Source organism: Amphibalanus amphitrite, unplaced genomic scaffold, assembly GCF_019059575.1.
Source record: "Amphibalanus amphitrite isolate SeventyFive unplaced genomic scaffold, NRLGWU_Aamphi_draft 000270F_arrow, whole genome shotgun sequence".
In the NCBI taxonomy this organism is placed as follows: domain Eukaryota; kingdom Metazoa; phylum Arthropoda; class Thecostraca; order Balanomorpha; family Balanidae; genus Amphibalanus; species Amphibalanus amphitrite.
In genome coordinates this window covers 1-51,852 of record NW_024881765.1, presented here as the reverse complement: position 1 = coordinate 51,852, position 51,852 = coordinate 1, and the positions used below count along the sequence as shown (strand labels likewise).

General features: G+C 50.1%; 2 protein-coding genes across 3 annotated transcripts; both read right to left on the bottom strand.

Moving 5' to 3' along the window:
• Positions 1-8,599: 8,599 nt before the first annotated feature.
• On the bottom strand, positions 8,600-32,718 carry LOC122386996 (RNA-binding protein Musashi homolog 2-like). 2 transcript variants are annotated; one of them, XM_043376775.1, is made up of 3 exons: positions 32,506-32,718; positions 12,633-12,922; positions 8,600-11,087 (listed from the first exon to the last, which is right to left on the bottom strand). In XM_043376775.1, the coding sequence occupies exons 2-3, from the start codon at positions 12,915-12,917 to the stop codon at positions 10,197-10,199; spliced, it is 1,176 nt and encodes a 391-aa protein (XP_043232710.1). In that variant the 5' UTR covers positions 12,918-12,922; positions 32,506-32,718; the 3' UTR covers positions 8,600-10,196. The 2 variants fall into 2 exon arrangements, with proteins under 2 accessions (XP_043232710.1, XP_043232709.1); XM_043376774.1 differs by lacking the exon at positions 32,506-32,718 and adding an exon at positions 21,553-21,811.
• Positions 32,719-46,599: 13,881 nt separating this feature from the next.
• LOC122387021 (stomatin-like protein 1) lies at positions 46,600-49,391 on the bottom strand (the record flags this gene model as incomplete). The annotated part of the gene is made up of 2 exons (XM_043376829.1): positions 46,600-48,330; positions 49,027-49,391. Coding segments are annotated over 2 exons (571 nt in total), but the record flags the coding sequence as incomplete, so codon positions are not given.
• Positions 49,392-51,852: the final 2,461 nt, after the last annotated feature.

Below are 51,852 nucleotides of genomic sequence, written 5' to 3'. Positions count from 1 at the left end.
GGTCAGGTGAGTGATCCACGTTCCAGATGGGGATACCTGTGTGGGCTCAGTTCTTAGATTTATTATATCGAAGTCAGATCTCTTAAAGATGTGTTTTTGCACCTGTCAAGCGTGCCACCAAGAAAATAGTGATTTGGTGTGACGATACATGGATATATCCACCTTCATTGAAAACTATGCTTAGCGATGATGCGATTATTGCGTAGTGTTATTTTGTGTTTTAGTTTGATTAACCTGCGCACCGACGGGGGTCCGCGCCAATTTAGAACCGACCTGGGGGATGACCCCCCCCCCCCCGAGATATCGAGAACGAAGTAAGATAGCGACAAGCGGTAAACGGCATGGGGAGGTACGCACGGACAAGCTCTACAATTTTTAGACAGGTCATTTTCAGGACAGGTCAAAGATGACGTCACAGGGGTAAAAAAGTCAAAATGGCGGCGCTAGAAATGAAGAGAGTTTTTCTCGAATAACTTTCGAAGTAACCAAGCTAGGAACAAACTAATGGCACCATCGTGATCCTCTCGTCAATCCGCATCGAATTACGTGTGTGTTGACCTCAAAAGGTCAAGATCAAATGTTGGCCCAGGTCACGTGACCTTAAGGTCATCATTTATATCATTCGATGCGCCTTGACGAGCTGAAGACAATGAGACCATCCGCGCGGCTGTATCTCGTTTCTGTAAGGAGCTATTAGCAAAACAACCTTTGGTGACCCTTGGTGACGTCACATGACCTTACAGTTGCCCAAAAGCAAAAAAGGTCTCAAGGTAGTCAGGGTTGATCGTATATGTGGGCGGCAGCCCCGCTGGGCGGCCCGTCTGCTGGGCGGCTGCCGCCGGTGCCGCCCGAGCAGGTTCCCGGCCGCCCGGGCCGCCCTGGTGACGCTGCGTGGTCGGCCAATGGCTGTGTGTGTGGTGGTGGCGTGACCCGGTCGAGGTCGAGCCGACGGCCAATCGGTGGTCGCCACGTGCCGGTGGCGTGACCCGTCGGGATCGTGTGCGGTGCGATCGGGGAGGCGCGCCAGTCGTGGAGGTGCGGGCTTGCCGGCCGGCCCGGATCCACGTGTGAACTGTGAATGGTGACTGGCCGAATACAGGATAAATGGACTCTGTTGGTGTTCTCCAGCAGAGACTACAGTATATGAAGTCATTCACGGTATATTGGGCCATTCCGACGCGTTTTAGTGGAAACAACAGGGTGTTGATTTCCCCCCATTGACTCATACCTAATGGGGAGGTCAAGAAATCAAAATAAAGGGAAGTTGCTGCATGGCTCTACGTCATCCCCTGCACCTGGTTGCTTGGCGATCCTTCACTCGTTGACCTTCCGAATCGGATTTTGTCAAAACAAATTCGAAATTCGATTGACGCCGCAGCCCTGAGCCCAGACTTTTCTAAGCTAACATATTGTCCAATGTCCAATCATTGGGAGAGTAACGCTGATGTTGTTTTACGAGCGAGCGGAGCGAGCGAAGTAAAAATATTACCAGTGAACTAGCAAGGAATGCGCCCAATTAATATAACTTATGACGGATACAATCGATAAGCTAGATTATGGATGCTCATCCCATTAATATAACACATAACTGGTAGGTATATAGGTATTTGAGCTGCAGGCTGTCACACCAATGACACTTGCCCATCGATGTAGCTATGTTATCCGTGCACAGGTTAACCGTGCATGTTTGCTCACTGCTCAGGCCCTGAGATAGCCTATCGTTTCCGGATGGGTTGGTGAGCGCTATCTGAACAAACTGAAGTCCTGAGCCATGAGGTCATCACCTAGTTGACCCACGGCTTATGAATCAGGTCTGTATCTAAGTCCCGACTATGGTCTTTGTTCAAAGTGGATAGATAGCTCGGTATCCAATCGACTGACCTGTAGGTGACCTCTTCAGGGGCGGCTCCTTTGGGCGGTCTATCAGTGCCTTCCCAAATATAACTGTGTCCCACGATGAACCACGAGAACGCGATAACGTCACACGAAATTGTCTTTCCAATGCTGGCACAGAATGTTACAATCTTCATTCGAGTCCTGCATTTTGGAGCTGGATGTCAGGAGCCGCAAAATATATTTATTGTGAAACCGCATGATCCAGAGCACGCCAAGAACAGACTCACAGGTGTGGAATAAGACATATCTTATGGAATATCATGGAGCAGTTCCACCTACAGATATCCGGCTAGACACTGGTACCGAGGATAACTTTACTTATACCGGTAGGTAAGTACCAGCCGGTTGACGTTCGGTCTTAAAGCCTTTAATGGATTTTCGTCAGCCAACGACACATAGACATTGGAAAGATATCCGATATAGCTTGTTCTTCTTATATTGTAATCTTCTTTCTTTTAAACCAACAGATTTCCAGCATCCCTGTCCATTACCGCAAATTGTCAAAGGAACAGCAGTTAATCTGGGTTTCATATATGCCGCTGTAAGCTACAGGCAAATATAATGATTTATAAAGCGGTAAGTAGGTGAATCGTTGACCTGGCTTGTAGGAAAAGAAGAAATTTATAGAAATAAATGCACCTTTACATGGTGAATTGATGCAGACGGAACTGGCCTGCAGCGGTGCACGGTGTGCTCCTCCTCTCTGCAACGCTGCAACGGAAAACAACATAACTTTCCACACTGCAACTATACCAAAAACTGAGAAGCGATGTTTGTAGATGTTCTGTATTTATTATTTCTGAGACAGTGCTCAGCACCCCGTATCCGTGCACTGACAGGCTTATTCTCTATGGCTTTAACATATCATCCCATTGTCCTCTATCCTGGAGTGGAGCCAGTAGGTATTGTCCATGCACATGGCTCATGTAACCTATGTATATGACGTCAATAATTAGTGCTTACGAGCTACGACGGTAACTCCTCACTGTAGATATGTCACTTTTTAATCAAATTCGCTTTTTAATGCATCACGAATCAAATTACCGATTGAACAGAACGAACAAGATGCTATCGGGAGTGGGACTGAGATCCTTTGCGATTCTCACCTCCATTTTTATGCTATACGCACTGGTAGGTACCCCTAGACCCCCTTATTTTATGCATTATGCATAATAAAATTCGAGCATGCCAAAAGCTGTGTGACATACAGTTGCACAGAACTTCAACAAGGAGAAGAGGCATCGAAAAAGTTATGCAATCATGACGCTTTGTACGCCGGCCTTATTTTTGCTACCGTGGACCCCTACATGTAAACCACATGAAAACATGACAATGTAGCCGATGCATTATCCTGCACACCACACAGTATATCCATTAGCACGTGCCCGGCGATCAGCGGTAACAGAGCCTGGCTGGTAGCTGGGGGTCTTCGTATACCGATTGGTGGCGCAGCTCGGTCTCGATACCTTTCGTGCCCTCTGTCGATCGGTGCCCCGTAAGGTCAGAGCAATGCTCTCATACTGAAAGACGCGAACGACAATACCAAATGTATTTCTATGCGATGAGGCATTATGCATAGTATCGTAAAAAATGTGCCTTTCAAACGCATGTTTTATTGAGTATGGAGTCGTTCAATTAAATCCACAGATCCTCAGGAGTGCGCGCTTACTTTGCTTGAACGTACATGAAGTAAAGGAATATGGTCCCAACATTCACACTCTACTGATACTCTGTAATGATCGAAAAAAAATACTACCTACTCTTAAATATGGGTGATCAACTATGTCATCAAAAACACTGAAATCTAGTACTAAATAAAAGTACGATAAGTTTGACATTAGCATAGCCGTGGAGCTACGCTTAGCTTAGCAAGGATGGCTCAACAGTGTATCACTCGTGTTAATTAACAAACACACGTAGAGGGTGGCCCTTATTTTCGAAAGTTTGAAAATCCAGTCTCCAAACCCGGATTCTTGTTCCACTCCATGAGAAAACCACGCGAGTATTTTTTTTTTTAATCGAATAATATTTACCCGGTGCTCAACGACCTTAAAATTTTACTAATTTTACTATATAAGGCCCCTTGGTAGTCCACTGAGACGGGAAGCTGATGCCGGATCTCACCAGCAACGTCCACGTCGACCGCCTGCTCATCCTCGTGTCTGGGGGAGGGGAGGTTCAGCTGCTTCAGGTGGCGAAGCTTCCCAGTGGAAACGGGGCGAATGAAGCGAAGGCCGTAGTGGAGGCGTTGGATAATTAAGTGGAGCGTCGCTGACCGGGTCGTGGGGATGTCCTTTGACACCACCGCCGCCAACACGGGTCGCCACAACGGGGCGTGTACCCTGATTGAGCAGCAGCTGAAGAACGACCTCCTCTACCTCGCCTGCCGGCACCACATTCTCGAGCTCGTGATCGAGGCGGTCTTCACGTCGGTGATGGGGCCAACTACAGGGCCTGCTGTCCTGCTGTTCAAGCGTTTCCAGGAGAGGTGGCCCTTTATCAACCAAGGCGAGTTCCAGCCGATCGAGGATGGAGCAGGAGAGGTCGACATCGAGTGGTTCCTTCAGGCCCTGAAAGAGCGGACAGACCTTCGGGACAACTACCGGGAACTTCTGGAACTAACCGTCATCTTTCTCGGCGGCGTACCTCCCCGCGGAATACGCTTCCGTGCCCCTGGCCCCATGCACCACGCTAGGTGGATGAGCAAGGTGCTGTACTCGCTCAAGGTGTGGCTGTTCAGGGGACAGGTCAAACTGACGCCGAAGGAGGAGCGCGGACTGTTGAGGGTGGCCATGTTCTCCGCCTGCCTCTACAGCAAATCCTGGACGCAAGCCCCACTTGCTGTCGCGGCTCCGCTCAACGATCTTCAGCTGCTTCAGGCACTGAACGGGTACGAGGACGCGGAGGTCTCCAAGGCCGCGACAAACAAGCTCCTCGGCCACCTCTGGTACCTCTCGGAAGAGCTGGTAGCCCTGGCGTTCTCCGACGACCGGGTTTCATCAGAAACAAAGAAGAAGATGGTAGCGGCGATTGAGAAGAAGGACGGCAACGACACAGCCCAGAAGCGAGTGACCATTCCCGCTTCAGCGATCAGCGGCTGCAGCCTTGAGGACTTCGTGACCTCCAATACGTCCTCGTTCTTCTCCAAGATGTCCATCGACAAGGGATTCCTGGCATTGGAACCGGCAGACTGGAAGAAGGATGAGGCGTACGGCAAGGCGTGCAAAGCGCTGGAGAAGCTGTCGGTCACCAATGACCACGCGGAACGAGGCGTCGCCCTGATTCAGGAGTATAACCGGCTATAAAAAAACCGGCTCCTGACGAAGGACGAAGAACAACTCCAGTTCCTCGTCCAGGTCGTCGCGGACCATCGGCGCCAGTTCCCGGACACCAGGAAGGGAACGCTTGCACGGACCGGGCGACAATGAGTGCCTAGCAAGTAGCAACCACATAACCCCCGCCAGGAGAGGAAAGCGGCTAATTACTCCCACGAGAGCAACGTGGGAGTGGGACCCGGAGTGCTTGTGACTAGCGTTCGCTGAGTAAAATTTCAGAGTCGTTGAGCACCGGTTAAATATTTTCCGATTTCAATGAAACTTTGCACAGCACGTTTCTGGGTCAAAAGGAACAAGAATCCGGGTTTGGAGCATAGACATTATTCGTTTGAAATTTAACCCCCATACAGAGGGCCACCCTAAGTCTGTCACGTACGGCATACGTAATATTTAAAACAGGACAACGTTCTATTATTATGTTATTGGCTCTTCTTTTCAAGCGTACTATTACCAGTAAAACGCCTTTTGGGCGCAGAACGAGCGAGCGAGATAGTGAGCCCTGCACGTTCGGAAGGACGAGAGGGTACTTCCAACGGGGCTTGTGCAAAGCACCCTTCTAACCGGTCGCTAGCGGTGTGCCAGATTTGAACGCAATCGGCCCAGCCGTTCCTGAGATCTGGAAGCGGCATTCTGCACGTGCGCACGTGCAAACGGGGTCCAAACTGACTTTTGCACGGCACCCTACTAACCGGTCCTCAAACGTGTACCAAATTTGAGCGCAATCGGCCAAGCCGTTCTCGAGATCTGGAAGCGCCCCCTGGCCCCTGCACGTGCGCACGTGCAGTAGCACCTAACCGCAACACGTGGGAATGCATTGCCTGGTGGTTGGCTACCTGTATGCCAAGTTTCAGCGAAATCGCCACAGTAATTACCGAGTTGTTGAAATGGGAACAAATTTGGCACCTCTTCATTTAGCATTTTGCACGTGCAATGGCGGTCACTCACATAGATCAAGAGTATCCGACCTTTGGTAAAAGGGATGCAGCTACCCTACAAAAATTACCGCAAGACAATCGCCCAAGCGGCTGCTGAGATATGAGCCTCTCAAAATCACTACTTTTGCAAAACAGCTTGAACACCCCTGACTTTTCACGTGGCACGTGCCACGACGGTCACCGAGATGTATCAAAAGTAGTCAAGGCCGCAGGCCAATCGGTCCAGCGGTTGCTGAGATATAAGCCTCTCAAAAGCGTTCAACAGGCCAGGCCGGGCCGGGCCACTCATGCTGAGATTTTTCCGTTATATTGAAAAGACTTCGCTTCGCTCGCTGCGCTCGCTCGCTCGTAATAAGGTTTCTAAATGCAAAAATGAAATATTTCTATGACGTAAGCCAGGTAGTCTACGGTACCACGTCATAAACCGTATACATAAGTAATAATCAATGTAGGATCAAATGACAGAGGATATTTGATTATTGGCCGTTCATTAACGATGAGAAGATCTACCTAATTCACTAGTACTTTTAGACAGCAGCCTAGAGAAGAAAGAGGATGCGAAGAGATACAGGTTGCATTCCCACTAAACTTCTTTGTCAATATGAGACTGAATCTTTCAGTAACAATAATAAATTAAAAATATCACGATTTACTTTTTTATCTACCAACTGATCCGACTGTTCCTTATGTCTACAAATAGATTCTAGAAAAGAAAGGGGACGTTCTGTCAACCAGCGCCTACAGTTGGCAGTTATCCACTGCACAGCTATAAATGCTCCCCTGCAGCCTCCTGCTGGCTAACAGCGTACATGCGCGTTAACTGCTCTTCAACTTTCAAGTCGAACGTTAACTTTCCTTCAAGTCGAGTCCCGCGCGTGCTCAGTCCGCGGGCAGTGCAACTCAGTTTCGCTGGCAGTCCACATGGCTTGCTGACGTCACTGGAGGCTGCTCACTGCTCAGTCTGTCAGCGAATTAGCGAGAACGGATTACTGAACCGGAGCCAACAGACGCAGATAAATTAATCGTTCCCTAAATGTGATAAGACGCTTTGTTGATTTACGCTGAATGCAGCATACATATACCCTGTCAAGGGAAGGCATTTGAAGATAAAAGCAAAGGTGCTGATATAGGTACCAAGAACATATAAAATATCATGCCAATTGGATCCTAATGTTTATGTTATTCCCTGGCGTCAGCCTTTTAACTTTAAATACGATTTTTCCATCATTATTACCTACTCCTCACATCCATCGGCGCTCAGTTAATCCATTAGGCAGACTTAAATAAAGACATGGGAATAAGGAATAAACGATCAACAAAATGGATAAAATTTCATGATCAATGTCGTGAAAATTGAAAATGTCATCGGTACACAAAGATCTTCAGTTACTCGATGGGTATATCTTTCGTATCGCTGATTCTGGGAGCGACATTGTTTGGCTTCGGGTATTTAACGGACAGCTCATTGTGATCTATACCGTGATTTGCTCCTCCTTTCGATAATATATGTCATGTATTGAATGGCACCCCAAAATTAATTGCCGCACAATGCTTATTGTCAGCCACTGCAAGAAAAATGTTAGTTGTTACGGCTAGCTGATGCTTACTAATAGGTACCTATTTCAAACGACATACAACATCTTCGTGCAATTGTGGGTAAAAATAGAATACTTGTTTACTATCGTTTACTTCTCTACTTCGAAACAGTACACAGTACATAATCTAGTTAGCACACATCTATTTTCAAAACACTTGCTGTCTTAGCCTAAACTTTATAAGCGAAATAATTTCTGCGAGCGACGCTAGCTCAAATCTGTTATGCTAATATACAGATGCACGATAAATGCACTGCCGCTGAATTAATCTACAAAAGTTTTATTGAAATGTGACTCCAGAGACTTTGTCATGCGTTCTGATTGACTGGTTGATACTACCTCTTCTTTACGACCTCTCTAAGACAGTACCGCATTCGTAGATAACTACATAGTAGAGGTACCTAAGTGACATTTGTCACAAGTAACAAATTTCAAGGCACTGCATGTTTACAAGACACTGCGGAAAAACACGCCTTGTTACTCCGATATTCTACATCACATGGAAATCGTTCCCGGGACGGCCCTGCGGCCTGGGAAAGGAGACCAAGGCTCTACTGCGTGGCCCGTCTATATTCCATGCGGACAGCAGCGCCATCCACCACTCCTCGGAGAGGTGGAGGTACGGCCGCTCGCAGCGTCCCCTGTCCTACACCGTCTTCGCCAGAACAGGCGCTACGATCGCCCTTTGTCGGACTCAGACGACTATGTGACTAATATGTCGCATACTGCGACTCGATTGTCTAGGACAAGGCGCCGGACACAACCATCTCAATGTACCGCTACGCCGCCTTCGGCGCTTCACTACAGTGGACCCCAGTTGCCATGGAAACGAGCTGGCGGCAGAAAAACTGTTTATTGCTGAACTACACTGCAGGTTTCACGCACTGAGATAAATTACCGCTGTGCGCGGCACACGCGCTCGACCGAATACTGCAAGGGTGCGACCTAAGGCTCTTCCTGCACTAGATATTTACAATACAAAAGGGTCGCTCTGCACTGGTGGTCTGGTGGTCAGACCAAATTCTAGGCTACCTACTCGTGAACACAGTCTCGACGGGAGATAGACACAGAGTCACGAGTACTGGGAGAGGTCAGGACTCCAGGAGAATTGCCCACAGGCTACAGTCGAGATACAGACACCATGTGATGACCAGGAGGTCAGGTCACAGTGTCAAGGTCAAGGTCAGAAATATTTTCTAGAGAGGCACTGCTACCAGCCTGATTTCACGCATACCTACTGCGAGCCTTTGGTACACGACACTAATCTGGTATAAAACCAAATAAGTCGCATGGCCACGGTATACGCTAAAATACAACACTAGAGCATACCTGCTGAGGAGAAACGAAATAAGAGACAGTGAGAGGAAAATGTAGGATGTAAGGAGTAAAGTGACTGTGAAAACGCTACGTGACGATACACGAATTACTTTCGTCGAAAAATGCTAGAGAATGCTTCATGTGACTATTCGCGGATGGGATATACAAATGCAGCTGCCTGCAAGGAGCTGCAATCTACGAGGACTGAGGTCACATTTGGCACAGAGGGAGCTCTCCACATCCCCAGGTGCCTGAGGTTGTTTTTCACTCCTCAATCTCTTTTTAAACAAACCACCCCTTACTTGGCACATTCCGATAGCTCAGCTAAGCCTCCCGAGCTCACGAGTGGAGGGCGCACCACCCACAGTGCTCAGGCGCCGCTAGGGGTCAATGGGGACATTATTGCCATCAAGAATCAGCACTTCAGCAACAAAGCTCGTCTTACCTGATATGCCGAGCATATCTACCCTGTAGGTGAGGCCGCCGACCGGTCCGCTGTCTCACGGGGACGATTCCTGACCCGGCAGCGGGCGGGCGCCGCGAGACAGAGCGCCAGGTCGGCGCCCTGGACTCTTGGAAGACCTGATTGGGCAAGGAACGCCGAGACATGAGCTCTGCCGCTCATGAGTGGCACGCTACCTTTTTGGGATCCGCGTTCTTGCAGTGGTGAACGCGAATGATATCAAATAAATAACAATAAATAATCCCAAAGAACCTTAAACTAAACTTTTGATTGCACAAGCTCCCTTGCAAGTGATTCCGACGTTTCAGAGTCAGCCAGGTTACTGTTTTGGCCATCTGGCGCCGTTATTTCGCCAGCGCTAGGAACCAGGTAGGCTGGACAAGGCGCGGTGGGGGCGATGTGTTGTACTACGGGTCGGCTGCTACTGAGATCTCCCCGGACACCTGTGATGGGCGCGGCTGGTAGTCCGGCGCTCCGAGAGCCACGCGCAACAAATAACTTAGAGCCCTGAGGAGCGCCGCCGGCTGCGGAGGTGGCGCCGGCCCGACCGGCGGAGGTGATGATGAGCAATGGTTCCGCCTCCCGCCGCCAGGAGCGCTGCCGTCGCCGCCTGCAGGGCGGCCAGCGGCGGCGGCGGCGGCGGGGGAGCCATCTCCTAGCCGGTGTACATGCCGTACAGAGGCGCGGCAGTGCTCCAGTCCAGGCCCTGCAGGCTGGACACATCGATGTTGGTGAATTGGTAGGGCGTGCTGACGGCCGGCTGGAGCGTCGGCAGGTTCTGCAGCGTCGGCAGCGCCCCCTGGCTCTGGAACGCCGCCGAGCTGACCGGCGTCATCGGCGCGGGCATCGCGGTCAGCACCTGTCCCTGCTGCTGGCCCAGCTGCTGGCTGATCAGCTGGCCGGGCTGCTGCTGGTTGATCAGCTGCCCCTGCTGACCGAGCTGCTGCTGAGCTGCCACAGGGACGGAGTACGGCGAGTAGCGGAAACTGGAGAGGGTGGAGAAGGCCGGTCCGCCGGTGGCCGACATCACCCGGCCGTAGTGCTGCTGCAGCGGCGCCAGCGGGCCGCCGCCGCCGGCCGCCGCCGCTGCCGCCGCCGACTGCATCACCGATATCAGCTGCGCCCGCTTGGCCCGCTCCGTCGCCTGAATCGTCTCCTTCGGCTGGGCGTACTTACACTCCACCGTCTTGCTCTTCACCACGTGATGGTGCTTCTTCACGACTCTCGCGCTGTGCTCCTCGTTCTCATAGGTGACAAACGCGAAGCCGCGGTGCCGCTTGGTGTTGTTGTCCATCTGTAGCGAGCACTCCAGCACCTTTCCGAACTGGGAGAAGTACTCCAGCAGCTCCTGTGAGGTCGTCTCTTGGCTGACTCCGCCGACAAACACCTTTCGCGGGATGAGCAGGTCACCGGACGACTTCTGGCCCTTGGGCGTGGCCAACTTGGGGTCGATCTTCTTGCCGTCCAGCATGTGCTCCTCCTGGCTGAGCACCTTGTTCACAGACTCCATGTCGGCGAATGTGACGAAGCCAAAGCCGCGGTTCCGCTGAAATGGGGCGCGCACTGTTGTGAGTTGGAGCAGGACGAGAAAAAGATTTCCATTGGCAAAGGCGGGTCTGACGACTAGCCGACAAAAATGGCACGGAGAGTCCAGCAAGATATGGCTCACGACTAACTACTTACTATATTCCTTCTGCTTTGCTATTTTAAACATTAGACCTAAGAAATAGTCACCTGGGAATAGCTATTATACTTTTAATGAAAAGAGGTGCGCCAAAGCTGTTATCCCACAGAGAAACTCTTCTACGCTACTATGTAGAAATACTTTCAAAACAGGAAATATCACCTCGGTCGGACAGGATGATACATGGTACATAACGGTACTATTTCAAATGAATATTGCCCTGGAATTCTGCAACATCGCAACACAGCCTGTACTAAGCTAACGGGCGATTATTTCACATAGATTTATATTAAACGGAAGCGAAATGCTAAAACTAACGAAAAAATGAACTATGTCAGATGCATACGAGTACGTTATCCGCTGTACTTAAAGGGACCCTCCCACCTTAACATTAGATTTGAGTTGAGGTAGCCAAAATGGGGTCCCTGGCTCACAATTACCGGTTTCGGCACTCACAACATCAAGAAATGCCTTAAATCGGAAATATTGAATTTCAAAATTGCAGCATTTGGATTCAGAGGGGCTAATGCTTTTGAATACCCCTCTGAATGTGTGACGTCAGCGCAGATCTAACGATTTTTAAATGTTTGACTAAAACGTTCCGTAGCACGCGGTGGTATATGCTGCTTTGCGCGCAACAAGTGCCGCACTTTCAGCTGCCAAATTTTCGCTTCCAAATAAAGTCGCTAGTAACAGCGGGGATTCCAAAAAGTAAACAAAAGTAAAAGTCTAATATCTTGAAAACCGGTGAGTATTTTTTGTTGAAACTTGGTAGATATTCGTTTTCGCTCTTTCTGAACCGAGGGACATCACTTTCATGCCAATTCATTAGCTTTTTTGAAGGTGGGAGGGTCCCTTTAAAGGGACCCTCCCACCTTCAAAAAAGTTAATGAATTGGCATGAAAGTGATGTCGCTCGGTTCAGAAAGAGCAAAAACGAATATCTACCAAATTTCATCGAAAAATATTCACCGGTTTTCAAGATATTAGACTTTTACTTTTGTTTACTTTTTGGATCTCCGCTGTTCCTATAGCGACTTTATTTGAAAGTGCGGCATTTGTTGCGCGCAAAGCAGCATATACCACCGCGTGCTACAAAACGTTTTAGTCAAACATTTAACGGACGTTCGAAAGCCTGATGACGTCATCAGATTCCCGTAATGGTTAAGAGATAGGGACCACGCTGGTCCCACCCTGCAAGTAAAGGGAAGAAATTTCTTGAACACCATAAAGCTGCGGGGGTTGCGACCAGGATAAATGGTGGTTTCTGAGTCTGGCCGCAAACTTGGCTATCTCAACTCAAAACTAATGTTAAGGTGGGAGGGTCCCTTTAACAGATGCATATTAAAAATTTCATAACATTTCCAAATGAATGTCATGAACAGCAAGCACCTACTGCACCACTCACGTTGGTCGCCTGGTCTTTGAGCACCATGACATCCAGTATGGTGCCGTACGGCGCGAAGTAGGCCCGCAGTTTCTCCGGCGTGGTCTGGAAGCTGATGCCGCCCACGAAGATCTTGTTGGGCGAGTGGTCCTCGCCGCTGCCGGGACTGGAGCGTGACTCCGACTCGGTGCTATCCCGCCGTTTGCGCGACTCCATCCGACTCGCGGTGGAGGTCACGTGGGAGGGAATGGCCGCCCCGGACGGCGGAGAGACGCCCACCAGGCCACCGGTGACCACCATGGACATACCGTCTGCCGGCAGAGAGAATCGGTCAGTGACGACACGTGAATCGGGTCATTGTGGGAAGGGGTGGTGCAGGAGGAAAAAGACGGTGACTAAAGACGGTTGACAGCTGTATGACGAAGGATGATAAATTAGTTTGCTGAATTCAAGTTCAGTGAGTTAATGGGTAAGCGAATAAGCCTGGCTGTTTGTGGTGATTCAGCAAACACAACGGTGTTTCGAACGTAAAATAAGCCTTCGGTAAGAGTGTATTGGCATTCAGTTGTACCTACCTACGCATGCAGCTTAAATCAACATTTGAAATAAGTCATGAAAGAAACGCAACCTCCCATGCATTATCCACAGACGAACTCCCACGCACAAAGCAGCGTTACGATTCGGACGCTATGCGGCACAGCATCATTCAGGCGCTACTAGTGCTGCCATCTAGGAGCAGCATCAGTCCCCCTGTGCTGCGGCACAGCATACCTGCAGGCGCTCACTGCTGACTATGCCCGGGCAAACGAAAAGGCCGCGCCGAAAGGCATCCTAGCAAAGGCGAGTGCCACTAATTACTATACATCGCAATTTCGCGTTTGTACTAACGCTGTGGCGTTTTGCGTATGATTTTGAGGTTTTTTATTCGACGTTGTATATCATCCAAGCATAATCTGATACAATCTGCTCTAAAACTAGCTGCAATGGTCAGGAGATCCCTTTTCGATGACCAGACGCCAGCATGTCCGGTTATAAGTGCCCATGCAATATGGAGGAGTCTTGATATTGTATCGGCTCAGCACGGGACTGATGACAAAGCCTCACATCCGTGTATAATCAAAATCAGCTATTCATCCCTTATGAGTCAGCCCCAGGCCTACTTTCGCGGCTCGATATGCCGCTCTGCCACCTCACCGATGGCTTCTGGGGCACACTCGAGGTTCGATCAAGTGGTCGATGGGGTCTGACGGGGAAATCCTATCGGCATTATGCCGCTATCACTGCCGATACGGCCGGTTGAGTAGCAATCGGAGCCGGCAGTCACCTCACAGTTGAAGCCTGCACTGACACTCCGGTAGACGGTCGGCTCTCCCAGTTAATTGGGCCGTCACACTTCGCAGTCGTTGACACATCGAGCAGGTATGTGGTGTGATTCTTTTCTGGCTTTTTTGTATTTTGCCGTGGCTATTGTTGATAGTGCAAATGAAATTCTAACATCAAACTTCGCAATCAGAAGAAAGTGTTTGCATTTAAAGTACTGTTTTTAGTAGATAAGCTTATTTATAAAAAAGGCGAAATGTGATTAAATAATTCATCAAAAGAGGATACTTGGTGGCTCCTTGGTTCTGATTACGGAGCGAGCGAAGCGAGCGTAGTCTTTCCTTAGATTAACGGAAATTTCTGAGTATGAGCGGCCGGCCGGCCGGCCGGCCGTGGTCACGCTTTTGCGAGGCCTATATCTCAGCAACCACTTGACCGATTTACATGCGGTAAATTTTGTAGGGTAGCTTCATTCCTTCTACCAAGTATTGGACTATTCCCGATGCATGTGGGTGACCCCTTATGCACGTGCCACGTGCAAAACGAAGAGGTGTCAGTTTTGTAATTGTTGCAATATCTCGGTAACTACTTGGCCGATTGCGCTGAAAGTTGGCATGTAGGTAGGCACCCACTAGGCACTGCATATCCATGTGCCAGAGTTGGGGTGCTGCTGCACGTGCGCACGTGCAGGGGTCGTTTCCAGATCTCGAGAACGGCTCGACCGATTGCGCTCAAATTTGGTACACAGTTAGGGACCGGTTAGTAGGGTGCCGTGCACAAGTCAGTTGGGACCCATTTTGCACGTGCGCACGTGCAGGGTGCCGCTTCCAGATCTCGAGAACGGCTGGGCCGATTGTGCCCAAATTTGGCACATCGCTAGAGACCGGTTAGTAGGGTGCCGTGCACAAGTCAGTTGGAGGTACCCCCTCGCAATTTCGCACGTGCAAGGCCCACCCTCTCGTTCGCTCCGTTAGTCGCCCCAAAAGGCGTTATACTGGTTTATAGGTATGAAGGTCGGACATGCATGAAACGAGCTCTTTTCGTTAAAAGTTGCAAGAAAGCATCAATTCCGTTTCTTCTTGTGATTTAATTAGGCGCTTCATGTGGGTGGTCGCACTCCAAATTCATTCTCCTAAAGCAATTCTTTGACAAGTTTAATGAAAAGTAACCATAAAACAACTTTGCGTGCGTCAATAGTACAAGTATCGATGCTAATTCATATAACAAAGAATGACTCCTTTGTAACTCCAAGAGCAATGTCACCAGTTACCACCTCTGTACCAGTTTCCTATACAGCTGTTTTCCGTCATCGAATTGACCCGGCGGCCAAATTAGGCACCACATTGGCCAGTGCGTCTGATCGCTGGGCCCCATTGGTCCCCACCGGATTCCATTGGGTCCCACAGGGTCCTCCAGGGACCGGCATTTGCCACCAGCCGGCGGAGAGGCCATCCGCTGATGAGAGTGGGTCGTAGAATGGCATCAGCTGGGGAGGGCGGCGGTCACTGGCGCCCTTTGAGCCGCAGAGAGGATAGCGGGGCCGATCTACCGCACCCACAGAGGGTAAACAGGCATCCTTGTCTGAGCCTCAGCTGCAGCAGAGTGGCTAAACAAAAAAGGAACCACCAGCGTCCTTTGAACGTACGAAACAATTGTTTAGTCGTGATCCCAAACTTATCATAAGTCACTTCTAACAGGACAACGTAGCAATAGAATAAAGCATAACCAGTCATATATTTTTTAATTAGATTGGTATTGCTGTATTTGCTGACCCACTCGAGCATATCATTCGGTAAGCCGTCAACAACTGCATCGTCTATCTGACATGCCGACGATAAACTATCATGTCGCTGTTTCGGTGACACCCTAGCGAGGGTGGTGATGGGCTGTCAAACTGTTGGCTTATCAGTGTGTAAGACTGTCAGACTGCCCACCTGTCAAAGGAGGCTCTGCCAGGACGTTTTCTGGTGTTGCACAGGAAAATAAGAAAACAACCTACACAGAAATTGATAAAAAGTAGTTTGGAAACTATACTAAGCAAAAACTATCAGCTGGGTATAAATGAAGCGTTAATAAGTTGTAGTATATGGGTAGTTGTCTACTGTCTATCAAATAAAAGAGCAATTTGGCTAAAACTAAAGCCACGCCAACTGGCCAATTGTAATATGAAGCTATACGACTTTTTTTGGCACAAGCGGTTGTTGACAGTTTTGAAGCGACCATACCTAAAGACCACTGCTGCAGATATGTCAAGCACGTAGGCACCGGTTTGCCTTTGTCCCGCCGGTCACCCGAGTTCCGGTCGACCTCTCGACTCGGTGGTGACAAGGACACCTCGCTGGCACCCTCACCACCTCTCCGTCACCAACACGCAGCGTCCCCGCCAGCGGGCCATCGATAGGCGCCGCCATCAGTCAGGGCCAAAAACCCGCCCCCACCAGTCAGTTATGTCAACCGCAGCCCGCGGGCCTGGCGCGGCGGCGGACCGGGGGTGGCGGGGGCGGGGAGGGCAGAGGGGAGGGTGGCGAGTGACGAGACCGAGTGCGGTCCTCCCTCTCGCCGGCTTATCGTGAGTGGCGGGACACGACTTCACTCAGAGTTGCCCGTCGCAAATGAAGTCTAAGATGGCATACGCCGTATACTGGCGTTACGTATGGGAACGGAGCTTAAAGGAAGGAAGCCCTTCGATCTTTGCTTTCGGTTGGTAATAAAATTGCGGACCAAAAATCAATAGTGACTGATTCATTAAACCGCAACAATGCCATGATATCCCAACAATGTTTTACTATCGCTATCCTTCTGAACTCCTTTCTACCTCTCCTCTCCCTTGCTTGAAAAAGAGACGATCAGTGTCCCTCCTGGGAACACCAGTTCAGCGAGCAAATCGATATGCTACCCCAGAGAGCTCACGGGCCACCCCATCACCATCAGTGGAGCTATTCTGAGTGAAACTGCCGGGCGCAGGTTCCAGAATTGATACCAGTCCAATGAGCAGCCCGGACGGTTATGAAAACCTCTGACTCTCCGTTTCTTTGCATTCACAGTGGGGAGAATTGGGCCAGCATGCGTTGCATTGATGATGCATGCGTGATGTCGTATTAATTCCCGTTATTAAATCAATGGCGTGTCAATACTAACTTGGACCGCAGTCCGAGCAGCACCAATTACTTGCATGCGACGTCAATATCGTGATCACGCTGCGCGCCTAGCCTGTTGAGGATGTCGCTACAATCCAATGAAATGGCCCTTCTAGTCCGACTGAAGTAGCTGCTTTTAATAGCCTTTCAGTAGCTCTCAGGGGATCCATCACATTCTTTAAGTGTCACGCTGTGCTCGAAGACAGTGCGTTATGCGGCGGTATATAGGGCCTTGATGCGGCGACACGGCCAATGCTCAGTCTAAATACGCTATGACATCGGACTCGCGGCCGTTGACCAGTGCTATAATCCTGTCCCAGCGGTCGTCGTACTGTGTCGACAGTTCTACTCATCGTCCCAGGGGTCGTGCTCCAGACAGAGCCACTGGCATGCGCTATTAAGCCCGGCCAAAGCTAACCGGGAGCTGCAGAGCGCCGAGTGCAGGGAAGTCGGCGAGCTATTGGGATGATCCACTTACGTGAGCCAAGATCAATCACTAGTCAGACATTGTGAACAGGCATGTAAGGTACGTTGCTGAGTAGTATCGGTAAGGCACGACAAGCATCACTAACAAAATCAAAGTGAGGCATCAAACATGATACGACGCCTATATGGCATGACATTTGACAGTGCTGACATGTCACAACACTGTGCAACAAAAACACGACACGGTGCATGAAAAAAACTACCATAAAGTGCAGCACACTGGGTAACAAAACGGAAGTTAAGAGGGCGCTAAAGCAGCACATAACCGTTACCCTGTGCCTTATGTCTTATGTCATCATTATGAAATGAGGATATGAGTTATTTGCAGCACATGCTGTCATGTGGTTTGCTTTATTTAAGCTTATCGTTCACACCTCAATCCAATTTGATGCCGTCTACTGAAATGCGACATCAGTTAGATGCAAGAATAACGTAATAATACTTGAATAATCTTAATATTAATGCTCATTCGTCCCGTTCAAAATGTCATTTTCGTGGTGAAATAATGATACCTAAGCACAGCATAAGCTTAATGGGATCCGAAACATCTTATGTGAAAAGCTACTTCTGTTCAGTTTTATCTTCTGTTTCACCCACAGCCTTACAATTGCCAATGACCTCAGTCCCGCATCTTATTCGGAAAGCCCAGCGCTGTGACCTCCTCTGGCCACTTTCCACCGGCTCAACATGTCCACTGGTGATCTCCTCGGCCAAAGCGGCCCACTGGCACCGTCTCGGCTATTGATTTGGCCATTTCTCGGCGGCAATTTGATCTGGTAGCCTTTCCGAGTGACGTCACCGCTGGCCGCCGCCGGCAGCGGCGACACTGGCGGCGCAATGGAGACGGATGCGCCGCAGCCTTTCGGCGCACCGCCCATGGTCAGGGTATCGCCTGGGGGCGGGAGGTGGCCGGTAGGGGTCGGGAGGTCACGCGCCCTGCCCTGAGGCGACGGTGACTGAACGGATGGGCTATCCAAGGGACAATGCTGGGTGGCAGCCGCGAGTGGTCGACGGAAGACGAATGGTCACGTATTGATGTTCGAAGGGCGAGGATGGCCGGCTTGAGGTGTCAAACCAAGCGAGAGGATGTAAGGATGGCGTTGAAGTTGAGGAAGGAGAATTTTGCGCTCGCACGCGACTATCGCAGTTGAGGTCAAAGTCGCAATCAAAATGGTATTCAGCAGGATTTCAATGCATGCAATAAAAATTGAGTATGAATCCATCAAAGTGCGGTGGATGCAATGCTCACGTTTGCAGCCATATATTACTTGCAGCCACTTCGGCCAACCGATTCTCTAGCTTCTCTGTCCGGATACTAAAAATATGTTGGATGCTGTAAATGCCACTTTTTCAATTTCCTTGCCCAACCCTCACATTGTTTTCTCGTCTTGTCCAGGTTGTGACTGCCACAGCCTGCAGCTCGTCCCAGCTGTGTCCGGGTCCCTCAGCTCCAGTGGCTGACACTCTGAGTCGGATCAGCCCTCAGCGCCGCGTGGACCATTTTTCGTCCACAGCCTTCGGTTCTCTGTCAGAGGAGCGTCTGTCCAATAACGCACTGACCGAGGTTCGGACCGACTGGTCGCTGGTTATGGGAAGGACCGGCTGTAGACACAAAACCGTCCGTCACTCGGCGCCTTCTTTGGTGATGGATTAAAGTCGGTGACGCTGATCGGGGCAGCGTTCGACCGAAAAGAACGGTGGAACTGGGAACAGGTGAAGGATGAAACACAATGTCTATAGTCGAGACAGATAAAGGCTGACAATGTGAAGGGAAAGGAAGAGATACATGATAAGCGAAACGACGTGGGAAGGTATTAAAGCTGATATATAGGCATTTGTGGTTGATTTGTGAAAGACGAGAGAATGCTAACCATGACCAGTAATTTGTTACATTTGATTGATTCTCTTCATTTGGCCCAAATGTTTTCATAACTTATGCTTCCTTGATATATTTCAGTTATGCTTCTTTTATGGCCAACCTTTTCACCTCATCTCCTTTTCACCGTCATCGCAGCAGCAGTCATACAGCCGAAACTCCGGAACGAATTCCACCTCCGGAGAACGGCTCGTCGGCTGAAGAATGTCGCGGGATGAGCGCATACAGGGAACGTACGGCCGTCCCGGACCGCCCCTGCCGTGTCACCTCTGTCATTTGACCCCGTTCGCTGCTGGGAGCGTCCTCAACAAACGGGCTCACCCCGCCCCGCCCCCTCCTACCGCAGCGCTCGCCCTGCTCCCGCGGCGCTGTAACCTCCGGTCACATGACCTGGCCGAGACAAACGAGACACTGCGGAGCGTGCAATATCAGAGCTGGGCGTCACCTCCTTCTCTCCCAGCCCAGTCCTCGCCGATACTTTCTCAGACAACCGGCCGGTGAATTCTTTCCAGGCAGAGATGTGCTTCATGGCAGCGCCCTCTCTATTGTTACAGGGTCATTGAACTAGTGGTCGTTGAGCGTGACATACGAGTATACCATTCCATTACAGCTGCAAATGCAAATGAAAAAAGTAAGTACATCTGAAAGGATTGTGAGAAGGGCACTCCATCCGGTCAGCGTGATCCCGGCGTTACGTGACTGGGCGGAGCTTCCGGTCCACCGTCGACCAATCATCATCGAGAGATTCGGGCCGTGACCGACCTGAGATATTGTCCTTTCTCAGCCTTGGTATTCACAACGCAAGGTTGGGATTGGACAATACCCCAGCGGTGTCGCCATCTTCGGTGTCACGGTGCATCACGACATCACGAAACCGTCACGAAGTCACGTCAAGCACGTCTCGGGATCACGACGCTGCAGCAAGTCGAGCGATATCTAGGAAACATCACGGTAGCTCTTCGTGACACCCGGAATGGTGTTTTAACTCCCGTGTGGTAGCGTCAGCGGGGCAGGATGCTGAAACTCACGAACTAACCAAGTCGTGAGGTCACGCTTGGTTTCACGGAATTGAGCTGTGGCTGTCACGATTTCGTGGTAAGCGAGAGTGGCCGGGCTAGAAAACTGGAGAAGCGAACTTCAGCTCGCTGATTCTGCTTTTTGTGCACCAATTTTGTGGGGGTTTAAACGTGGCCATGAAAGAAGTATTATTTAATTAACCATACCTATTGCACAACATTTCGATTTCACTGCATATTTCACTGCGAAAAAAAAAAGATTGCATTGTTATCAATGAGCTGTGACAATGTGTGTGACGGAGCACAATGACCAAGGCAGCGATGAAGTGGCTTTGTTTGATCAGCAAATAGCCAGGAGTCAGGACTGAGGAACTGAGCTGGGGTTATCTGAGCTATTCAGCCGACATGGGACGTCTGAGTCACTGAAATGCAGCCAAAGTTGCTCCTCGGTAAGCTGCACAGTGGTCAATGGCCATAGGTGAATGAGTGGTGTCAGCGGGACTCTGTCTTCAGAGATGTGATGCAAGCGCATTCAAAATGAGAGGGGGTTTGGGTTAAGCACCATATCCAGTGGACCAATTGCTACCCAGAGCTCTCACGCTGTTCCAAGCGGCTAGGCAGCGGCAATATGCCACTTGCCTTGCCCGTAAATTGAACCTGGATAGCTGAATCTAGAGGCAAGGAACTTACCCCTAGACTTGAATGCTCCCCTTCAAAATGGGAGCCCCAGGCCAAACATTAGGCATTACCAGACCAGGGAGAGAAGACCACTGATCCTGAGCACACACTAGGAAGTTTGGACACAAAAACGGGGACGACGGTGAAAACAGGGCGCCTGGGGCGATTTGATCAAGGTTCGTGAAATTTACACGTGACGTTTAGGATGTAGAAGACCCACGGAGGGGGAGAAGCTCCAAATGTCACGTGACTAATATGCCCTGCGGCGCCCTGTTTTCACCGGCGTCCAAAAACGGGACGTTTATATTTGTGTTAGTAATAACCGCCGATGTTTTCTGCCTGGGGTGTATGCTGTGTGTCAAGCTTGTATTGGCCCTGCGACAGGCCCACAACCCATCCCCAGCGCCCCACCAACGCAGCCAACTGACCTGTCTCATACCGCCGGAGGTCTCCTCTATACCGGTCACCCCCGGCCCTGTAACGTCGTCTCCGGTCCACGCCCATGTCGCACTCAACTCACTACACTTCACATCTACACCTCGTACGTATAACACCGACACAACAACTGACCACTGCTGTTAGACAGGCACTCTCACTTAGTGAGACGCTGCGCCGCAGCACTGAACTGACACGACACTACCCCCAGCCGGACAGGCGACCTCACCGGGCTGCTTCCAGCTGCTGACTGGACTCGAGGAGTCCGGTCGGTGCCCCCGGGCCGCCCTGGAGAGGGGAGGGGACGAGTGGCCCGGGGCCGAGGGGTGAGATAAGGCCAGTCCGGGGTTCGAGTTGGGCCTTTGGGCAAAATGGGCACCGTGATGAGGAAGCGATTACGACTGCCTCTTGTGAAAATGAAGACGAACAGAATACAATGAAACAGTAACCGTCACATCACGAGACTATTTATACTCACGAGGTAAGAATGACGATTTATTTGAAATCTTTGGAATTTTAGTTATTAAACGAACTCAAAGTTGTGCCCAGACAATGCTGCTAGACCCACTGCTTGCTAGTTGGTTTCCCTTGAAGTCATCAGAGCAGACCCAGTCTCTCAATTAGGTGCCGGACAGGCGGCCTCGCCCTGTGCGGAGCCTGGCCCGCCTGCTGCACCCATGCAACTTGATGCAGCTCATCTCATCTGCACTCGGCGCGTCACGTGACAGTACTACTCAAGGGGAGGGGCTAGCGGGGGGGGGGGTGATTGGATTACTGAGCAGTGAGCATTCACCGGATAGCAACTCTAATGAGTAGTGTGTGCTGTTTACTCGGAAATAGCACCACGGTTGCTGGGTTCGTTAACAGTCATAATTGAGCCATATGTGCAGAACTTTCGTTGAGACTATTGTTGACCAAAAGATGATCGATTTACATAAAAAATGCTTATCAGAGCAGACTGGTTTTTGATTCACCTTTTTTGGATCGATTAAATCATTGATTCATTTGATTTTTGTTTGATTCAATCACCGTTTGATTCCTTCAAGAAATGTGGTGAATCGTTTCCTTTTGATTCAGAGAATCAAAAAACAATAAAAGGAATGATTCACGTTTGATTCAGCCAAATTTTTTTTGAATGATTCTTTTTTGATTCAATTAAGAAATAAAATATACAAAATGTCACGGATACTATTGTATTTGTTGTGTTCTTTTTGTTGTCATGTGATGGCAGTAGTGTTAATATTTGTTGATAATGAACTATGTTCGTTCACTTCAATTTTTTTTTAAGTTCATGAATCATTAATTTTTTTGATTCAATCAACCCTGATTCCCAATGCGTTTGATTCAATCATGGCTTGTGAATCAAACAATCCTGACGGTGAATCAAACCTTTTTGATTCAAAAAATTTTGTTTGATTCAATCCAATCGATTCAATCACAGATGAATCAAACACCAGTCTGTATCAGAGGCTGTGATACCCGTTTAAATGTTCTTCTGAACTGAACCTGACGTTTCTACCGCCAAATACAGATAAAGTAAATCCCGTTAGGTTAGGTAGGGTTATACCTATTGAAATGTATTACTAAATTCAAAAGTAAATAAGTAAAATGGGTAGGCAAAAAGTAAGTATAGTCAATTGCCGCGGTCAACACATCAGTCATCTCAATTGCCACATAATCAAGCCAAGGACGTTATATAACTACATACCGCTCTGATAATGCCCCGATACATGCTTCCATCGGGCTCAATACGGCAGTGGGTCGATCATATCCCGACGGTCTCTGTAATAAAGTCCCGGTCAGGTGCCCCGATCAGGTGCCCCTCCCCTGCCTGGGGTCAATATATCGACTCCCTAGGGTCGGCCGGTGCATCGGGCCAGTCCTGTCTGTCGATGTAACATGGCTCCGACTACCGCTCGACTCTGACTAGATTCGGATTATGCCATGATTTGTTTGCGAATCCATCCCGATTCGAAACTGCATAGTGCATAAGGCACTCCGAATGGACTTGGTGTGTTGGACTGACTTCGCCTGTCTATGTGGCTCTAACTAATTCAACTAGACGATGAATGATTATTTGACACCATTTCTACTTCAACCACACCCCATGACTTTGCCCCGATCCGACCCTATTTGGAATCTGACAAGACTCTGACTGGGCTCTGTGATCGGCGTCCGCGATTAGTTTTCGCCGGTGGTAACGACAGGGCAAGTCCGACCCGCTGACTGGTAAAAACCCGACCCGGTAACCACAAACCAGCCCCTGGAGGCGGCGCTGCAAACAAAAACTGGCACCGAGACCCAGCGCAGCGGTGCTGACTGGCAAAGTAGCTAGGCGTGAGTGGCAGTGGTAATCGATGGTCACTTGAGAGAAATCTATGTGACTTGTCGCTACCTTGTTAATTGCTTCTCTCTCTCTCTCTCTCTCTCTCTCTCTCTCTCTCTCTCTCTCTCTCTCTCTCTCTCTCTCTCTCTCTCTCTCTCTCTCTCTCTCTCTCTCTCCTCTCTCTCTCTCTCTCTCTCCTCTCTCTCTCTCTCTCTCTCTCTCTCTCTCTCTCTCTCTCTCTCTCTCTCTCTCTCTCTCTCTCTCTCTCTCTCTCTCTCTCTCTCTCTCTCTCTCTCTCTCTCTCTCTCTTCTTCCTTTTTCTTTATATTTTTCACTGTTTTCTCTCCATTTGCTGCTTCTCTTCTTCGTTGAATAATGTATTGCTACCTATTTTTGCTTAGCGAATGGCCGTGGATAATGAATAATGCTAAATGTTGCTGATAAATAAAAAAGTAAAAAAAAATCCCATTTATTTGTCTTGTAATAACTTCGCTGCTTTCGGAATAAGCCTAACAAATTCAGCGTCTTTGCATAGGACATTAACGCAATTACTTACGGAACGTTTTCCTATTCATTATCGCCCAAAGAACGTCTGAGCCAGTGCGGGTTGTTGCCTTTGATAACGGAACATAATTATGCAAATCCGACAGTAATGAACCTAAAAGTAATCTGAGCCCCAGACCGGAAGAGGAAGCTTTACGACCTGAGGGCCATCCATTGCGGTCTGTTCTTTGGACTAAATGGTAGGTAAGCCGCATCTGTTGTGCTCCACTACGTGATTTCCTTTACCGGATATTGTGTCTCAATGGCTGCGTAAAAGTAATCGTGACTGACTGTTCCCCCTTCTGTCAAACAAAATAGTTAGAGCTCGTCGGTGAGTGTCACCAAACGATCGGGATATACATATAACTACATAAATCCATATCGCATGGCCATTTTATTTGGTCCTTCATTCAATAAACCAGCATCGTATTAACCATTTTATTATCCATCATCCTGTGGAATCCATCCTGTGGAATCCATTCTATCACTGAGCGTGACGTTGATACGAGATTCACTCCCCCATTGGCGTCACTTGCAGGGCAATAAACAGTTGGCCCATCCCATAACTCGGGGCGGTGAAACATCCCCTTCCGTGTGTCGTTGCATTCGGTGTGAAAATCCGACGGAACGGCCGGGCCGTGTCGCCAGAGAGAGGCTCATCCCAGCCGTCACAGTCGAAACGGATGGGAACGGACGGCAGCCCGACTGTGAACGGGTAACGACAATCGATGGCGGATCGGCCCACCATTTTAGAGGGACACAGCGCCGCCGCGGAGGGGCAGAACTCCGCCGCGGGGGCAGCGGAACTCCGCCACGGGGGCAGCGGAACTCGGCTGGGGAGGGAGCGGAATTCCACCGCGGAGGGAGTGCAACTCCGCACTCCGCCGGGGGGGGGGGGGGCGGAACTCCGCCGTCCTGCCCGCCCGATTGGACGGGCCCGCGCGGAAATGATGTGGCTGACTCACGATGGAAGGTATCACATAAACTGGCGACTGATCAGGTGACGTGGTGAATGGTGATGGATCTACATTCTACATACCTACGTGGCGCTGGTGTTCGGTATCGGATGGGCAGTGGCGCAGCCAGGGGGGGTCAGAGGGTCAGCTGACCCCCCCGAAATTTCTGTCAGGGGCCCGCTCGAGAGAGAGAGAGAGAGAGAGAGAGAGAGAGAGAGAGAGAGAGAGAGAGAGAGGAGAGAGAGAGAGAGAGAGAGAGAGAGAGAGGGAGGGAGGAGAGAGGGAGACCCTAATCTAATCGGACGAGCCCGCTTCGAGAAATGCCTACTGGGACACCACGGGTGAGGGGTCGGCCTGGGCCCCAGGTGGACGGGGCCCGGGCCCCCGGGAGAACGGGCCCGGGCCCCTGGGAGAACGGGCCCGGGCCTCCTTGGTGGATAGGGCCCGGGCCCCCGTGGATGGGTCCGGGCCCCGGGAGAACGGGCCCCGGGCCCCGGGTGGACGGGGCCCGGACCCCCGGTTGGATGGGGCCCGGGCCCCCGGGAGATTGGAGAACGGACCCGGGCCTCCCGGAGAACGGGCCCGGGTCCCTGGGAGAATGGGCCCGAGCCCCCTGGGTGGATGGGGCCCGGGACCCCGTGGATGGGTCCGGGCCCCCGGGTGGATGTGGCCCGGGCCCCCGGGAGAACGGGCCCCGGGCCCCGGGTGGACGCCGGACCCCCGGGTGAATGGGGCCCGGCCCCCGGGTGAATGGGGCCCGGCCCCCGGATGAATGGGGCCCGGGCCCCCTAGTGGACGGGGCCCGGCCCCCCTGGTGGACGGGGCCCGGAGCCCCAGGTGGACGTGGCTCGGGCCCCCGTGTGGATAGGGCCCGGGCCCCTGGTTGAATGGGGCCCGCTAGGGTGACTCGCTTGCTCCCCAAAGCGAATAAGGGGTATTTTCGATCGGTGGGCGTTTGGCTGGTCTTGTGTCCGTGGGTTATGTATCCAATTCGGTTGATTGCTTTTTGACGGCTAAGCATTTTGGTTTGGGAAAAAATATCCATTGCATCGAGGTGCTCGTGTCTGATAAGCATGCGTTCTACTATAGAACATGTCATGTGTAGTTTATAACAAAGGTTGACGTAGGTTATTGAAAAATGATAGCGATCGATGAATTACTTTGTAGAGGTTTGCAACATTTATATTTTTAAGAATACTGTTGCTCGTCATGCAAAAGCGATGATTGGATTTTGGACAAAATTAAATGTTCTTTCCAACTATGCCATTTTCAACTGTCAAACGTACCAGGTTATGCAGTAAAACCCATGTAATTAAGTAAGTCATTAACAAATACCATTCTCTCCAGCGATTTGTTCTGCACCTTGTTTTTGATCAATTAGCTGTTCACAATTTTTCCATGAGAGGCGGTACCTTTCTTTTGCCAACAGGCGTTGTTTGAACCCGCTCCGTCAAACAGTCACCCGAAAATAGCATTAAGTCCCAAATCTGTCCGAAACGTAAATTTTCCAGCATAAGTGCCCTCACGGGTGCACATGGCGCGTGCCATCCCTGCACCGCACACCATTCGATAGTCCTTTCGATTCTCTACACGATACTGTGTTCCCCGTGCCGATTGGGCCCACGGTTACCGAGATACTGCATGGGTACCGGACCAGTGTCTGGCATATTTAGCCATTTTCGCCCGATTTTGCAAGCCGATTTATACATGTAAAGTCCATGACGCGAATTTGCACTTTTTGAGCACGCGCCATGTGCTCGCTATCGATCCGATCGAGCTGAGACCCTCAAAGGCACGTTGCCCATCCTTGATCTATAAGTTGCGCAAATTTCAGCGCACTTGGCGCAACGGTCGGGCCCTTACCCCGCGCTAAGTAACACCATGCCGGGACCACGATAGCAGACAGAATCTACGTCACCACATCACCACGCCACAACAAACCCGGCCCAAGGCAAGAGTATGCATTTAGGCCAGGTCGGGTCAGGTCAGGTCAGGTCAACCAATAGGAGTCCTGCCGGGTATTCGTAGTACCTACGTGTCAGCCGCCTCTGGCAGCTTCGTAACATGTTACGAAGGCACCAAAACTACTTCGTAAATGTTCAAATGGTTGTTAAATTCGGATTCAGCTCCAAAAACTAGCCTGGAAACATGTATAATTCGAAGAAAGTACCGAGGTCATCATAGGTAATGAATGACCTGACCTGACCTTCAGGTGACCTTGACATCCACCCTAATGCATGGGAGCAGCATCAACTCACTGTTGTTTGAATGCTTGAAACCACGAAAGACTGCAAACGCGCGGCTAATGCGAGCCGGCATACGCCGAATCGCGATTCTGGCCAAACATGGTCTCGGAAAGTAGGTCACAGGTCAAAGGTCATTTGGGTCAGGGTCATGAAATTTCTAGGGTAGGGTAGAACTGATCAACGCGAGGGTACTGAAAGTTTGGTCGTGATCGGCTGCTTCTTACGCGAGTTATTTGCGAAAACCCTTAGGGGGTTGCATCATCCCCTCCCCTGTGCCGGCGAGGGTTAAAACTTCTTGTGAGCGAATTCACGTAATGAAGAAGAATAAATCACAATCTACTACAGCAGCCAATAGATGACTTAGGAGTTAGGACAGGCACATGGGACTGCTTAAATCTTGTCCGACAGAAGCAGGCAACAGTTCCGTTTGCATATATGCTATGCATATTGCGGAAGGGGCACATTTCGCCCTCGAAAGATACGAATTCATACGTCATAGTAACATATTTCTGTCATGGTCAATTCGCGTAGAAATTGAACACTGGGTGATTACCGAGCTATTGTTCTATGAAAATTTTCCGATTCAAACTCGCTCAGGGTTATCGTACAGGTAAAGGGGGCCCGCTCAGCAGAATGCGTATGTAATATGGAAAGATTCTGAAAAATGGGTGGGGGGCCCGCACACTAGGGGGCCCGCTTTGGAGGCGATGACCCCCCCGAAACGAAATCCTGGCTGCGCCACTGCGGATGGGAGAAGCAGGCAGAAGCTGCGAAGCTAGTCCGTCGGTTTATTTTTAAAGAGTAAAATAAGCTTACCATATCAGTAAAGGCTTTTAGAACAGCAATTCTTAAGTTCAATCAGATCAGTATTTAGGTGGGAGCAGCTGCTATGCATATTGCATAATGCACATTAGGTATAGTGTAGCGTCTGGATACACTACATACATACATACTGCGCATGCTAGCTGACCGATATCGTTCACCTTACGATTTCTCCGTCATGACCACTCGCGGTATCGGCAGCGGCGGTCCCCTGGTCGGGACCAGGTGCATCCCAGCTTTATGGCGCCAATTACAGCGGTTGGCGCCAGAAAAATTACCCACAGAACTAATGACCCAGATAACAAAGTATCCACTATGTCGCCGTGCAGTGGCGCGCTGAGAGGAATCCTCTATTTCACAGCGAGCCAGATTTTTAATGCCGCAGTCGGCTCGCCGAAATTCGAGGAGCTTGATGTTTTGTTTAGCTGGGCGTCGGTCGGCTGCAGTGGAATAGTCATAGGGGAACAAAAACATATCACTGTTTTAAACACGTCAGAAACACTCATTTTCCAGTTCAAATGTGTTTAGCTGCTTCTAACGGCGCAAAAACACCTTCAGGCATCCAAAATGCTACTTTTATTACAGGAAAAGAGTGTAAGAAATCAAAATCCGGCACTTGCAGAAATTCAGCTCATTTTCTAGGCCAAGTCGTCATTTTCATGCATCTATTGTTATCAGAATAAGACGCCATTTCCATACCCATTCGCTCAGTCGAATTCACGCTCGCGCACCAAGTGGCTAGCTATGCAGCTGAATGCAAATTAACGACAGCCAACGCCTCCCGCAATTCCACATTGAAGTCACTGGACCGTGATCACGGCCACAGATGGAGTCGCCAGAGAAGAGAGGTGGTCATCGTTTCATTATCGGGCGGTGTCGTTACGTCATCGGAGCGGAGCGACAGAACCGACGGAGTGAGAGGTGCTCCCATCACACCGATGCGGAACGGGAATGTCTGGCCCCCTACCCCCTCGCGGAAGGGCCATGGAGGGGAGGGGAGAAGTCGGCCAACGTGACAATGGGAGAGCGAATAGAAAAGGTCGGCATGGATCAACTGTTAAACGGAAGAGAAACTTTGGGTATGTTCATGGTTGAGAAGTACGTGTGTGTCACATCCCAGGATAGCTGCGACCGAAGGATGTTGAATTGCTGTTATACTTTAATTTTAATCACTATTTTTAAATTTACATATTGTTTATCACATATTCAATAATATAACCAGTTATTAAATAGGAATCATTTAGTCATCTGCCCGTACCCGAATCTGGACATTCCACGGATTACGGAACATTGCTGATAAATAGGCGCTAGGGGATCGTGTTAGGTGCCTTCATGATGTATTCAATGCTCGTGCCATCGTTTTTAGTTAAATTATGACAAAAGCACACCAGAGGGCCGGAGAACTACAAATTTTAACAATCCACAACGTACGATTGCCCGCTGGTTTCAGGCAAGCTAGCAGCATCTCCTCCAAATAGAGCAACATGACATCTCTGCACTCCCGAGTGGGCCCAGATACGGAAGCTTCATCTTGCGCTGTCGAGTTGCGACCAATTCGGTGCCGAGCCCCGCGGACTTGTGGCGTCGGCCTAAGTAATGTTGCACTGACACAGGACATCAGTTACGGAGATGGTTCCTCTCCAGAATTTAGCTGCACAACGTCTTTGGAGCAGAGAAAAGGATTCAAGGCTCGTTGGACATGCACACTATTAAAAAGCTGCATCGTTTTGCTCGTTTACCCGAGAAAGTGATAAAATTGCAATGACACGAGGAAGGGGTACGTGATTTTGCGACAGGCTTTTTCAACGGGTATTTGGATGGGACCTTTTTGCGTAGGTAGGTACTACGAAAGAGAGTTATCAATAAACATCACGCTTAGTAATATCGGACAGTGTTACATGTTTGTTTTGATTGCTACAAACCATTCAAATAAAGACCATCCTCAATTTTGTTAACTTTGCTGCACTTTTCATTTAACATTAAGATACTGCTCATGATTATGGCAATGGCTAAGGACAAATGTTTCTTGAACCAGTATTATAACCTTGCGCTCCTAGCTGTTATTGTGAAATCAAAGCTGGATTACTCAAGCAATTTAGATGATTTCTCATGCAACCATTCATATTAACCCGGCAGTTGCTGGGGTATTTCGCCACCCACCGTTTGCTGGGGGGGGGGGGCGTTAAACGCCCCCAGCCGATAACTCGAGAACCAATGGGCGCAGCGAAACGCACGAGGCGGCAAACGAAAGAGCGCGACGAGACGCTTCAGATGAGTACTTTAAAGTTGAATTTTGAGGTCACAGGTCGGGTCAAGGTCAGGTCAAACACCTGAAATCGGGCTTTCAGTAGCATGGACTTCAGGACTTCGCAATGGGCGCCTCTCGCCATAAACTCTGTGAAAACGGTGCACAATCCATCTTATAAGGCCTACAAGAGTGTCAGCTCCATGTAGGGGTCAGTCAAGCATAAGTCAGGGTCAAGGTCAGGTCAACCGGGTAGGCACATATCCCCGAAAATCAAAACTGATATTCGCAGCCTGTGACACATGTTTTATAGGTAATTTGGGGCGTAGAACACGATGGTGACATTCATTTTATCATATGTGTACGTGTTTGGCTCAAAAAGTTCAATTTAAGAAATTCATGTATCATGGTCGTGAAGTAGTCACGAAAAATTGCCAAGATTCAGTTCAAGATTATGGAAAATGCGGAAAGATAATCAATAATCGAAGATAGCCATTTGATTGATCATGGTATTGGCCGTCTAATGGAGTTTACGGCATGTCTGTATGTCTATTCTGTGATTTCATATGATTTTTTGAACATATGCCGTTTTTGGTCCAAAACTCAGAAATCATGACGTCACTAAAACCTCGATATCTCAAAAATTTTCCGACCGATTTTTTTGAAACTTTGTCACAATAAACTTCAATCAATTCCCTACAGGTACCCGAAATTTGGCGCGCCTGCGGCGCGCCGTTTTTATGCTATGGCCCGGCGAAAAAAGTGGGGGCGTTTAACGCCCCCCCCAGCAACTCGCGGGTTAAGCGGTATTTAAGAAATCGTGGCAAACCTCACGGGACGAGACCAGTTAAGCTCATATCAATAAGTACAAATGCACAACGGGAAAATCCCTGAAGTCATTTTTAAATAGAACTTGCGTTACTTGCAACTTGCAACTTGCATTAGGTACGTTGCTAAATGGAAATCAAGACAAGCCAGTCCCTACGTCACAAATCACGATGGTGACGTGTGATTTCGTGTTATCGCTAATGGCAAGATTTCATTGGTGGTAGACGCTGACAAGTGACATATATAGATAACACAGTTGTTATTGTCACATGGATGTCTTCTAAGCTCAAGTTCATACTAAACACGAGTTAACCTAATTTACCTTCTCCATTTCTCAGTTTTCAGTCACCTGTCCCCTGTCCCCTGTCCGCAGTCCCCTGTACCCTCTCCCCTGTCCCCTGTCCCTTGTCTGCAGTTCCCAGTCCTCAGGCCCAGCATGCATTCCCCAGTCTCCAGTCCCCAGTCTCCAGCTACCAGCCTGCAGTCCCCAGTTTCCACTCCCCAGTTTCCAGTTCCCGGTTTCCAGTCCCCAGTTTCCAGTTCCCTGTCCCCTGTCTCCCCACTCCCCTGTCCCCTGTCCCCACTCCCCTGTCCGCAGTTCCCTGTCCCCTGTCCGCAGTTCCCTGTCCCCTGTCCCCTGTCCCCTCTCCTCTGTCCGCAGCTCCCAGTCCTCAGGCCCCAGTCTCCAGTCCCCAGTCTCCAGTCACCAGTCCCCAGCCGCTTCCCCTGTCTCTTGCCCCGGCTCCCCTGTCCCTTGTCCCCAGTCCTCAGTTCCAAGTCTCCAGCTCCCAGTCTCCAGTCCCCTGTCTCCAGTCACCTCTCCCTGTTTCCTGTCCGAGTCCTCAGTCCCTGCTCCACTGTCCCTAGACCCCAGTCCCCAGTCTTCAGTCTCCGGGCCTTTAGTCTCCAGTCTCTAGTCTCCAATCACCAGTCACTAGTAAGCGCCTCTAGGTCCCCAACCATCATAAATGATCTCTCACCGTGATCCCAAGTCTTTCAAGACCGGTGTCGGCTTCTGGCGCCTCCTTGATGCTCAAACGCTGTGCCGCCCACCTTCCTCGAGCCGTCCTCAGTCTGCTGCGACCTTCCCTTGGGTCAGGTCAGCTCGGTGACCCGTGTCACTTCACGTGACCCGCGTTCGTCGCGCGCTCGGCCGTGGCCCCACCGCTCCGTGCGCCCGGTCGTCGGTCACTGGCCGGCGTGCGTCGGTCTCCTCCTCCGCGAGGACCGAAGCGTCGCCGCCGACGAGCCGCTGAGCTGCGCATGGCTCCGAACCGCTCTAGTAATCCCCGCCGGCAGTGGAGACGGGACGGTTTGCGGGGACCGGGCGCGGCTCCATTTTCGCGGCTTTCTGCGTGCGATCGATAGGTGAGGCGCTCGGAACTAATGCACGATGCATGACGGAGGGCCGCGAGCGCACGAGCGCGCGAGTCCGCGCCGCCTCGCCGCGCCGCGCCGCGCGGTTATATAGCAGTCTTATAGCCCGGGTGAGGGAAATGAGGGGAGGAGTGGTAGATGCTGACGAGATGTAATCAGAAGACGCTAAGAAATTAGTAGAAGCGAAATTACGCAGTCAGTAGACAGATAATGAACTGAAGTGTGGAAAATATTCAGATTTTGTCTTCGTTGGTTTTTTGTTACGCACCTTGATGATTGAAAGGAGTCGAGTGTCGACTAAAGCATCTTTGACAAGAACACTCCAGCTGCACGCTTCTGATAAACCAGTATTCAAGTTTGAAGCTTAAACGAAAAGCCTGCCAATCAACTCTCTGTATGAATAAAAAAGATGTGTAAAACGGCGGCAAAGCAGCTAGCAGACCCATACCTCGCATGTCCGTTTAACGCCTATCAGGCTGTGAAACGGGTCATTGTAGCATACACAACGTCAAATGTTCCACGCGATTGCGATGTTTTTTTTCAAATAGCGTTCTGTACATTTTGTAAGCCAAAAATGTCAAAAGCGATTGTAGGTTTTTGTAGCCATTGGACTGATCCCGATTTCGGCTAGCTGTCTTACGATCATCGTATACAGAGCTTTGGATGCAGACGGTCAATTCAGTCATTTATAAAGTTTTGTCGTACTAAACTGCCAGCCGTGTCTCCACTCGCACAGTTTTTCTAGACATTCCATTGCATTATGTGAGAACAATCAGAGGCGGATCCAGCTCAGAGTTTTTTTTTTTTGGGGGGGGGCAAACCATAACAATTTATCGATTCTTTCCATGCATCGTCCATAGGCGTAATGTTAAAATTATGCCGTTGGGGGGGGCAAATGCCCATTTCCCCCCCCCCCTGGATCCGCCACTGAGAACAATAAACATATTCAACTATTACCTAACCTAAAAATGAGAAAGACGATTTCAGAAGTTCCAAGCCGCATGTTGGAAGAGAAAAGAAACAAACGGCTGGATAGGAAACGGATTTGGATAGGACGTTAGGGTCCAGAACTCTTCTCTGATGTTATCTTCCGCTCTCTGGCAGTGTAACCTTTGGTCTCTTTAAATCACGAGATGAGCCCCATCACTGAGTTCAGTCGCTATTTATTTACCCGAATACGGCACGGGTTCGACGCCACCAGTCCTTTATTTGTCCCTGGTGAGACAAACCACAGACACAAAACTCGTCCGGTAGGGAAATGGCGCCGTTTTTTGGGGTCCACAAATACCGAGTGGACATCCAGTACCATCTTGGATTCACAGTGCGTCGGACGCAGAATCTGGCAGTATATCTCAGGCAGCGAGAAACATCACATTCCCCGCGCAGACTGGCTGAACTCGCACCCGGCCAGGCGCACTGACAAATGTCGGTTATCCGGCAGATGAGAGACCCCGTCCTATTGAGAACGTGGCGAGAAAAACAATGACGCCATTAAACAGCAGCGCATTACAGTTGGAAGCGATCGACAACATAGCGATCGATGATATTACGATCAGCGACATCCCGATCAACGACATCGCGGTCGACGCGCATGGCTGATCGCCAGCCGACACAGCCCCTGCGAGAACAGTAGCCGGCGGAAGAGGTGGGGAGGAGGCGGTCCGCCGCAGAGCGACCGACGGGTCGCCGCCGACAGTCATGCGTCATTTGTCGTCGCGGGCGGGTCGGGACCGAAAAACGTCATCGACTCCGACAGGCGGCCCTTGGCTGCGGCGGGGACGGTCACGTGCCCGACGCTGACCTACCTCCGTGCCCCGCGGGGAGGGGAGGGGAGGGACGGTGCCAAAACGGACTGACCTACCCCACGACAGCGCGCCGGACAGCCGAGTCGGTGCCAGCAGGTGACAGAGATGGACTGTGATCGCGACACCGCAAATGACAACTCAGAAGGACTACCGCAGCGGCCGGCCGAGGCCTGTTCTCCCTGAGACGTCAGTCGTCACACACGCTACTTGTGATTACGAACGAGCGAGCACAGCGAGCGAAGTGAGTCTTTTCAATATAACGGAAAAATCTCAGTATGAGCGGCCCGGCCCGGCCCGGCCTGTAACGCTTTTGAGAGGCTTATATCTCAGCAACCGCTGGACCGATTGGCCTGCGGTCTTTTTTGTTGGGTAGCCCCATCCCTTCTACCCCGTAATTGACTACTTTTGATACATCTCAGTGACCGTCGTGGCACGTGCCACGTGAAAAGTCAAGGGTGTTCAAGCTGTTTTGAAAAAATAGTGATTTTGAGAGGCTCATATCTCAGCAGCCGCTTGGGCGATTGTCTTGCGGTAATTTTTGTATGGTAGCAGCATCCCTTCTACCAAAAATAGGATACTCTCGATGCATGTGGGTCACCCCCAGTGCACGTGCAAAATACAACAATAAGAGGTGTCAAATTTGTTCCCATTTTAATAACTCGGTAATTACTGGGGCGATTTCGCTGAAACTTGGCATACAGGTAGGCACCCACCAGACAATGCATTCCCATGTGTTGTGGTTAGGGTGCTACTGCACGTGCGCACGTGCAGGGGGCGCTTCCAGATCTCGAGAACGGCTGGGCCGATTGCGCTCAAATTTGGTACACGGTTGGGGACCAGTTAGTAGGGTGCCGTGCAGAAGTCAGTTTGCACCCCGTTTGCACGTGCGCACGTGCAGAATGCCGCTTCCAGACCTCAGGAACGGCTGGGCCGATTGCGTTCAAATTTGGTACACCAGTAGCGACCGGTTAGAAGGGTGCTTTGCGCAAGCCCGTTGGAAGTACCCTCTCGCCCTTCCGCACGTGCAGGGCTCACTATCTCGCTCGCTCGTTCTTCGCCCAAAAGGCGTTTTACTGGTGTCATATCATGTAAGGACGTCACATCCCTTACCATTACGTCACTCTCTATGAAGACCACATGCCCCTGGACCACTCTGACGCTATCTTCTCCGATCCCAGGACCATCTCCGCCGATCTCGGGACCATCTCCTCTGCGGGGCGCCCCTCTGCCCCGGTTCCGCCGGCAGTGCCGTCCATTGTTGTTCCGACCGCGCCCTTCGAGGCGGCTCTTACGAGCGGTTTCCGCCACCGGTCAGCCCGCCTCGCCCCCGCTAATGTAGCGTATGTGTTAATGCACGGGGCCATTGTGTGCTTGATGTTGATATCCTGACCCCTGGCGCTGTGCTATGCCGCTCTATGTGGCTCCGGTATATAAGGCCTTGTCGGTTTCTGTATGATACGCGAGAATATAGGCTCGACTAGATTGATTTGATCACTTAGTAAAACCCACTACCAACAGCGGTGGGTAGCTTTGAAAAACCACCGCTGTCTATCAATTTATATAAGAATCCACCGTGCTCAGCAAACTACGTCATATTTTCGTTTGCCGCTCAAAAGCTTTTGAAGACCTCAAAGCGCCGGGGAGATTGCCGTGGAAGATCCTATTATCGGCGAAGCCATACGGCCGCCTCGGCAGGCAGGCAGTAAGCTGGTGCGCGACAGGGCTTCCACGAGCTGCTCCATCAGCTACTGAGCTGCCGGAGCGGATCTCGGGGAGGCTTCCGCCGTCAATCTGTCCTGTTCGGCTGGTACCTGTGGGGAAGCGACAGCTGTATGTACAAAATATGCCAGTTTTCATAGAAAAATGCTGCAAATAATGCCTAACCAGTCCCATAGTTTTACCGTCAGGGAACACTTTCTAGCAGATAGCTCCTGAGCCGAAGGTGCATTAACGACAGATTTTGTAATCTGTATTTTCTCTCGCAGCCAATTTCGGTTGCCGCGATCACTGCAGCACACCGATGTCGTCTCTGTGAGACCAGACACTCTCCAGCCACCACAACCACCGGCTCACGGACGTTCAAGTACTCTCTGTCTGAAATGGGAACAAATGGCTGCTCAAGATGATTGGTGGCCTTCATTCATTTCGTTTATGGCATACTTTATTCGGACAGCCATCAAACGTTCCCGTCCCGGCGCTCAACAATAACTTCATGAGCTGCAAGGTCCGTGTAGCACGAGGCAATAAAGCTGCATGTAAGCAAAGTGAATTGCCGGATAAATAGTGAAGAGTTGCAAAGGTGACACTGTTGACCTAGGATGATGCATGTCCTCTCAGGATTTGAATTTGCCAGTCCATTGTGCGTACACACTACAATAGACTGTAAATCATTCTTCAAGCTTTTGACATTTTCACCTTTCAACTGGGAGAGGTAAGGGACAATTTTTTCCACAGAAATTCAACCTTCGGAAACAATGTCAGTGAACACAGCAGCGACCATTCGCTTCCCATCAAAGTTTCATCCCGCCGATAACGATTTGCCCGTCTGTGAACTCCAGTCGAAACCGCCGATACTGTGCCGCAGTGCAGCTCTGTAAGGCGGTACAGACCCAGTCTGGATCCAGCGCTTAGGGACTGAGGATGGACTGAGCTTACATAGAACCAGCGCCGGACAAGTTAACCCTGCACAGAACACACTGCACATTGCACATTAGAGAGAGAGAGAGAGAGAGAGAGAGAGAGAGAGAGAGAGAGAGAGAGAGAGAGAGAGAGAGAGAGAGAGAGAGAGAGAGAGAGAGAGAGAGAGAGAGAGAGAGAGATAGAGAGAGAGAGAGAGAGAGAGAGAGAGAGAGAGAGAGAGAGAGAGAGAGAGAGAGAGAGAGAGAGAGAGAGACAGAGACAGAGAGAGAGAGGGAGAGAGAGCACCGAGATTAGTCACAACTCCACCCTTGTTCTTTACTGTATTATACGCTATTCGCGCCCGATTCGCCTCGGTCACCGTTCGCATTCTCCGGCTGGTGCGCGAAGTATCGTGAGCAGCGGTCAGCCGGTCACGATTTACAGCGCCGGGCGGCCACCAGACGGTCTCAAGAGCTGCCAATGGCAGATACCCCTGCCCGAGCACAAATCAAACCCGGAGAACAAATCACATCCGAAGAACAAATCACATCCGGACGACAAATCAGCAGGCAGTGGCGACACTCGACTGTCGACTGCCAGGCCACGGGACGGAAAGGGGTGTTTAGAGGGGCCAGAGAGACACTGTACATACTAGATACGAGAAGAGATACTGCTATCGTCCGGTGGTTCATGCTCATACAATGCAGAGCTATTCTCAAACTCAGCAAAACGGTTTGGTCGTAGAACGCGAAGCTGAACGCCTAGCCTTTTTGTCTTTATCGGGGCGTCGAGGGCCTAAGCGTCCCTCTCATAGCTGGTGTGGTCGTTTTTCGATCTTCTTAAATGATTCCGTCACAAACAGGCCGTCTTCAATCTGGGCGAGAAATGAGGCCATTTAAAACCACCGAAAAATATCGTAATTGAGGATGAAACCACCTTTTTGCAGGGCTGACGCGGCGCGTTTTCCTTGGCCGACGATTACGTGTGTCATAATGGCCCCCGATGACTCGCCACAGGAGACAAGTGGCATGTGAATCACCTCTAATGTAGGTACGCCACCGCCGTATCACTGCGCTTACATCGTAAGATGGCGGCGATGTGCACATAATTACCCAGATTGTCCGTTAAAAACTCTTACCTCAGAATCTACGCAAGCTCAACATGTTCCCTTTATCCTTGACAAATTCTGTGCGATATTTGCTGCATGTGATTTATGTTTAAGCACTTTCTCAGCGGCTGCGGGTCGGAGATCACAAAACCAGTCACCGTACCGTCGATCTGTTTTAGCGGCGTCTATTGGACAACGGCCGGTCTGAGAGTCGGACCGACCCGAGCACGTACTGACGAGCGGGACCGCGACACATGGTTCCCGCTGACAGTCACCGGAGCTCTGAGAAATGGCCCGCCCCGCACCGCTCGGGTCGTATTTTGAGAGCCATTTTCGAAATTCTTCGCATTGCGCTTTCTCCATTAGTTTGTACCCCAACATCGTTTCCAAGACAATGCAAGAAAAACACTGGGTAAAAATAATTCATATAACAGATCCCCCGTGGGAAAATGGTCTGTGGTCAACGTTTCACTTCCACATATCTAAGCCGTTTTTAATCGGGTCGGCTTCACCGTCAATGCTCGAGGAATAGCAGGCATTTAGCGTGTCAGGTGACGATGACTCTTCGAGACAAAACGACGTCGTCACCGCAAGCTTATCGCTTTTCCCCGTCCCACCAGTCCAAGAGGTCGTAGCATGGGGACCGGGGTAGAGAAGCGCCGCGCCGCCCCGAGCTCATCGGAGGCGGCAGACGACCGCAGCCGCTGAACCGTTCGCTCCGCCTGAGCCATCCCGCGGTCGGTAATCGTTTTCGGCGGCGCGGATTATTTCCGCACACGGCGACAGAATGATGTCCGAGGAAATGGTCCGTGAGGTGCCTATGTTCCACTCGCTCCCGAGCGCTCGTGCTGCCAAACCGAACCGTGAAGCGGTTATCGTTCTGTTGGCCATTTAGTCAAGGGTCGCTTGCGTCCAATATCCATTTGTTAGACTGCCCCGCGTTTGGTCTAAAATAAAAAGACGGACTATCAGCGATCAGCCTCCCATTGAAGTACAATAGCGGAGGAACGCAATATTGCCCGGTGGTGGCAGCTGAATCCTGCAAACGTCGGCAAAAACTGGCCCACAACAAAGCCACCGTACCCCTCTCTTTTCCCATTACAATGCCACGAAGGGCCTTCCTTTCAACTAGCCACTTGACAAAAGCCGCATGCTTGCGTACACGATGCGTGCTTTTACGATTTAATGAAAAAGCTTGATATTCCTCAAATGCCAAATTTACTATGTTGCCGAAAAGGAAGCGTATAAATGACGGATGGCAAAACATGATTTTAAACAAATGCTAAATAGAAATTTGACATTTCTGGCAAAAAGAAACCTAAGTGTCCGTTAAAACAATTAAGCGTCATTTATCACTAAGCAATTTACGCGGCATTTGTGTTCTCCCTCCAACAAATATGGCTTTTCTCGCGCCTCTCGCTAAATCTCACCCTCTCCGCGAATTAGCCTCGTGTGAGGGAGGAGGGCGCACCTCTCGGCCCCGGAAGTCTGGACCGATCTGGTAAGGGGCCGGGGAGGGAGGGCAGGGCAGATTGTAGTCTGCTCTCCGTGCTCCCACTGGGCTATCCCATCCACCGCTGCCCGCCTATAGACGGCGGAAGGAGGCGGTGGTCCCCCTCTGAGTGGTGCCCCGCGGCGGAAGCTCGTCAGATGGACCCCTCCCCGCGGGATGATGATCTGGTGGTCATTGTGTGGACCGACTGGGTCACGGTGGGGCAGGGGAGGGCCGTATTCACCTCCAGTGGACCGGTGGGATCCTCATTGGACACCAGCCGACCGACCTCTGATGGCACGCGGAGCTGACCGAGCGGCAAGCCGCCGCGCGACCCACGGACAATGGAGCGTAAAAACGCAACGGGGGACTGAGCACAGGGGGAACAGTAGCGGAATGGAGGAGATATTGAAACAAGATATCAGGAAGATAAAGCACTTTATTATCAGAGAGACCGCGCGGCGCTTATGTCCTTATACTTTTTGTAAAGAAAAAAAACGAAGCAGTTGTTACATTTCAATACTACAAATGAAAAAAGCATGCATTATGTATTTTCAATAATGAACTTTTTTGATAATGGAAGATTTTATTTTCACTTTTCTTGTGATTTAGGTATGTAGCTAGGAAGCATCACTCATTTTTCTTTCCTGTTTTTTTTTTTATTCTCCAATCTTCATTCCCCGTCCACAGAGCAACTCGTATTTCCTTTCTGTCATTCAGGAAGGCAGAAAAGCGTACCAAGAGAGAGCAAATTAGCCACCAATCAGTGCCGCCTCAGTGATATCGATGCAAACGAGTAGCCAATATTCAGCGTGCGGGGTGGTAAGGCCGGTCTGCTATTGGCAGCTGTCTGCCGTCAGCTGCTATTGGCTCGCATAACTGAACATGAACGCACTGCTGAGAGACGGGGCAGACAATCACAGACGTCGCAGCCTCAGGCACAGTCTGGGAGACGGAATGCGGGCGATGTTGTGGACCATCTGCAATCTTCTGCAGTCTGTACGATGTGCTGTAGGTGCCCGGTTAACCCGGCCGGGCCCGGGGGGTAATCCCAACCACCGCAGCCCGGGGGGGGCGTTTTTCGCCCCCCTGTCTAACTCCGTAAATAAGGGAGCTACGGAAACGAAAGCGATACCAAACGAAAGGTCCTTACGAGACGATTCTAATGCACCTAAAATTTTTGACCTCAGGTCAATTTTCAAGGTCAGAGGTCAAGGTCAAAGGCCAAAACCGGCACATGTGTAGTGATCTCAAAGTAAGCCTTCTAGAGGACGGCAGGCTGCATCAAACCGGCAAAATTGGGTGTCAAACGAAAGAAGAGAATCTGAGGATTCTGAAAATGTGCTCCAAATCAAAGGTCAAGGTCAAGGTCACGCTCAAAATTGACCTCAAACTTGGCACTTTTTCGCACATCTTGCGTGCTAACTTCCAAGATGTTTTGAAATGTTTTGAGGCTTATCAGTTCCCTATTTGTGGTTCATCTTACGATACAAGGCTGTTGAAAGGTCAAGGTCACAGAAGAGTATCCCTGCTAGAGGCTATTTCACTGATTCAAGTTAGTAATAATAAATAAGACAATTTTGCCATCCGGAAGCTCTAAATGAAGGCTTAGAGGAAAATAGATGCCAGATTCGTGATCAGCGGGTACAAATCCATCATAAACGACCTTTCATGTGTCAAGGTCAACCAAAGGTCATTCGAGGTCACATGAGGTCAACATGAAACTTGACCTTTTCCGAACAAAATATATATCATTCGACGCGGCTTGACAAGGCGAATGCGATGGTACCATTGCCGTAGCTCTAGGACCATTTTTGTCGAAGTTATTTGCGAAAAACTAAAACCACATTTCGGGGTCGTTGACCTGACCTCTGACCTCAGGTCACCAAAACTATTTTTCTATTTTTCTCTAGGTCAAACGCTACACAGCCGTGCTCGTAATTTGTCTTTATCTCTAAAACTCTATTTTTAGCAGCTATTTGAAGTTTGCGTCTGTGACGCCGAAGTTTGCCGTGCAGGGGTCTAGAAAAATGGACCTTGTGACGTCATCAAGGGGGCTAGGTCCAAATTTTTTACTTCAGAAGATGTCAAATTGATGGGAGAAAAGGTACTGCAAGTTTCGCCTTCCTATCCCTAAGCGTTCGGGAGTTATCGCAAATATTCGCCAGGGGGGGGGGGGCGAAAAACGCCCCCCCCCCGGGCCCGCGAGGGTTAATTCCTGCAAGACTAAAACGGTTGTGGTAAGAGTAAGATATACCACAGTGCATCATTGTCCATTCGAGCACTCATACAGCCCGTCTGTCTGTCTGTCTGTCTGTCTGTCTGTCTGTCTGTCATTTGTTATCAGTTATCAGTCTGTCGTCTATCGGTCTGGCTGTCAGCCTGTTCACTGTTCAGTAAGTTGACTCACTCATATAGCATCATCAATAGATTGCGCCGCAGTCCATCTATGTTGAGGTGGACTTAACACACTCATTTATCATGGTGTGTCTTTATCGCACTGCTCAGCAAGTTCATTGTACCATACTGCTTCCCTATAGGTTTGAAACTAAAATGCTCCCTTTGGCATTTATTTCCTCATCGTCTAGTGAAGGCTGCTGCATTTTCAATGACGGCACTGACAAGGCTAAAAAGCTTGTTTGTGGTAGATAATTGTACCATTTTGGTAACAAATAATCCCCAATTCAAAAGGCTCCGATATTTCTACAGAAGTTGTATTCTCTGATGCCCTAGGACGACATCATGTTGTACGTCATTGCCTATCCCAATATCACGGTGACCGGTTGTTGGCGTCGGACTGTCCTGCCGGTGCCAGCGTCCGGGTACCGTGTCGGACCGGTCGTTAGGTCGGCAGTTAGCATACCGCGCACCAGACACGGTCTTCCTCCGTCAGCGTGCTGCCCCAGAGACGTATCTTCCTCTGTCGGCGGTCAGCGCACTGCCCCTAACACGACCCTTCGTCTCTCAGCGCATGGCCCAGAGACGGCCCTTCACTGTCCGCGCACTGCTTTATGAAAAGGCCCTTCTCCATCAGCGCTGAGCGTACTGCCCTAGAGGTGGCCCTTCCTCTGTCAAAGCTCATGGAAACCTTGATTCTAGCGCTCTACCGCACACAGACGGTTCATATTCCATATAGACCGCCCCCCAGCCGGTTCGACCCCCGGCTCGCCCCGCCGTCTCCCATCCCCGTCGCTGTCACACACCTCCTCACAGCGGAGACACGCCGCCGGCACCGGTCGGACGCACCAATCACTCGCCGATATTGGGGCGGCGATCTCATATTTCGGCGCAGCGCCCTGGAGGCAGGTGCTCGCCGCCGGCTGATAGGGTCTCACTGCCGCCGGGTGGGACTCGGATGAGGGACGGCATGGAACGGAAACTGTCACAGACTGACAGAGGAAGCCGCGAGCCGAGATAGTGTCAGCGGGTGACGTACGACATGACCTGTCACGGGGCAGACACGTGCCGCTCAATGGCCGGTGGCGGCGAGATGGAGAAGGGTGGCGGGAAAGAGGTCCCGGGAGCGAAGACGGAGAAGTCTGCTCGTTGCTTTTGGTTTCAATTTGCTGTCACTGATCGAAAACTTGGGCATGTCGAGCATGATGATTCCGAAGAAATGGAGAAAGAATGGTCCAACAATGAAAGACCAATGCAAAAAGACCCAAAATGTTTCCGTGGTAAGGCATGCATAACAATTCACAATGAAACCTGTCTTATTTAGCTCGCATCATGGGTGGAGCTTTTCCAGGGAAGTTGGTGGGGCAAAAAGTCGTCAAACCCACAATGTCCGATTATGATGTTGAATAAAATGCCACACTTAATCAATTCCTATCATTACAGATATAATATGTTGCATTAAACAGACACTCCAAAGCCCTTCAATGCGAAAAAGATTAATTTGCAAAGCAACAAAGTCTTAGAAATCAGCTTAAGTTGGTGGGGCAAAACACCAAGTTGGTGGGGCAGCTGCCCCACCAACTGTATAGGAAGCTCCGCCCCTGGCTCGCATGCAGCGCTGTATTCGAAACAAGTTATGAAAGTCTATCTCAACAGGCGACGTTAGTAATATGCGAACGGTCTTTACACCTAATCATGTGATCGAGAAATATCAAGAAGATGTCGTTTGTAAGGTTACAATGAACAAAGTGGAAGTGGTAGTTGCAGTTACTCTCTGAAATCTGGATTGCCAGTCCAGATTTCAGACATTTATCGCTGAGTGGCTCGCAGAATGTGTTGTCAAGATATGTTTGCTTGATCTACCATCCCACCGAACATCCCACTTTCCTGACCAAAGGTCAAGTTCCAGTGGCTAGAGTGACTTGCAATGCAAACCCTTCGTAGACATCCCTCAGTCCTCCTATACCACTACATGCCCTAATAGACATTCATAATTTTAGCCTAAATTGGACGTCACAGCGTGATATATTTCATATTCAGCTGCATATTTACATCCTGCCTTCCATTTGACCGTGAGAAACTAATCACATTTGTTTCAGCCGACAAATTTTCCTTATACATTTTACATATAACAGTCACGTATAAGAGCGATGACGCCCAGGAATAGCTGACAGACATTAGCAGAAATGTCGTCTACCCATCATTCGTACTATGATGTAAAGGGAGGATTAGTCTGCAGCCGAACAGCCGGGCTGACTATAAGTACTGAAACGCCCGCTCACCTACTCCAGCTCACGAGTCGACTGTGCCCAGTCCGGGCGACTCTAGCCTCCACACGCCTTAGTGCCTCCCGCCTGTCTTTCGCGCCGTTCCAGGCGGCCTCTCCCGGAGCCGGCAACCCCTCTAGTAGCTCGGCTGGTAGCGGGTATCTGCGACACGCCCATTTCACCCGACACCGACGCCGAGAGGAGCCCATTTCAGCCGTCACCTGTCGAAGCGTCGCGCGCGACCGGCACCGCCAGCGCGCCGGCGCCGCGCGGCATTCGCGACGCGGCACGTCCGTCGCAGTCGACGAGCGCGCGTCGGCGCCGACGAACGGTCTCCGCGGCGCCGGAGCGCGCCGGTGGCACGTCGCGCCGCCGCCGAAATAGACTACAATGGTGGCGGCCGCGTGCCGCGCGATTTTCGCGAGCCGCACGCGCCGGCACCGGCGTCATCCGAGCTGGCCACGCAAATTTGCGGCGACCGGAGGAGTGGGGGAGGGGGAGGGCCCGGGGAGGCGCTGACGGTGTTCAGGATACTGCTGACGCGAACCACTCACAGCGAGCCGCGATGATGACGGCAGGAGCGGCAGCGGCGCCGGATAAAACGGTGATTGATAGGAGAAAAGGCCGAGTGGTGTGACGAGAACAGGGAAATGACAGGCCCCGAACGTATGCAATATGCATTCATGTTTCCGGATATGTCTGAGCTACGAATAGAAGCGTGAGGCGCTGGAAAGTGCGTGGTTTATGGAGGGGTGATGAAAGACAATGCCTGTTGACCTGAACTGAACAATATCTGAAGCACACCTGCCAAGACGGGACGAACTCCGCCACTATAAGGCGCGTCATGTTGAATTAGCCAATATATTACTCATTTGCCGGGTGTTGCAGCTCGACTCATCGAAAAGCTGCTATCGACGAACGAGGATGGCAGTTGGCACTATGGCTTCAGAGTTCAGTGCAAAGTTTGATTGAGCCATTTGAACCACTCATGACCTGTGGACGTGGCAGCATTAGAGCCGTGTATGTAGAGCTACTTGAAAGCTGCTGCTTGCAGCTTGATCCTTGAAGCGTAAGAACTGTTTCAAAGATTTCAATGAAATTCAAGCAACATTAGAAACATAGCAGTCCTATGCAATTTTGTTAAGTTTTTTTTTCTCTCCTCAGCGACGGTAGATGTGATGAACTCAGTGATCGCTGAAACTTCCCACCAGATCCCGAGAAAGACATCGACAAACCCTGTCAAGGCTGCCGCCCTTTTCCTCATCACCGTTCAAACTACAGCAGCACCACCAGTGACCACACGAAATCCCCCACTGACAAAAACACGGCCCCCTGTTGGGATCGAACCCAGCCACCTAGAAAATCTGACTCAGCTCAGACATAAAAATAAAAGACATCCACGTAAAATGGGTCATTCGAGATCACCCAGCTTGTAATATGCCTCTACTGCCCCTACCCGGAGCACAGGGTATAAAATATGAAATAATCTGAGGGTGATATAAATCATAGGAGGTGGGGTGGCGCGTTGCGTCAGCCGCAGGGCGCACATAAACCCGCGCACTGTGACATAATCCGCACACGGTGAGGGGCCGGGGCCGGCGACACTCAGCCTCGAGTCTTGGCCACGTCAGCTGGGGAGGGGGGGGGGAGGAGCGACACGTCAGCTGGGAGGGGGAGGGGGAGGGGCGATAGGGGGAGTTGGCAGACGCTGCTCCATCACAGCAGGTGGATTGTAGAATGTAGATGACTATCCCGTGTTGGGATTTTAGGCATCATCCTTGCAGTTTAGGCAATGCAGTTACACTAATTTCTTATCAGTAAATCGAAAATTAGTAAGAAACGGAGAATTTATTACATTGCTTTGAAGCTTCTACGCATACACATGCAAAATGATGACTGAATATACGTAGTGTGAATGGGTTACGACGTTAAAGCGTAAAAATTATCTTATCACAAGGAATCCCGGGGCAAGGGAAAATCATCACAATCATTACTCAACAAGAAAAAGATCAATTCACATATTTATATTCCAAACACATTGGAGTCATTCACAAGTTACAGCATAACATATTCGTGCCGCAAGAACACATTACAGACATTGCATAAAACTTGACCACTTATTTGATCGGGGTGTGAACACAAATCAATTGCACTAATCGACGATGCTAACAACTAGGGTGGCAAACTGGAGAGTCGTAATGATTTCTGGCAGCTAAGACAAACGATAAAACACATAATTGGTTCACAAAGACATAAGCAAACAAAATAAAAACCAATTTGACGAATGACCAAGTATTCTTTAGTGCATCACGTGATAAAGAGCACCGTATAATCTTAGACTGACTGTTCAAACAAGCGATTGTTGCACGACACCCCTCCACCCGGTTGGCTATCACGCGTCCCGGGCTGCCGTTGAGTGGGGATTGGGGTCACAATCGGACGCGGCACAGAGCCTGAATCAGTGGCGATAGGACCCCCGGCCGGTACAGCGACTAGATACGTACCGCCCCCATCGGACCGGGGCGAATCATTGGGTGTGGCCGGGAGGGGCCCTTCTAGCCTATGTGGCCTGGCCTGTGTGGATGGGCAGTCAACACCACGACATAATTCGGTCTTAAGACAGTGGCAAAGCGACGAAAGCCGTCTATTGCCGGTGCAGTCTCGCGAAAACCGGCCTTTAGATGTAGCCTGTTGCTCTGCCGCGGCATATTTAACATTAGCGAGGCCGTGCAACGCAACCTCCAAGAACACATAAGGGCGGGATAAGTAATGCCTAATGCCCATGGTGGCAAATCAGTGTGCTATAAAATAAAACGAACGCCACATGTCTCTTCAAGACACAGAGATCTACATGGCCACATCTTGATAAGGAAGGAGGCAAGGATGGGTCAACGCCGACGAAATTACACTACAAACTAGTGCCAAACAACACAACATCTAGAGCATTGACAAAGGCACAGCGTTACGGTATTTTGTCCGATCAGTGCGGAACACGACTACTGGAGTGCCTACACATGTTTACGCTAACCACAGTACAGCAGTGATTAAAAGAAAGACATTCGATTGTGACTTGTTACGGGAGCTTAGCGGCTGAGTAAAGTGAACACGCAAGGAGCCGCGTTCTAACTAAACCATCGGTAGGTCAGAGCTTTCACTGTCCCATTTGTAGACATTGGATTCACCAAATGACATGGGGCATTATTTGACGTAAACCAACACAAGATTTCATTAATCTGTTTCATATCCTGTAGTTAACTCTTCCGTCTAAATAGATTGATGATCATTGGTGATTTTACATCACCTTGTTTTCAGCGGTCATCGGCGCCCATTTCCCTCTCGATTGAATCCAGTCACATATTTAATACAGTCCCCACAATACTTCCTCTCCACTGCCCACTCCAATCCTCATCCCTCCTCACTGATCCCGCACCTGTCCCCCTCGCCTGCCCTCTGTGCCCACCCACTCTCCACCTACACCGCCGCCCCTGCCTCCCTGAACAGTGTGCCCAGGGCCATCAGCAGGTGGACATTGCCCTATATCCCCGCCCCTGCCTCCCTGAACAGCGTGCCCAGCGCCATCAGCAGGTGGACGTTGCCCTGCAGTCGCAGCCGGCCGCCGCTGTAGGCCGCCGCCGGACTCAGCTGACCGCTGATCAGCTGACGCAGGTCAGCCGAGGTCAGCGTGACGCCGACATCAGCAGACAGCTCCGGACATGGTCCTGAGCGCACATCGCGCACACCTGGCCACAGGGGTCACAGAGGTCACAGGAGGTCATGGAGAGGCCACAGGAGACCACAGGGATGCTACATTAGGTCACAAAAGGTCAAAGGTCATACATAGATACCACAGGTCACAGAAAGGACACAGGAAGTCACACAGAGGTCGAGGCCACAGAGATCACACAGCGCTCAGGTCTCAGATAAGGTGAAACGCCTTTGAAACGTGCCTGAAACGCCAGGGTTAATATTCGGTCAGAAAAGTGCGACTGGTGGACTGCACTTCTTTTTGTTCGGACACACCAAAGTGGTACTGAGTCACTTCAGATAGGAGTTGGCATTCAGCTATGGTTAGTTTGCTGTTCTAATCCCTTGCCTTTACAGCTGATAAAAATAATCAGGCGGTGCTGCATAGTCGTAGTGACATAAGCCATGTCGACAGTATCAAGCATCGACAGTATCAGACAATGTATGCAAAGTTAATGCAATCAAACAAAGCCAAACAGTTGAAAAATAAGGTCTGAATTCCTGCTGGCGATATTTGCATCAATTTTATGAAATAAATACCACTGAAAATGTGTTAACAAATTACATTTTAATATTTTCTTAGTGCTTAACGTCATCCATGCAGCTCAGGCTAAGAAGACTCAATTGCTGGTAAATCAAGACCGGTGACTGGGTAAATCATGGTGCAGCACTCAGACGCTCAAACTGCTCACCTTCTCCAATAATCACGTGGTAGAGGCCCTCGGGCGATGTGGTCTCAATCCGGAACACCCCCGAGGCCAGACCCGTGTTGGCGGGCAGCCGCGCCACGGCCTCCCGCAGCGCCGCCGCAGTCTCACAGTCCTCCGCCAGAGGCGCTGGTGTTCCCGCCGCCAGGGGCGCTAGTGTTCCGGCCGCCAGGGGCACTGCTGTCGCGCCGTCAGGCTGCGGCGGCAGCCAGGAGGCGGTGAGCGGCGCCTGGCCAGCCACCATGGTCCGCCCGCCGCCCCCGCCCCCGCCCAGCATGCCGCCCAGCTGACGCAGCAGAGGATTCACCGCCGACAGGTGATCGGCCTCCTTGTGGACCTTCACCTCAGAACTGAAACGGAGACGGGGACGACGGTGTCACTGTCGGCATAATTTTCAGCTGCAGCAAAACTAAACAAATCTCGCAGTTAGCAAGGAGCGTAACAACTAGTGGGTTACTAAGAACATCTGTTTACCATCTTGGGGTCGTGAAGACCATAAGTTTCCTAATTCCTAGCTTAGAGGACAAACTTTGCGGAGAGGGATTCAGCTTTGAGCTTACGACCTTTGTGCGATACGGACACAGCTCACATTCGGGACTGAAGGCATGCCTTGCTAGGGTCGGGATGCTTTGCAGTACCAAAAGTCCCTGGAACCAGCACTTAATGACTCCAGTCTCCAGTGTAAGCCAAGGCCCTAAATACAAGGTTGCACGGACTTATTTCTACTAAACCTACCAGAATATAGTTTCACGGTTGATTATTTAAATAATTATTCAATCAAAATTTCTTTATTATTATCTCGTAATCATTTATAAGCAATTTTATAAATCAACTTTCAATTTCCTTGCCTTTTACTAGCAAAATAACTTTTCTAGTATTGGGTCAACATAGTGGTGTAGCAGTAGGAACCACATCTGGCAAAACTCCAATGCCTACATACAGCAGAAAAGCAGCCACCAGGTGTCGCCACAGTCACCACTTGGTCGCCACACAGATGTCGCGCGCGTCGCCAATCGCCACACTACCGATTTCCATAAGGACGCATATGTACGGATATGTATAGGAAAGTCGCCCTTAAGGATTACGCTTACATCCTTTGCTTATGAGGTCGGTGGTTGGAAATTGGGAGACGCTCAGCTATTTTCGACCACGGATATGCCTTTATCACATGATGAGGAACATGCTGATAAGCGTTTTATGCGTCATAACAGCACAAAAGTATTTTTAATCATTTTTCAAAAATAGCCGTTCTGCCGTATCTTTCAGTGCAAGGTGCCGTCGGTCATCCCCGACGTGACGTCACGCAGGGAATTTGCCAGATTTTCCTACTAGACTTCGACACCCCCTGGTGTAAGCTAGACGCCTCCTGGAGCATACACGGGCTTCAAATCAGGGCTGCGGAGTCGGAGTCGGAGTCGGAGTCGGTCGGAGTCGACAGTTGTGACCGGAGTCGAAGTCGGAGTCGGAGTCGATTTTAGAAACCCGAGCCGGAGTCGGAGTCGGAGTCACCGAAAATCTGTCGACTCCGCAGCTCTGCTAGGTCTGCGGAGTCGGAGTCGGGAGTTGGAGTCGGTCGGAGTCGACAATTCTGCCCGGAGTCGGAGTCGGAGTCGGAGTCGGAGCTGGTTTTGAAAGCCGGAGTCGGAGTCGGAGTCGGAGTCGCCGAAAATCCATCGACTCCGCAGCCCTGCTTCAAATTGTGATAAATCATTCCATATGTCATTACATATGGCGGCAAAGTAAGCTGTGTAGTGTGTATCACTTCAATCTTATGCAAATAGGTTAAAGGGACCATCCCACCTTAACATTAGTTTTGAGTTGAGATAGCCAAGTTTGCGGCCAGGCTCAGAAATCACCATTTATCCTGGTCGCAACCCCCGCAGCTTTATGGTGTTCAAGAAATTTCTTCCCTTTACTTGCAGGGTGGGACCAGCTTAGTCCCTATCTCTTAACCATTAGCGGTTTTTTGATGACGTCAGCAGTCATTTCAACGCCCGCCATTCCTTGAACCCGAGTTTTGCTGACCTTGAGCTCCCTTTTTTATCAACGTGAAATCCGTCGTCGGCGCTGAGAAAGCCTATTGCTTTTCATTTTAATTTGAATATTAGAAGGTACCCACCACTGGAACTTGGACTGATATTATACCAAGGCCGAAGATTACTTTTACCATGATGATCAAGCTGCCTGCTATATCTGGAGCTTGGTGTTCAACTTCAACATCAACATGGAATAAAAAACAAAATATCAAAGCAAACTGGATATGGTACTGCAAGTTAAAGTCCAAAGAAATTTGAAGAGCTGACAGTTGACAATAATTCTTTTCCTGCAAGGTTTCCATAGAGATCACACCATGAAGAATATTTTTGATGTTAACAGTGAAAGGGGATTGATCTTCCGTTTTGACGAAAGACGCTGCTGACTGTCTTTGGAAAGGATGTCGGCATGAGGTGCAATTGTGCTTGTGAAGTGGTTATAACTGGTCTTTCACAGTATTAAATTAAATGTGCCATTGCAGCAAGTGTTTATCATGTATTTAAGGTAAAATCAAAACTACAATGTTGGTTTTACGAGCATTGAGGAGAAGGATGGTAGGTAAACCTCCCTGTGCTCGTATCATGCTATGCTGCCAAGTATCTAAATAATTTATCATACACTTTTGTGTCCAGAATGGTTGCACTATTGTTTGGTATCATATTATTCATGTAAATATGTAGTGTAAAGTCTGACCAACACCTGTTACCAGATTTGAAGCTGATACGTTACCTAAGTACAGTCACCAGCACTTGCTATAATCACCTCGTTTTGTTCAGT

Excerpts from the sequence above, each read along its gene's own strand:
- LOC122386996 (XM_043376774.1), bottom strand. The coding sequence starts at position 21,628 with ATGGGCGTGGACCGGAGACGACGTTACAGGGCCGGGGGTGACCGGTAT. Across the intron at positions 12,923-21,552 it reads CCTCCGGCGGTATGAGACAG|ACGGTATGTCCATGGTGGTC; the intron begins GTCAGTTGGCTG and ends CTCTGCCGGCAG. Across the intron at positions 11,088-12,632 it reads TCAAAGACCAGGCGACCAAC|CGGAACCGCGGCTTTGGCTT; the intron begins GTGAGTGGTGCA and ends GCCCCATTTCAG.